This window comes from Oncorhynchus kisutch, linkage group LG23, assembly GCF_002021735.2.
Source record: "Oncorhynchus kisutch isolate 150728-3 linkage group LG23, Okis_V2, whole genome shotgun sequence".
NCBI classification, from domain to species: Eukaryota; Metazoa; Chordata; class Actinopteri; order Salmoniformes; family Salmonidae; genus Oncorhynchus; species Oncorhynchus kisutch.
Window position 1 is genome coordinate 14,499,553 of NC_034196.2, and position 60,948 is coordinate 14,560,500.

Below are 60,948 nucleotides of genomic sequence, written 5' to 3' on the forward strand. Positions count from 1 at the left end.
AGAGTCACGATAGTTAACACCAAGTAGTTCAGGAAATGCAGCAATTTAAGAGGGAAATAATTAGTTATCAAGAAGTAGTTTCTAGAGACAATTCAGAAAAAACATGCAAGTAGACTACTTGCCCTCTAATTCACACAAACATATTTTAAAGGGAGGCCTACATTTTACCAGAACTCCTTTGCCAGAAAAATAGATGTTGAAAGCATCATTATCACATAGGCCTAAACTGTTAATTATTTTAACTTCTTTCCCTTTAATACAAAACACACAAATATTTGTCAATCATCTAATTACTTTATACAGGTTTAATTGTGCCTATATCATTTTTTAAATGCATCATAAAAAAAGACAAGTTGTTCCTCACACAACTGAGAGAAAAGGGGTTTTCCCTGAATCATGACTAGTTCTAATGAAATGTATTCTAATTCTGAGAACAGGGGGACATTTTGTTACTGTGCAACATTTTCATGTAGACTTTGTACTCTTAAAACCATAGTTGAAACTTAATCAGGAACATTTATAATTAGCTCACTTTTGTGTTTAGACTCTGAAATCTTACCTCAACAACCAATACTTTATTATGCCTATTTGTTGTATTATCTGTGCAACAAAATTAAAACTCCGAGGTAGGCTATTTAAAAGATAATTAGGTAGGCTTTAATATTTTTTTCTATCATTGGTGTCAGCCATTCAGGCGACAACTTTTGAACATAGTATTTTGCTCAATTCGTGAAATTCATCTACAGCTGCTAGTGAATAGACCACCGTAGGTCCTGTAATATAATAAACGTGGTATTACTTTACAACAAGACAAATAAAAAAAATATGGGAAATGTGCAAAACGAATAGCCTACGTGTAAAATTGCAAAGTAGACCAGTGTTACCTCTGTAGTTCCCATGGATTACAATGACATAATTCAGGTATTTCACATAGGCCTAATACCAACATAAGAACACAAACTTGTCAACGAACCTTTGTTTTTTCTTGAGCTTTCAACTTCTATGTCAAAAGGATACTTATCAGTAGCAGGAATGGATACAATCTGCAAAACAAACGTGCCAGCTCTCTCACTATCACACAGACGACTTGTTACATAGCCTACATCGACTCTATGCACAATCCATGATCGTGAATGTCGCTCACAATTCTAATAGCCAGCAAATTATACGTGGTGCATTGATTTAAGGACTAAACATGCATTTTTCCTGATTAATCCAGAATGAGGAAAACACAAACTGGTCGAATCTTGTAGAGGGAGCTCTTCCTTGCCCAGTCTTTAAAGCAAGGTCTTGATGCGCATGAAAATGATAAACCCTTCTTTTGATGTTCTCTTCCCTTAATTATTTTTAAATATCACTCTTCTCCACCCTTCCCAATTTGCCAGTTTCGCCCTGAGCTCCCGCCATTTCCGCCCAATGCCACTCACACAGAGGACCCCCCAAATTCATAAATGATACCTAGCCAAGGGAGGGACCACAATCAATCCGTCAGGCAAAAAAAATGAAAAGTTGACCAAAAATATAGGGACAAAACCCACTATGAACCACAACTATGTGTCCGCAACATTAGGAACTCATCCCGTCATTTCAAAACGCGTAAGTATAAAGCCATTTCTCTCGCGCTTGTAGAGAAAATAGCAAATCTTTCATGCACAACCGCACGGCCTCCCAGATCCAGCCTCCATCTTTGACTACTTGACATTCAGAGGCTGCCGGAGCAAATTCCTCGTTTGCATGCCTTCTACTGATTGGCTTCTTCTTGCGCTAGTCTTTGCCATATGATAAGCCATTGGTTTAGTTTCGAGGTGTTCAATGTTTTATCGGTTCCAGGATTGGTCACATAGGCTACAAGGAGCACCACAGCCTATAATGAATGCATGATTAACTATCTTCCATTCACAAATTTCTCATCACCATTACTTTTCAGTACACTCTATCCACCTTTTCGACTGTAAAAGTCACACGCGCCTTTAAATGGATTATAACAGGATTAAACCATAATGATTACGATAAGGTTATGCTTGTGGATGTTATTAGGATCGAGGCTTTTTGACCAGCCAACTCAACCAAAAAATATTATTACTATTATTTTTTTACCAAAACTTAGTCAGATAATGGTTAACAATGTATTGCATTTTAATATTTGTACTACATTAAATATGCTTGTGTTGCCTTTTTGTCACTGGTGTCACCTATACTTTAATGACAATTCAGGCTTCCCAGAATATAATTTGACTATTTAGTTTGCTTATATAATCAAAGACATAAAAGGTTAATGATAATATTAAGAAATGTTTTTGATTAGTAATTTAAAAAAGCACGTTTTTGGGGAGTTGTTAGGTGAAAAACATTGCCGTGTAGGGAGCAGCCCATGTTTAGATTTTCCTGTTTAGTATAGTAAACATTCTGTTTTGCTGGTTAAAGCCAGGTTTTCTGGTTGGTTTCCAACATCTCACAACCTAGATCCTAAATGTTTAATCTTGTGAACTAAGTTAATTAACTTTAAACAAAACCAATTGTTCTATAATAACACCAGTGATGGTAACCCCAGTGACTAGTACAACTTTCTTTTTGTTTTGGAATAGCACTACACAGCTGATTCAAATTATCAAAGATTGATTATTAATTGATTATTTGAATCAGCTGTGTAGTGCTGGGGCAAAAAGCCAAAACGTGCACCCCTTGGAGTCCCATGTACCGAGTTTGGGAAACCCTGGACTAGTAACAACAACTCTTCAGAAAATACAGAATATTTAAGTAGGCAGCTACAGTAGCTCAAACCACACTTCTTAAATTGTAAATTAATCAGAAAATCATGTGATTTGCTAAATTATATTCATCAAATGTCCTTTCCCCCTAACTCTAAACTGACACATCCTAACGCTTCGCTTGAAATGACCAATTTAATCATCAAATTGCTAACAAATGAAGAGAGAGTGCAGACACACCATGAACCTTTGACCCAGTAAGAAGTTGGCAAGGATGTTGCATTTAAAAAAAATGTTTTTATTATTATTATTTATTATTCTTTTAAAATGTTTATAGAAGGGTAACACCAGTGACATGAAATTGATATTTATAATATTTAGTTGATCTTTTAGTTGAAGTAATCCACTAAATAACTATGATACTTTCCTTTGTACTACGACATTTAAAATATATATTTTACTCAAAAAATGTCACTAAACCACAACTCCTGACCCGAAGGACCAGACATTTTCTTGGTACTGACCGTATTCTACAAAATGTTTGCAATATAACTGTCATAGATATGTTTTATTAACAATAAAACACTTCAATTTAAACAAAAACATATATTTTGTGTCATTATCTGAAATGTAAGTGTTTTTCCTGGTGGCTAAGGTGGGAGACAGGAAGCCACCATTTTCATAGAATGATTGGCTTTAGGACATATGTTTACCTCAATCCCACTCAAGATATGTATAAAGTAGCCTAGTTTATAATAAACAGTTATTTGTGATTAACTAAATAACCTCATATTTAAAATGTTAGACCTATTAATATTTTAGTCGGAGATGTAGATATTTGGACGTAGTCCTCCACCCATCTAATTACCCAGATTTAGCTAATGAGACTTGACTTCTGCACACTTTTGTACACACAGCTATGCCACTCAAATAAGCAAATAATACATTTGACACTTCTTAAAAACACCCAAAAGTGTATGAATAGTATGTAATTCGGCTAATTTAAACTCTAAATTAAGTATAAGGACTGTTGTCTCCAGTAGTGACGACTGTTTGAACTGTTTCATGAATTGAATATAGACTAAAGATTTTTGGAAGCTCTCAGGTTGGTTCATAACTGTGAAGAGGACCAGTGGGGGCGGTCCCAGTAGGCGACTGAACCCTTGCAAAGCTTTGATTGACGCCTGGAGGAGAGTAGTGGGCTGTGAAATCTGGCATTCCTGATCAGGGGAGCTGAAATAATGGTATTGTCCTGTGGGAGAGGGCCCACTTTTCACCACCCCACCCTACCCCACTCTGAAGGGATCTGATTGTGCTGCCAATCGGCAAAAAATGTTTGATGTAAGGCGGGGCATGATGAATTCAGAGGGATACAGAGATATTATAGGCCAGTGATGTTCTCTATCTCTTGGTTTACACACTGCCATTAAACACCACAGAAGAGGAGTTCTTGGTCTCACTGTCCCTCTGTTTCTCACTCGTCTCTTTTTTATAAAGCAGTGGGCTACAGAAAGTCTCTTCATCACCACTCCTTAGTTTATCAGAAGTAGTCTGATTAAACTGTGTTTTCTATATAAAAAGAGAACAGACAACAGTCATGAACATTGATCAATGCTCCCACTCTGGACTTTGAAAGGTTTGTGAAAGGTGCCTCTCAAACAAGTTTCTTGATAGCAAGTCTTGATAGCAAACCTCATTCATCCCTCTTCGACATTTGTCTTCAAAGCCCCGGCTTAGTATGGGATGCAGTCTATCTCTTGCCATGTCAGAGCACAATGCAGACCAAAGAGATCATTACAAATTATAACTACTATCGATTTTGTTCAAGATTGCAAACTGACATAGAACCCAAATAGAAAAACATGAACATTTTCATGAACATAAGTTACAATATACAATTGATCAATCTATGAAAGAGAATAGAGGGGAAGCTAAAGGAATGGAAAGGGGATGACATTTGACAAGATACCGGCCAATTAACTGTAATTTATAGTCTCACTGAGATAAACTTTATTGTTGGTCTGAGAGAGACTTGCCATGGACAGCAAATAAGAGGTATTGATGGGAAAACATTTGCGGAACTGCATTTATGGATTCCTAAGGGGAACTAAAATCTAAAATCTAAAATAAATAAATGATTCTCTGGGAGAGAGAAGAGCAAGGTAGAGAATGAGATGAGTGTGAGTATTGAGACAGTAAAAAGAATCTCAACAGAATAGGGAAACTTTCATGTATCATCTCATAGTATCCACAATGTCCACTTCAACCCTTCTATAATAATGATTCATACAATAAGGAATAAGCATCTGTTTATTCGTCTGTTGAGTTTTGTACCAAGGACTTGAGTTTGTGGCACAAACATAACAAGATTATGAGTGGTAATGTAAATACTAAAATGTCTTATGATTAAAAAGAAGTATCCTGTTAATTAGATTTTTATTCTTTCTATCATTATCAGTGTTGTTGACCTTCTTATAATTACATACAAAATACATTAAACAAAAGATTTGTATAATAGATTTTTTTATAATTATCTGACTTATAATTAAATGAACTAATGAATGCGTCTTTTGTGGAAAAATACCACTGATATAATCAATAATGCATTTGTACAGTCTAGGTTTTCAAGCTAGATATGTTCTGTCCTCCCTGTGCAAAGTGGCAACATTCAAATAATTGAGAAAGATGATTTGATTCCTTACTGTTTGCTTATTGCTATTCCATCTAGTTATTCATTCAACTCTTAAAAACAGAATTGCATTGGTTATACATGTATACTGATTTCATTCATGTGATCAAGAATGAACATTAATACAAGTTTCATTTAAGCTCCTTGATGTGATTGAAGCATTTGAATCATAATTTAATCATAATATTTTCAGAATTTTACTTGATGAAATCATGAACATGTTGATGTACTGTTTAACTCAAAACAACAAACATCAAGAGAGAATTGACTGTAGTTGTGCTTTTGGAAGGGCAATTGTATTTGATTTAAAATTAATATCCTTCCCAAAATAAGATACATTTTGCGAATGAACAAAATATATTTTAAGATAACGAAATAAGTATTTTCCAACATTATATCACAGGTTTTCAGAGGTGTATTTACTTACAAACAAACTAAATATTTACCCAAATGCTTTAATATTTCAAATGAAAATCTTGAATAAAGCTGGTCATAGATATTTATATATTCAATATTTAGGCAATTTACTGTTTCAACAAACCATTGCAAACATATGATTAAGAATGTAACAATTCAGACATGTTAATTTGAATATGCTGCTATTCAAGATTCAACGTAGACTGTATTGCAAAATTTAGCCAAGTGTCTGTCTTCAAAGTATTGGTGACACTAAGGATAGACATTCCTTGCTATTTCTGCATTACAAATAGAGGGAAATGAGCGTAAAATCCTCTACCCAGCTTTAGCTTTGTCCTATATATGACCAGTTCAAATTCCATCTTGAAGTACTTTACCACACACACAAAGAACAAAAAAAATAAATCCAAGCCAATAATTAATAGCCTTTTCCAATAGCATATTTGGAGAGTGTGAATCCTGAAAAATTTGGTGAAATTACATTTTTCATGCTTTGATTCTAAACTCTGAACTGTGAGGTGTCATGGGGCTGAGAGGATCCTTTTAAACATTGGAGTTATTGTTCCCTTCTTTTTTCCAAACTCCCTTCCTCTGAAAATGTACCTCCCTTCTTCCTCTGCCCTTTAACCTCTCCCAACCCCCATCCCTCCATCCCCCATCTCTCTCCAGATTCTGTCTCATCAGGAGAAGGGTAAACAACTGATGGATAGTCATTGATCATTTCCCAACCCCCAAAATGTTAATGGATTCGTTTCTTTGGTGAGTGTGGGGGTGGGGTGTGAGTGTTCCCCATATTTTCTCACACAGAGAGTTGACCCCACCTCTAGCGCCCAGCCTGTGTGTGCTGTGTACCCTGTCTCTACCACAGGCTCCCCTCTCCCTCCAGAAACAGGGTCTATCCACTGCATGTATGACATTCCAGCTGTGTGGGTGGCACTGCCTTTTACAGCGTCTCCAGCAGTACGGTGACTGGTTCTGAAGCTCAGCACCACAGAAAACACCTCAGACGTTCCATCTTAAGCCTGACAGTTTCTCCAGGCGCTTGGGAGTGTTGCTTTGGAATGCAGTCATGGTTCAGCTGGTGAAGATGGGTGAGAAGTGTTTGTGCAGTGTGTTAAAATGTTCAAAAGTTAATTAGATTGATTGTGTAATTGACCAAAAGGATAGTAGATCATTATAGGAGTAACTGGTAATACAAATGCATAAAAATAAAAATAACCTGTTTTCAGTTTAGCCAATCACATCACATTTATATCCACCATCCAAAGCAAATGAAGGACATCATGCTGGTAATTACATACATCAACATAGTTGAGATCTATCTTCTCGTAAGAATGGCGTTTTACTTGGGCTGCTCTATATGTCTTTTCCCCTCTTTGGTGTACGCCACGGTTGTTTTTCTTTCCACTCTGTGACTGTTTGAGTCCAAAGGATGAAAACCCAGCCACATTAACTGAACTTCAGAGGAATTCTTCACTTTATGTACTGAATGCCCTCCGGGTCAGAGGGCCAGAGGGGAATCCACCTGTACCCGGGCAGGCAAACCTTATTTAAACAGTCCTGGAAGGGGAGAGGAGGGGGGAGAAACCTCTCCCATTAGCATGGGTGTGAGCATGGGCCACAACCAGCACATGCATGCACACTTTGATAGTAGGCTACCGGAGTTGGGTAATGACCATTTTACTAGATTACCTGATTTTGCAGAAGTTATAAAGGCCAACAAAAGACTTTGTAATATGTTATTACTGAATAATAAACATGCTTATTCTGTAATTATATAACATAAATTTTTCATTAAGTAGGATTTTCATCATTCTGTTTTTGACCATAATATGCTAACATGAGTGATGTCATTGTCAAAACAGTTCTCCTTGGCAGGTAGAAAATAATGATTTGTCTCAGATAACCTTACTCTCTCAAGAGTAAATCACGTCTCAATCTACTCAGTGGTTGGCTAGTTCTTGGGCTGCCCTTGTACCTGCCTGTGTTAGATGAGGATTCATGTGAAAGGGACTTAAGGACCTCTTCACACCGAACCCTACATTCCAATGGTGGGTTGACTTATTTTAGGACACCTAGCTTGACGAACCGTGTTCCAGATGACATGCTACAATCCCCATGGCCCCGGTGGATTTGTCTAACTGGCCAATACGTGACGAGGGGCGGACCCTGGGAATTCAAAAGCCCCGGTCTTTCGCTCTCTCTGCCTTGACCTCACTGACCCTTCCCAACCTCCAACGTCCTGGAAGCCCTCTCCCTCCCTGCCCCCCTACAACCACCACCTTTAACTATTTCAATCTGGTCCCTCTCCTCTCAAACAGTACAGAATTCCTCACCATATTTGCTAGGTGTGAGAGCCTTTTTCTTGACAGGCATTTTGTAGTAATTCTGATAAATGTCTGAAGTGGGCAAGGTGGGGTGGTTGTGGTTTCAGTAAGCTGGACATTTCAGCCAGGGGTCTGTAATAGATGTGTCTCCTGGTAATTCAACATGTTTTCACGGTCCCACCCAAATGCATATTCAGATCCTGGCCAAATTCATCTGCGGACAGATTTTGAATAGACAAAATGCACCATCTTAATTCCCACTTTCCTATTTAGGTAGACAAGAGTAACCGGACCAGAGGTGGTGACTCAGCGGTTTTACAACCCATCGGCACGCTGGTCCAGTGGCCTTTCGCACTGTGCTCTATAGAAATCCCTGACTCAGCATCTTTGGTGCGACACAGAGGCAGCCATTTTCCCACAGAAGCTAAAAAGGCTCCATGCTAGAGCTTCCATCAATCCTTCGACATTCTCTGGTGGACCTCATCTAGAGCATGGAAAACAGAGTATAAAAGCATCGTTAGAACATAGAATGATGTTCCCCAGGGGTAAAACACAGGTAACATACTGTACCTTACAGCTTCTTAAATGGGTAGCCTTTCAGATAATGGGATGCATATGAAACACCTGACAGCCCAACAACACACCTCTTTCAACATACAGATCAGTGGATCCCAACCAGGGGTACTTGAGAAGACTCATGAGACCATAGGCTTACTGGTAAAATACACAAGAAGGGTACTCCCGGCAGAGCAAACTTCAGTAGGTGGTACAGTAACCGAAAAATGTTGAGAACCACTGACAGACCATACAGTGCTTTAAAACCAATCAGCAGACACTTTCAGCAGTGTTCAAACTAAGAATCAGTATTGTTTTAGGGTTTAGAAATAAAGGACAAAAGCATCTAATATGAATTATCTTGTGGGATCCTAAGTAAATTCTTTGTGAAGAATACCATATGCATAATGCAGTGTGGATGAGGAAGCTATTCATATCAGGCTTGCTCAAGTCGTTTCATTTTCAACCGACCTCAAGCATCTGACTTGGACAGTGTCGCCATCAAGTGGTATATTTTGGAAATATATTATCTTCCCATGACAATTGCATTTTGCTCATATTTCATAAAAACATATTTCAACATCTATTCCTTATTAAAAAAAAACAGAATAATCTGAATATAAACTACCAGTAACATTGGCCTCATCACAGAGTACGGCTGAATTTATCAAACATTATCCCCTGATAATGTAGCAAGTGTGAAAGTAATCTATCGAAAGATCTCAACTTCCTACCAGAGTAGCTGATACAGAACCAATACCAGTGTAAGTTGAACAATGAGTCTGACTCGGATTTGACCCCAACGTAAGCCTGTAGAAACACAGCCGTACACAGGAACCGTACAGTTAGAGTCATGTTTATTTACAGCAGAATCCTGACAAGGGGGAGAGGAACAGGGAGGGGGATTAAGAAGACAAAATATTTTAGATTCAGCTCAAGGTCCATGTTTCACTAAACAGTTCTTACTTTATTCAACTTCTTGTATACAGAATCCATTCAGCTGTAATGTCAATGCACCAAAGAGCTAGAGCCCGCTGCTGCAAGGGAGGAGAGGAAAGAAAGGTAGAAAATGGAACTAAACCTACAGCACTAAGAAAAAAAAGAAAAATACAAAGGGGATAAAAAGAAAGATCTTCCATAAAAAATGAAAACATCAAATTTTTCTTCAATTATTTATCACCATGATCGGCATTGTTTTTTTATTTTATTTTCTTTGCCAAGTCCATAAAGAGGCAGAGGGGAGTTTATTTTTTTGTAGTTACATGAAGTCCATGATGTTTAGGCCGTCTGACGTTTGTCTGTCCCACAGCCAGATAATGTCCAGGTAATGATCAGCCAGCGTGAAGTCAGGGCTAAACGAGTCTCAGATCTGCCAGCTAGCCTGTTGGGTCAGAACTGTTCAGAGTCCTCCAGACACCTGGCCTTTGTCCATGTAACTTTCCTCTGTGCAGCCTTGCTGGCAAAGCTCAGTGCCTTGGTTTTGGCCAGCATAGAGTTTGCGCTGTTGATGCAGTCTGAGGAATGACACACACTGTACACTTGACATGCAAGGCCAGAGAACCAACATAAAAATACAAAATAAACAGGTAAAGAAAACCCAAGACAAACTGCATGTTCCATTCAAGTCTCGCTCTCCCTCTGATTTTCTCGCTCACACACATACATACTTTAATTCCAATATCGTTGAAGCTATGATCTAACTGACAAGCACCTCAAACCGTGGGAGGAATACTAAACCTTTGACAGTAAAAACTAGCTATGGGTTAGTTTGAACATCTCAGGGTCCATTGATTACAATCCTTTATTAATCCGAATCCCTCAGGGGCGTAGAGATTCTCTCTCAAGGTCCATTAGACATTATGGAGGTAATGCTCTATGATCGCACACACACACACACACACACACACCTCCAGGTACAGCCATGACATGTCAAGGGTTATCTAGGGGTTTCCCATGGTCCATTCATTTACTCGTAAGAAGAAATGTGTACACAAGGAAACCTCCCCTAGTATGACTATCCTTCCAGAACAAAGCTGTGATCCAAGTCAGAGATTTGTCACTCCACAAGTCGAGTCATTGTACCTGTGCTGGATCTAAAACATTATTCAATTTTTCATAATGTAATAACACAATCTCTCATTCTATGCTCTCACTCACACACCCAAACAACATGACACCCAAATGTGTGTGTACACATATTTACAAAGAGAGATGCATCCCCATCAATAGCAGGGACACATTCACAATTTATAATGCATCATTTCTGTATATGCCAAGAATAAAATATTTTCTAAATAAAATACATGTTTCTGTGATGGGGCAGCGAATGATAGAAGGTGGGAGATTGTTAGAGGGGGAGGAAGGTTGAGGGTGTAGAGGAAAGAGAAGTGTTCAGGGGACAGGGGGGGAGATGGGTGGCAGAGACAGAGGGAGGGAGACTGATGAACCATTCCTTCTCTTTCTCCCCCATCAGCTGCTGGTCCTGTGCACTGATGTCATTGTCCTGCGTAGTGGCAGCAGCAGCTCTGCCTACTCTCTGTGGTTCATACCAAATCATTCCAGAATAATAATTACAAGATTTGTAATGACGAAGACCCAGTCACGTCCCACAACCAGTAATCCATATAAGGGGAGACCTGGCCTTGGAGTCCGGCAGAGTCAGTCAGATACATAAATGGGAAGGGATGGAGGGGCGGTACGGCAGTAAGTCAGAGAGAGAGACCAAGAGCAAAAGGAGAGCGTGAGAGGCCTAGCAAAATGGAATGGGTCATGGGAAGGGAGGGGGGGATGGAAAATAAGGAAAGGATAGAAAAGGAGGGAATATAGAGAGGGAAGGAAAGAGAAGGAAGTGAGAGAGGAGGAGGGAGACTAAGAATGAGAAGAAAAAGGAAGCAAAGGGGAGTCGTCTGGCAATGAGGTCCACACACTGGTGTCCATATGAGAGGTCTGCTGCTCAGAGGATGGGTGGAAAGAATGAACGAGTGATGAGGACGAGGCCTCTCTTCAGTGCACACTCTCCCTCTTCTCTCACGGTCCTCCCCACGCTGGCTGTGTTCCCAGGGTGCATCATACCTCCAGGAAGCGGGAGCTGCTGGCCTTGGTGTGGAAAGGCTCTGACCACATGCGCCGCAAGTCTCCCTGTAGGACACACCAGGATTAGATTTTTATTTAACTAGGCAGGTCAGTTGAGAACAAATTCTTATTACAATGACGGCCTACCCCGGGCCAAACACGGACAACGCTGGAACAATTGTGCACCACCTTAAAGGAATCCCAATCATGGCCGGATGTGATGTAGCTTGAATTCGAACCAGGTACTGCAGTGACGCCTCTTGCACTGAGATGCATTGTCTGAGACCACCGCGCCACTCAGGAGCCCAAGTGATTCCCTTTAACTACCACACTATCGAATACAAATCCCCACCAAGATGTGATATAGCCAAAATATTATATCATGGTATTAAAAAATAATAAGACGGTATTTTAGTTTTTGAATTATAAAAGTTATACATTTGCTTTATGAGTAGTGAGTGTTCCTAGGGTGGCAACACATACATTCTAAGTGACTTCAATTAGTCTTTCTCCATTCTGATTGTTTTATACTGTTCAATTCAACCAAAACAAATTTCTGCACTTTTATAATTTCTGCAGTTAATAGTTAATAGAAAATTACTCAAGTAAAAGTGAGTCACCCAGTAAAATACAACTTGAATAAAAGTATGTGGGTTTTAAATATACTTAAGTATCAAAAGTAAAAAGTATAAATCACTTCAAATTCCTTATATTAAGCAAACCAGATGGCACCACTTGCTTGTTTTTTTATTTACGGATAGCCAGGGGCACACTCCAACACACAGACATCATTTATCAACAAAGCATGTGTGTTTAGTGAGTCTTCCAGATCAGAGGCAGTTGATGACCAGGGATGTTCTCTCGATAAGTGCGTGAATTGGACCATTTCTGTCCTGCTAAGCATTCAAAATGTAATGAATAAATTGTAGGTGTCAGGGAAAATGTATGGAGTAAAAAGTACAGTATTTTCTTTAGGAATGTAGTGAAGTAAATAATAAAAACACTTTAAAGTACTACTTATTTTAAGTCATTTACACCACTGCTCAATTGAGATAATTTACACACTGCCACGTAGGGCTGCAGGATATGGGCAAATAATCTTGGGCTTCTTTTTAACAAAATGTTGCAATTGCGATTTGACTTGTGAATTAGAGCAAAACTTTTGGAATCATGGAAATATGACTATTCTAATTCTATAGTTAGAATATAATAGTGGGCACTTTGAAAACAGTGTTGTTTGAGATGATTGCAGGTTCTCTTAGCTACTTCATGTAGCTAACATGAATATGCAAAGCAAAAATCTGATTTAGAAGATACTGTTGCAAACATGCCGATTTAGGCCTACACCGTCACTGGTATTATCATGCTGTATTAGCTAGCTACGTTTGCTCTTACTCAGTACATTTATTTGCTAGCTAGCTATTAACATTAGCGTCTCACGAGATTTAGGGCAACTTGCTAAGACAAACTAGCTGTTTGCTGATGTAAGAAACAAACTAATAGTGTCATTATAGAACGCTAGTGGATTTATATTAAGAAGCAAAGTGAAAACAGCATTGTCCTCATCAACATTGTTCCATGTGCTGCATTGACCATGCAGACTGAACGCAAGTGTCTTGTGGTTGAGGCACATCAAATGCGCTCCTTGAGTGACAGGGGACATGGCTAGGTCAGTGTGGAAAGTGGCACGGAGATAAAGAGTGGCGAGATGACTCAAGTAGGGAGGTAAAACTATCAAAATGTACATTACACCTGGCGTATCACATTCAACAAACCAAACATTCAAATATCGGTATAGAAGGTAAAGTAAAAACCCAAACCGGTCCGTGCATGAATACCGGTATGTAATAAAATACCGTATACTGCCCAGCCCCACCCACAGATATCACCCATCTTTGCCTACTCTCCCACCGGTAACACACACCCGTGTTAGAGGCTAACATCTACATCCATTACCTCTGGTCACTGGCCTGGTGTCTTATCTGCCTTGATCCAGGATTACTCCTCTAGGCCTCTACCACTTAAGCACGGCCTCCATTGGTTCATCTCAGTCACTAGGCAGGTTTCCATTGACCCAGGTTTATTCAACAAAAGCAAATGTCACAGCATTGTGACGTGTAATGGAAGCAGCAGCTATAGGAGACATGTTCTAAAGACGTCAACATTTTTATCCGTTTCACTGGGGCAGCTTTTCGTCAAACTTGCGGAAAATGAAGATGGAAACAGTGTTTTTCAAATAAATTGTATTTTAAAGGTACGCTGGGCATGTGACATAATCACTCCACATTTAATTCTTAAATGCCTACTGCTTGCTGAATCTATTTCAGCTATAATAATAATAATAATAATAATATTTCTTTGCAGGACAAGGATTGTCCTGACTTTCAAGAAAGCCTGAATTGCTTTGCCTTGCTTTTCTGGTTGGCTGAATGCAAGTTTCCATCATCCAATTATTTAAAGATCTACAGGAGTGCAAGTTCACCATGGCGATACGTTGGTAGGCTACCTGAGACATGACAGATAGGTGGGAGTTCGCCTAAATGGAAACACTTGGTTCTTTATTAGACATTCTAGTTTTTTTTGTTGCAATTTTTATTTTATTTTTTTGTGTGTGATGGCATTACATCCAGCTGTTTTTATTTACACAGCAGACAGTTAACTGGAAATTCACCGTAGCAGGCAATTGCATCCATTTTCTATGACAACTTTCTAAATGTCGACAAAAACCCCCAATTCTTTACAAGTTAATGGAAACATAGCTTCTGACTGTCAGCATTCAGTCAAAACACATTTACACAAGCTTTGAGTCCTATAAAATGATTCCCCAGCAGTACTGCTATTTTGTCTGACCTCTTAACTTACATAAATGACTGAAGCCATCACATTATCCCCCACCGCTCCCCCCTTTTCCAGAAACCACCCCATATGTACCTTCAGGTAGGCCATGGTGAGCAGAGGCAGCAAGGTGAAGGGTACCAGGTAGAGCAGGGCAGGCTGAGCCGCACGGTGGATTCTGGAGGCCACAGTGGCAGTCAGCAGGCCTGGAAGAAGCGGCGACAGGTCTGAAACACTCATACTATGGAGTTTAAGGTAGACTAAGCAATATGACATCATTGTGTACAGAGAGGCTTCCCTGTACTGCATACACAATACAACTAAATTCAAATCAGCCAAGAATGACACGATTGTTGTTTAATTCTCTAAGCATGAAGTCACCCCCCTTTATATGTTGTCATATGGCTGACTATTGCCACTAGTCTAGTTAACCAGACAATAGCACGCTCTACTGACTGGGTTCAACAAGTCAGAATGTGGTTCTCTGTTACGTCAGGGCTGCCCAACTCTGTTCCTGCAGAACTACCGTCCTGTTTGTTCCAACCCTGATCTAGCACACCTGATTCTAATAATTAAAGGTAGACTTTGGGCACAAAAAAAAAAAAGTCTAACTCTGCCTCTTTCTCAATTTTCAAACAGAAATGGGTTGTGCCTTCGGTGATTCATCGTTGTGTTACTCTGGTCTTGCGTGCTGTGACCGACGTAGCTAGTTTGCTAGCTAAGCTAGCCAGTAACTCCTCCAGTATGTCATGACGTCATTTCACAGGATTTGTTTTTGGACAGAAGATCAGTAACAAATGGCACTTCTGTAGCCAAATATCTTATTCATCCTTGTTTTTCAATATTAAAATGACCTGGTATGATGGTAAAATGATCAGTTATACAGTTTTAAAAGACGTTATTTCTGCACCCAAAGTCGACCGTTAACTTGTTTAATAGGCTGAATCAGGTTAGTTACCTACTGGAGGGTAAGCTCTCCAGGGACAGATTTGGGCAGCCTCGTGCTACACGATGGTCCCCCCCGCATCCATCTCTCACCCTGTCCTTACCCACAAAGTATCCTATGAGAGTGCAGTGGAAGTAGGAGACGCGCCCCATGCGTCCGGGCGTGCCTGGCCCCCCCGCCTCCCCGCTGGCCTGCTTCTTGTAGTTGTCGTAGCGCAGCACGAAGCACAGCAGCAGCCCCGGCATCACTATGTCCCCGATCCCCAGCATGGAGAAGTGACTGCCTGTGGAACTGGAGGGAGAGAGGGATGAGATATAGGGAGAAGAGGGAGGGAAAACACAGACAACCAAAACACAGTGAAGGGCAGGATGCAAAGAGGATAATAAGGAGACAGCAGGAGGGGACAAAGCAGGACAGCGTGGGAGGAAATGCAAACGCGAGTTTCAGAGCTCATAAGAACAGCTGTAGTGAATGCAGCTGGAGGTTTAAACATAGATCCACTCCCCACGGCGAGGCTGTGGTACCTGGGGAAGACCAGTTTGCCCGGCAGGGACAATCGGGGTACGTCGCGGCCCATCCCAGGGCCCAGGTGGAGCTTCCTGGATAGCACGTCTAAGGGGTTGTCAGCCGGCTGGGTGGCCACCTTCACCATCACGTTGCTGTTGAAGATGTAGGCCGAGAAGAACACCTGCAGGGCAGACAGAGGAGTCATCTCCGGTGGCTCAAGCGATCCTTGGAAAATAGCCATGTTTGTAGTTCTGTCTTTGACATGTAGTCTAACCACGATAAAGGGGATAGATGGCATTGTAGGCTCCACCATGGTGTACAGCGGAAAAACAGCTACTGTCCTGTTAGCGTGGAAATATCCGTCTATCTATGGTGTGCTGCTCTGTCCACCTCAAGAAACACAAGAGACCTGAAAGAGCGGCACTTGCTGTACCTTAGGTCTTCACATGTTTAGTAAGCTGCTTTGACTGTGGCCGAATCTCAAACCAAACATTTGTCCCCTAAGCCCTTTATTGGAGTGGCCCTTGTGTTCGATAGTGATCACTCAAGTCTGCAGGTTTTGGGCAAAATTAGAATTGAGACGATACGCACTCAATGTCACGACCGCCAAAATTTGAAATCCAGTTGCAAGCATAGTCTCCTGCGACCTTGTCTTGTAGCATGACTCAATATGAAACATGGGCAGACACGCTTACTCTGATAGATGGTGAGAGTTGTAAAAACTCTGTAGCTACTCATGCCCAAAATATGTGCAAGTATATTAGTTGCAAGTGACTTCATGAGCCAATTTAGCTGGTTGTGGCCTGTCTGATGTTAGCTAGCTTCACTAACAAACAGGGTTGGAATGGAATTCAAGCAAATGTTAGGCAAGGATTTTTAAGCACCACTGCACAAGTAAACAGCGTGTAGTTCGGATGGGACTTATTTATGATAGTTGGACAGCTTGCTGATGAAGTTCTTGACCTATACTTAGCATTCCATACTTCATTTACCAAAGCACCAATCGCTATATTGTAATTGAGTCAGCTGAACCCCGTGGGTGCGATACTGCACGGACTCGGAGAAGAACAGACAGTTGCTGCTTCATTAACTCTTGTTTGTTGTGATAAAATAATGTTCCTTAGTGTTGCACTAGCTGGTCAGCTTTGACATGGACTGACTGGCCCAGGCTTAGCAAGAGAATGGACAGGTTTTCGTGCACATTATCAAATGTTATAAATACTGCGTCTTCAAGCACTGAACTCCTTAGCTAGATTTAAAATTGTGTGACTAAGACCTTGGCAAAAACATCAAAAATAATAATGTTATTAGGTAACGTGCTGAGATTCATGGGAAGGAATTGCTGCTGAGGGCACTGAGTCAGCAGAGGATGCCACTCGATAAAGAGGTTTCCGAAGGGTTCAGTGGAGGTCTCAATGGCTCGACAAACTAGAGTTTGAGATGGACTCGATTGATTCGTGAACGCACACGGTGAGTGATCGAGTGCTCAAAGTATTAAGTTTGAGATTCAGCCATGGTCTACAGCTGGGGTCCTTTGTGTTTGGTGTCTGATGACTCATGGCCCTGCCTGTGTTTTAGTGGTTGTATTTGGGTCAGCTGGGTGGAGGGAGAGATGGGAGCAGCCATCTTACCCAGAACACGTCATAGATAAGCAGCCCTGATAGCAGCAGGCAAGACACCTTCAGACTGGGTAGCCGTACAAAGGCTATCATGGCCACACACAGCCCCATGGCCAGAGCTGAGGAGAGAGAGAGAATATCAGACATAAACGCACAGCGCTGAGAGAGGGAGAAGAGAGACAGCGCTGAGAGAGGGAGAAGAGAGACAGCGCTGAGAGAGGGAGAAGAGAGACAGCGCTGAGAGAGGGAGAAGAGAGACAGCGCTGAGAGAGGGAGAAGAGAGACAGCGCTGAGAGAGGGAGAAGAGAGACAGCGCTGAGAGAGGGAGAAGAGAGACAGCGCTGAGAGAGGGAGAAGAGAGACAGCGCTGAGAGAGGGAGAAGAGAGACAGCGCTGAGAGAGGGAGAAGAGAGACAGCGCTGAGAGAGGGAGAAGAGAGACAGCGCTGAGAGAGGGAGAAGAGAGACAGCGCTGAGAGAGGGAGAAGAGAGACAGCGCTGAGAGAGGGAGAAGAGAGACAGCGCTGAGAGAGGGAGAAGAGAGACAGCGCTGAGAGAGGGAGAAGAGAGACAGCGCTGAGAGAGGGAGAAGAGAGACAGCGCTGAGAGAGGGAGAAGAGAGACAGCGCTGAGAGAGGGAGAAGAGAGACAGCGCTGAGAGAGGGAGAAGAGAGACAGCGCTGAGAGAGGGAGAAGAGAGACAGCGCTGAGAGAGGGAGAAGAGAGACAGCGCTGAGAGAGGGAGAAGAGAGACAGCGCTGAGAGAGGGAGAAGAGAGACAGCGCTGAGAGAGGGAGAGAGACAGGAATACCAGACGAACACACAGCGCCAAAAAACTTGGAATGGAGCTCAGAGACATGAGATTAGAGAGAAACTGAATGCAAACCTTACATTGGCAAGACAACGCCCCCCCACCACACACGAACACAAGGCAGTCATGACACACTGACATACCGTCCATGAGCAGCCAGTGTCCAGTGAGCACCCAGATCAGCACCAGCATTACAGAGAGGGAGAAGGAGAGGAGCTCAGCCAGAGTGAAGCGCCCACAGCAACCAAACGAGATCCTACAGGGGGGCAGAGAGAGAGAAATGGTTTATACACACTGGACAAAACACAAATCACTTCTCACTGGAAAATACATCACCTCGTCGATATGTACAGGGTCAAAAGTGTAGACCAGATGCTTCACATTGTCAAACATAAAAAGGGGAATTAAAGACTTGTCACATTATTGGTTGTAGGCCATGGCAGCCTATCAGCTTCCTTACTTGTTTTGTGGTGAGCAGGGCCTGGTCAAGTACTGGCACATTGGCAACAGGAGGAACGCAAACGCAATTGTCGCAAGAACTGAAGAGGAACAACATAGAGGAAGATAGATAAGAGAACGAGAAAGAAATAGCAGCAAGACAGTTTGTTTCGCTCCATTGGTTTCAGTCAGTTTATCAGAGTCAATCATTGTCATCATAAGAATTAGTTTGGCGGTAGGTATCCGGATTGTCATACAGTCTCTGTACCCTAAAGGGGTATACAGTATTACTGAATGTGGACACTAGAGGCACTACTTAAAAACATTTGAATGTCTCCGCTGTAACCAAGAAGCTTGATCTTGACATCTAGCCATTTAGCTAGCAAGTTAGCAAACCAAATGCATAGCTGGAGCCCGGAGCTGGCTATAATTTGACACATCTTAGACTTAACTTATAGTTTATAAGCAGTGGCATAGCACGCAGCCCCCCCCCCCCGAAAACAATATTGAAAACCATACCGGCGATATTTCGAAATATACCATTTATACCGTATACCGGGGTATTGCCCAAGCCTAATAAGAATTATGCTGAGAAAATGTTTCTGTTAAATCAATACACCATATGACACCATCAATATAACGCCATGTTCTAAGGAAATAAATACATGTCAGCTTGCCTTCAGACAAAAGATGGGCAAGAAACTGCTCTGTGACATTAAGGCGCGTGTCTGTGTGGCGCGTGACGGGTCAGGTACCTGCGGTGCAAATGGTGAAGACCACCTGGACAGAGTCGAAGAAGAAGAACATGACGAGCAGAGACACGGAGGCTCCTATGGGCAGGAACAGAGCCTGTGTGGAGTCTATGGTCTGAATACCTACAACACACAACACATGCACAAGTGAGAATGCTCAAACACACAGGGATTGAGAAAGACAAATCACACAGGCAGAGACAGGCATTTCTGCATGTGCTGCGTCTACAGCCTGTGTAACAGCAAACCAACCAACTACAAAATATACGGAATCCACGGTATGACGACTTCCAACTTATTTTAAAAAAAAACACACGCTCTGTATGTCTTATGTCTCACCAAATATGTGAGACTCACTGTTGTTTGTGTTGCCATTGTTGAAGGTCCCATTCGGGACAGGGTTACCATCCTTATCTTTTTCCTGGTTCTCACAGTCCATGTTTAATGATCTGCACGGGGAGAGATGGAGGGAAAGGTGGAGAGAGGTTGACTATCTGAAATAAGATCAAGCTTCTCTCACATTGCTATTGTCAAAGACTTGTTTTACAATGACTGGATAGCTCATAGGCGCTCAATGTAATGGAAGTAACATGATAAAGATGAGACCCACAGTGACCAGTGTTGGCCTATCTGTGATGGAAGAGGGTTGGACAGGGTAGACTGACCTGAAGCTGCCATAGACTATGAGGAGGATGGAGATGAGGAAGGTGGACACCTGGCTGGAGTCGACCAGGGAGTATGCCCTATAGACAGAGAGAGAGAGGAGAAAGATTTTAGATTCCATTCCCTCCACAGAAAAGGTGTAAGTCTGACCCGAAGGGCTGTTTTTATGCACTTCGCAACACGGCGTGCCTGGATACAGCCCGTAGCATTGGTATTTTGGCAATATACCACAAACATCCGAGGTGCCTTATTGCTATTATAAAAATGGGTTACCAACTTAGAGCAGTAAAAAGGAAAATGTCTTAAGGTCTGATATACCACAGCATTCAGGGCTCAACCCACCCAGTATATAATAATAACCCATACTATACCTTCAGTGTTGCATATGTCAACAAAGCTTGAACTTGGTCAGTTGTGTCATAAGACTATAATGAACATGTTATTGAAGAGTATATTCTCATTTGGAACCCTGGTATTCATAATCCCTTTGGTCAAACCTTAAAATAAGTCCCTTGACACCAAATCAATACATTCTCTTTGCTTCAGCAAGGAGAAAGGAACCTAAAAAAAAAAAAAAAAAGAGTGCGACATACTAGTTGCTATTTATACTCGTGTTCCTAACAGCTGTTTGTTTTTGGTTTGGAGGACTGAATGAAAGTCTTTGAAAATACACAATCAAAGAAGAAAACCGTAGCCTAACCCTTACTGGCATTAATCTAATTTACGTGTGTGTTTGTCTTGTTCTAGCCACATTTATTTATGCAATTCTTTGTGCACCAAACAAGGTGAAAGTAAACGTACAGATGGGGTGGGATTACCAGGGACCTCACGCGATAGTACTACAACACGTAGGTGCCAGTATGTATTGCAATTTGATACTGTTTCACAACAGACCAGTAGTGTGCGTTTCATTGAATCTTAATAGGGACACTGGCTATTCAATTGGGAAGGCTGTAGAAATAGCACAGGAAACATGTCAGTGTTCCAGACCATTACGACAGCTGACTAACAGGAAGGATGGTGGACCATCTGTGGCACGAGAGCTGCAGCACAGAGACACTTTTATGGATTTAACATTCTAAACCCACTAATCTGCAGCTTTAACCTTATCTGCCAGACATGGCCGGCTGACAACTTCTGGTTTCCTAGAGATACTCCTCGGTAGTAGCAGCTTGAGCGTGCCTAAAAAGCGCATACACAAGCTAAAAATGATCAAAAATACACAGGGTTACAAATCCGAGGAGTGCATAAATAAACAGAGAAAACAAACAGATAGCTGTTCAAATGGGATATAGACTGCCTACATTCATCTCAGCTTTGGGTACTGGGCCATGCTGATGGAAGGCTGAGAGAGAGAAATCATGACCGATCAGGTATCTGGCACAGTAAACCTTACCTTGCATGTGCTACCAGCTGTAATCAAATCTGTTTGTTTACATTAAAAGTTGTGGATGTGCCCGGCGCCATGACCTCAGTGTTGTATGCCCATGGCAGGCTAATTATCACTGGTAAAGTTGTAGATCAACTAATAGGTGTCCCAGAGGGGGAGAGAGAGTCAGTGGAAGACATGTGTTCCACTTCCTGAGATAAAAAAAATTATAAAAAATTTGCACTGGCAGGGCTCTACAGTACAACCATTTTACTTGCTTTTGTGCCTAAATATTTTGCTGTGCAACTTGGAATTTGTATTTAGGAACATCAATGCACCTAGAAAAATTAAAGAAGTCCATCTTTAATATCTCAAATATTTTTAATTGTGCTCCTTAACTGCATTTGTGCATCTACATTTTTCAACCTAGGCGCACACACGGTCCTTGTAAAAAGACGACATTCGGCGTAGAGCACTGACAGGTTCATCTCTGGGGGGGTAAATAAGAGCATAATGGTTGCACTGTGCAACCCTGCCTTCAGAGGTGCAGGTTTGACCCCTGACCCATCTCATGTCCCTCTGTAGCCAGCCCCGAGTGAGAAATGTATTCTGGGGTTAAGAGGACACACCCCCAAAAGAAATAACAGTATTCGTTCTTCATAACTATGCATCCCATTGCCTGCCGTATGACTGCACTCCCAAGCCTTTAAATTACACCCCTGGATAAGTGTTAGGAAACGCATGATGAAACGGCATAAATCATACGTACTTATGAGCTGTGAAGCGTAAACTCGCAAGGTAACACGCCAATCACTACCATAGCAAATCACAGGGCAAACTAAAAGCTAATGGATTACCCTGTTGACAAACATTCTCCCAAACACGCTGGAGAGAAATGTTCCTTCGCCCATCAATGGGCCTGACAGACCTCTCCTGTACAAACCAGGAGATGCAAAATCAAATTCTTTCATAAAATATTCAGATGCAGAGGGGATCTACATCACCACACACTAGAGATGACCTCATTTAGTTGACTGGACAATTGTTTGGTCGATAGGCAGTTGGTCGACCAAGATTTTGTCAAGCAGTCAAAATCTATACTAAAAAAAATATATATATATATAAATGGCACACGAGACACCTGTCTGAATCAGCTCCTGTCTGAGTGGACTAATCCATTAGAGGCCGCAGGGATTGCACACCAGTAGTAGGCCTACATTTACAGTTAATTTCTAGAATCTCTAATCTACCATGTTGGTTTGGTTACGGCAATTATGTTACTGCATTCGAAATATAATTACAGTCTTACCGTTCTCATGGTAGGGGTGGACATGACATTTGCAGAGGGCACAACCAATGTTACACTTGTGAGAAACAGGTTTTGGTTTATTTCATTCCATTTATGAGTGGTCATGCTCGGATCCGGTGGAAACTATTTTTTTATTTTTAGATAGACCTACCTGATTCCTTGCGCCAATAGCTAGTTTCCCGTGCCAGTGAGCTCCTGCGGGCCCATAATATTTTAAACAATGTTGTAAAGTTTGCTAGCACTAGCTTCAGGTGGGACCAAGTTGATACAATGTTTCAAGTTCCTTAAAGACAGGCCATGCTTAAGCCAATTTGATTTTCAGGATATATATATATATTTTTCAAGATCAGGATATTGTCTACCTGCAGGCTACACGGTTTTTATTTATTAGCTTTATGTAGGCTATTTTTACATATTGGCAATAGGAGTTACTACGGGGACCCATGCCAAATCTTCAGTCTCCTGAGGGGGAAAGATGTTGTTGTGCCCTCTTAAATGACTGTCTTGGTGTACTTGAACCATGATAGTTTGTTGGTGATGTGGACACCAAGGAACTTGAAGCTCTCAACCTGCTCCACTACAGCCTGTCGATGTTAATGGGGGCCTGTTCGGCCCTCCTTTTCCTGTAGTCCACGATCACCTTTGTCTTGCTCACATTGCGGGAGAGGTTGTTGTCCTGGTACCACACAGCCAGGTCTCGGACTTCCTCCCTATAGGCTGTCTCATCGTTGATCAGGCCTACCACTGTTGTGTCGTCAGCAAACTTGATGATGGTGTTGGAGTCGTGCTTGGCCACGCAGTCGTGGGTGAACAGGGAGTACAGGAGGGGACTAAGTGTGCACCCCTGAAGGGCCCCGGTGTTGAGGATCAGCGTGGCATACGTTGTTTCCTAACCTCACCACCTGGGGGCAGCCCACCAGGAAGTCCAGGATCCAGTTGTAGAGAGGTGTTTAGTCCCAGGGTCCTTAGCTTAGTGATGAGCTTTGAGGGCACGATGGTGTTGAACGCTGAGCTGTAGTCAATGAACAGCATTCTCACGTATGTGTTCCTTTTGTCCAGGTGGGAAAGGGCAGTGTGGAGTCCAATTGAGATTGCAGCATCTGTGGATCTGTTGGGGCGATATGCGAATTGGAGTGGGTCTAGGGTTTCCAGGATGATGGTGTTGATGTGAGAAAAATATATACAGTACCAGTCAAAATTAGGGACACACCATTCTCATGCAAGGGGTTTCCTTTATTTTTACAATAGAGCTGTTCTTGACAAAATATAGACCTGGTCTAACCAAATAGGGCTATCGTCTGTATACCACCCCGACCTTGTTACAACTGATTGGCTCAAAAGCATTAACCTCATGAAGCTAGGGGGCACTATTTTTATGTTTGGAAAAATAACGTTCCCAAAGTAAACGGCCTATTTCTCAGGACCAGATGCTAGAATATGCATATAATTGACAGATGATAGAAAACACTAAAGTTTCCAAAACTGTCAAAATATTGTCTGTGAGTATAACAGAACTGATATTGCAGGCGAAACCCTGAGAAAAATCAAACCAGGAAGTGGCTTCTATTTCGAAAACTCCATGTTCCATAGCCTCCCATTGCTCCATTTAAAGGGATATCAACCAGATTCCTTTTCCTATCGCTTCCTCGAGGTGTCAGTCTTCAGACAGTTTCAGGCTTTTATTTTGACAAATGAGCCAGAAAGATAGCATCGCGTCAGGTGGTCACATGAGTTTTGCTCGCGCAACAGAATTTGGACAGCTATTGTTTTTCCCTCTCCTACTGAGAAAGACATTTGCGGTTGATATATTATCGATTATATATTTTTAAAACAACCTGAGGATTGATTATAAAAAAACGTTTGATATGTTTCTGTGGACATTACGGATATTATATGGAATTTGTCTGCATTGTCGTGACCGCTCTTTCCTGTGGATTTCTGAACATAACGAGCCAAACAAACAGAGGTATTTTGGATATAAAAATAATCTTTATGGAACAAAAGGAACATTTGTTGTGTAACGGAGTCTCGTGAGTGAAACATCCGAAGATCAAAAGGCAAACGATTAATTTGATTGCTTTTCTTATTTGTGACCAAACTACCTGATGCTAAGTGTACTTAATGTTTTGTCATGCGATCGATAAACTTACAAACGCTTAGATTGCTTTCGCTGTAAAGCATCATTTCAAAATTTGAGATAGGTGGATTAACAAAAGGCTAAACTGTGTTTCACAATATTGCACTTGTGATTTCATGAATACGAATATTTTTAGTAATATATTTTGACTGTGGCGCTATGCTATTCAGCGGTTGCTGATGACAATTATCCCGCTTAAGGGATGGGTAGTGTCAAGAAATTCAACAAAATGAACTTTCAACAAGGAACACTTAATTGATATGCATTCCAGGTGACTACCTCGAAGCTGGTTGAGAGAATGTCAAGCATGTGCAAAACTATCAAGGCAAAGGTTGACTACTTTGAAGAATCAAAAATATTTGTTTTACACTTTTTGGTTAACACAATTCCATAGTTTATGTCTTTGTTATTCTACAATGTATAAAATAGTTACAATAAAGAAAAACCCTTGAATGAGTAAGTGCCCAAACTTTTGACTGATATACAGTTGAAGTCGGGGGTTTACATACACCCTAGCCAAAAACATTTAGACTCAGTTTCACAATTCCTGACATTTAATCCTAGTAAAAATTCCCTGGTCTTGGGTCAGTCAGGATCATCACTTTATTTTAAGAATGTGAAATGTCAGTATAATAGTAGATATAATTATTTATTTCAGCTTTAATTTCTTTCATCACATTCCCAGTGGGTCAGAAGTTTACATACACTCAATTAGTATTTGGTAGCATTGCCTTTAAACAATTTAAACTCGGGTCAAACGTTTCAGGTAGCCTTCCACACGCTTCCCACAATAAGTTGGGTGAATTTTGGCCCATTCCTCCTGGCAGAGCTGGTGTAAACGAGTCAGATTTGTAGGCCTCCTTGCTTGGACATGGTTGTCCTTAAGCCATAACTTAGGAAATATGCTTAAGGTCATTGGCCATTTGGAAGACCAGGCTTTAACTTCAGGACTGATGTCTTGAGATGTTGCTTCAATATATCCACATTTTCCTACCTCATGATGCCATCTATTTTGTGAAGTGCACCAGTCCCTCCTGCAGCAAAGCACCTCCACATGATGCTGCCACCCCCGTGCTTCACAGTTGGGATGGTCCTTGGCTTGCAAGCCTCACCCTTTTCCTCCAAACATAACGATGGTCATTATGGCCAAACAGTTCTATTTGTGTTTCATCAGACCAGAGGACATTTCTCCAAAAAGTACCAATTTGTCCCCTTGTGCATTTGCAAACTGTAGTCTGGCTTTTTTTAATGGTGGTTTTGGAGCAGTGGCTTCTTCCTCGCAGAGCGGCTTTTCAGGTTATGTCGATATAGGACTCGTTTACCTGTTAATTTCGATACTTTTGTACCGATTTCCTCCAACATCTTCACAAGGTCCTTTGCTGTTGTTCTGGGATTGATTTGCACTTCTCAAAGTACGCTCATCTCTTGGTGACAGAACACGTCTCCTTCTTGAGCGGTATGATGGCTGTGTGGTCCCATGGTGTTCATACTTGCATACTTGTTTGTACAGATGAACGTGGTACCTTCAGGCATTTGGAAATTGCTCCCAAGGATGAACCAGACTTGTGGAGGTCTACATTTGTTTTCTGAAGTCTTGGCTGATTTCTTTTGATTTTCCCATGATGTCAAGCAAAGAGGCACTGAGCTTGAAGGTAGGCCTTGAAATACATCCACAGGTACACCTCCAATTGACTCAAATTATGTCAATTAGCCTATCAGAAGCTTCTAAAGCCATGACATCATTTTCTGGAATTTTCAAAGCTGTTTAAAAGGCAGTCAACTATGTAAACTTCTGACCCACTGGAATTGTGATACAGTGAATAAGTGAAATAATCTGTCTGTAAACAGTTGGGAAAATTACTTGTGTCATGCACAAAGTAGATGTCCTAACCGACTTGACATAACTATAGTTTGTTAACAAGAAATGTGTGGAGACGACTCTGTCTACTAAGATTTTTTGGGGTCGGGGAGAGCACTACTACTCACCACCTTCAAAGCGAAATACATATGGATAGAAATTAAGACGTCTTAGCTGCATAACTACTCAAACGTCTACTTGGTGTTGGTCTAAGCAAGACTTCACGGAGGCTGCTAACATTGTGTTTTGTGGAAGTAGCCAAACGCCACAACCCTCATCCAGCGCCGTGCAATCAATTAAAAGGCAATAGCGAAAAAGTGCCGGTTGCATTACAATGTTCAGTCTAATCCTACTGCAGAGGTCTTATGTCTTTAGATACAGCTAGCCTACTTAACATCCAGGAGATATGGCAAGACATTTGGCTGTGCAAGTATTCAATTATGTATGTTAATGTACATACATTTAATTGAAAAAAATAAAACATACATGAGCGTGTATACTTTCATAAGGCATTCGCTGTAGTCCTATAGGCTTAAAGTCAGTCATTTTAGAGAATCCTGTTAGTCTTTACTAATGGAATTGGGCTGATCCTTTGGCACCATAGTCATCCTTTCCTGGTAGAAAGCCAGGCCATGAGTTCATATAAAAAGGATTGTAGTTACGACTAGCCTACTCTATTCTAGAGCCCGACTGATTTATTGGTCGACCAATATTAGCCTTTCACCGATATATTCACTTCACAAAAATATAAAACGCAATAATTTTACAGAGTTACAGTTCATATAAGGAAATCAGTCAATTTAAATGAATGAATTAGGCCCTAATCTATTGACTTCACATGACATGGGTGGGCCCGGTAGGGTATAAGCCTACCCACTGGGAAGCCAGACCAAGCCAAACAGAATGAGTTTAACCCAACAAGTGCTTTATTAGAGTAAGAAGTCGTCCTCAGCACACCTTCCCCCGACGATCCCGCAGGCGAAGAAGCTGGATGTGGAGGTCCTGGGCTGGTGTGGTTACAAGTGGTCTGCGGTTGTGAGGCCAGTTGGACATACGGCCAAATACTCTAAAACAACGTTGGAGGCCGCTTATGGTAGAGAAATTAACATTCAATTATCTTGCAACAGCTCTGGTGGACATTCAACATGCCAATTGCACGCTCCCTCAAAACTTGAGACATCTGTGGCATTGTGTTGTGTGCCAAAACGGCACATTTGAGTGCCCTTTTATTATCCACAGCACAGTGAACCTCTGTAATGATCATGCTGTTTAACTAGCTTATTGATATGCCACACCGGTCAGGTGGATGGATCATCTTGGCAAAGGAGAAATGCTCACTAAATGCAGATGTAAACAACGCTGTGCACAAAATGACAGATAAGCTTTTATTTTGGCTCATGAAACACGTGATCAACACTTTACATGTCGCTTTTATATTTGTGTATCTGCGTTTAATCCACTGAAAAGGACCGATATACTGTCGTGGCCAAAAGTTGAGAATGACACAAATATTAATTTTCAAAGTCTGCTGCCTCTGTTTGTATGATGGCAATTTGCATATACTGCAGAATGTTATGAAAAGTGATCAGATGAATTGCGATTAATTGCAAAGTCCCTCTTTGCCATGCAAATGAACTGAATCCCCCCCAAAACATTCCCACTGCATTTCAGCCCTACCAGAAAAGGACCAGCTGACATCATGTCAGTGATTCTCTCGTTAACACAGGTGTGAGTGTTGACGAGGAGGCTGGAGATCACTCTGTCATGCTCATTGAGTTCGAATAACAGACTGGAAGCTTCAAAAGAAGGGTGGTGCTTGGAATCATTGTTCTTCCTCTGTCAGCCATGGTTACCTGCAAGGAAACACGTGCCGTCATCATTGCTTTGCACAAAAAGGGCTTCACAGGCAAGGATATTGCTGCCAGTAAGATTGCACCTAAATCAACCATTTATAGTATCATCAAGAACTTCAGGGAGAGCAGTTCAATTGTTGTGAAGGCAGCTTCAGGGCGCCCAAGAAAGTCCAGCAAGCGCCAGGACTGTCTCCTAAAGTTGATTCAGATGCGGGATCGGGGCACCACCAGTACAGCGCTTGCTCAGGAATGGCAGCAGGAAGGTGTGAGTGCATCTGCACGTACAGTGAGGCGAAGACTTTTGAAGGATGGCCTGGTGTTAATTAAGGGCAGCAAAGAAGCCACTTCTCTCCAGGAAAAACATAAGGGACAGACTGACATTCTGCAAAAGGTACAGGGATTGGATTGCTGAGGTAAAGTAATTTTCTCTGATGAATCTCCTTTCCGATTGTTTGGGGCATCCGGGAAAAAAGCTTGTCCGGAGAAGACAAGGTGAGCGCTACCATCAGTCCTGTGTCATGCCAACAGTAAAGCATCCTGAGACCATTCATGTGTGGGGTTAGCTAGCATTAAACTTATCTTATAAAAAACGATCAATCATAACTACACATGGTTGATGATATTACTAGATATTATCTAGCGTGTCCTGCATTGCATATAATCTGACTGAGCATACAAGTATCTAAGTATCTGACTGAGCGGTAGTAGGCAGAAGCAACATTCATTCAAACAGCACTTTCGTGCGTTTTCTCTTCGTTGTGCGTCAAGCATTGCACTGTTTATGACTTCAAGCCTAACTCCCGAGATGAGGCTGGTGTAACCGAAGTGAAATGGCTAGCTAGTTAGCTAATAGCGTTTCTAACGTCACTCGCTCTGAGTCTTCTAGTAGTTATTCCCCTTGCTCTGCATGGGTAACGCTGCTTCGATGGTGGCTGTTGTCGTTGTGTTCCTGGTTCGAGCCCAGGGAGGAGCGAGGAGAGGTACGGAAGCTATACTGTTACACTGGCAATACTAAAGTGCCTATAAGAACATCCTATAGTAAAAGGTTAATGAAATACAAATGGTATAGAGGGAAATAGTCCTATAATTCCTACAACTTCTTACCTGGGAATATTGAAGACTCATGTTAAAAGGAACCACCAGCTTTCATATGTTCTCATGTTCTGAGCAAAGAACTATCTAAAGACACTGAAGCAGCAAGCTTTGTGGAAATTAATATTTGTGTCATTCTCAAATCTTTTGGCCACGACTGTAAAACGCAGAGAAAACACTCAGCAACAAAAAAAAAAGCAGTTAATTAAATGACTGCATTTCACATTCTCCTGGGGGGGGGGGGGGGGGGGGTGGACGACACACTCTTTACATGGCTATATCCCCCTCTTGCCTTGCGCTACAGTAAGACTGGACAACAGAGGTATCACCTGGCCAACGCAACTACACCAGTTACATAAGAGTAAACTACCACAGAGTTACTGACGAACTGTTACTTCTTCTACGGTGACTGCAAAGTAGATAGAAACCAAAAATGTGCACTGGCCATATACTGTGACACAAAGTGTCATGTTAGGGTGTTGGGTGTCGTGACAAACAAAGAACATTCAAATCTGTGGTAGCAATGTTACAGCGCTTTAGTGAAGCGAAATCTGCGAAGCCAGCGAAATCTGGTGTGCTATATTTGCTCTTTTTGAAGGGCATTCCTCAAGCACTGTCATTCAAATGTTTTCTGAGACACTAAAAAGCTTAGCAAGTCACAAAGTAGCACTTTGTAGCTATGTATTGATGCATGGTTTTGCTTGATAAGGATGGGTCCAAATACACATTTTGCCAACCATTTCCACGACAAGTTCTAGCTAGCTAGCCAGCTAACTCGCTGTGCGAGAGCACTTTGAATTTAGAGAATTATGTTTTCCCTTTCATTTTACAGTCGTTTGACAGACACACTTACCCAGAGCAATTAGGGTTAAGTGCCTTGCTCTAGGGCACATTGGCAGATTTATCACCTAGATTGCGATGGGATTCAAACCAGCGACCTTCCAGTTACTGCCCAATGCTCTTAACCGCTAGGCTTCCTGCCGCCAGAATTCAGTGGCTACTGCCCTACAACAAAATATGAAAACACAACTAAATACCAATACATTGAAAAGGTGTACTGTGTCGTTGTTTTCCAGCTGGTTAGCATGAGGCAGCTCATTCTTCAGAGCCTAGACAATTTATTTGCTGGAATCAGTGCAGTTAATCCTCCTTTTTACAAAAGTAACAGTTTTTCCATAAAAAAATTGCAGTGCTTACATGAATGTTCTTTCCTGAAATTTAAGAAATCATCTTTGAGTATCTTCGTGGGGCTGTTTTAAGCACAAAAAAAGTTTGCTCTAGTTTTTTTTTATAATAAAAAAAAAAATCGTCAGCTATCGCTCATCTGTTCATATTTCCACTAAAATCAGGTTTGGATTCAAAAATCCCATATCGGTCGGGCTCTACTCTATTCATGCGCTCTGCCAAACATGAATCGCCAGGCCCGATATGCCGCACTTGTAATTAGTTTGAGAAAAAGCGGTAATCTCCTATCCATTTCATTCATTCAGAAATACAGAAATAACTGGAGCCGTCTATCAGGGGAGGGAGCGGCGTCATGTAGTTTACTGTTGAAACGGGATAAAAAGGTCAATGCTACGCCTCGTTAGTGGTGTTATGGTCCAGCCAGTCCCAGAAAAGACGTGTTCCTAAAGTCTGCATACAGACTTACTGAGATGCATTTTCCCTCATAGGGCTCACAGTGACGCACGCCTTCCGCACAAACCACAGCTCTCGCTCCCTACCCTGAACAAAAACATAAAACGCAACGTGTAGTGTTGATCCCATGTTTTATGAGCTGAAATAAAAGATCCCCAAAATGTTCCATCCCTGTTAATGACCATTTGTCCTATGCCAAGATAATCAAGCCACCTGACAGGTTTGGCATATCAAGAAGCGGATTAAACAGCTAGATCATTACACAGGTGCACCTTGTGCTGGGGACAATAAAAGGCCACTAAAATGTGCAGTTGTGTCTTACAGGACAATGCCACAGATGTCTCAAGTTGAGGGAGCACGCAACTTGCATGCTGACTCGGATGGGGCCACAGTGTCTCCTGACCCCTCCTGTCTCGGCCTCCAGTATTTATGCTGCAGTAGTTTATGTGTCGGGGCTAAGGTCAGTTTGTTATGTCTGGAGTACTTCTCCTGTCCTATTCGGTGTCCTGTGTGAATCCAAGTGTGCGTTCTCTAATTCTCTCCTTCTTTCTTTCTTTCTTTCTTTCTCTCTCTCTCTCTCTCTCTCTCTCTCTCGGAGGACCATGCCCCAGGACTACCTGACATGATGACTCCTTGCTGTCCCCAGTCCACCTGACCGTGCTGCTGCTCCAGTTTCAACTGTTCTGCCTTATTATTATTCGACCATGCTGGTCATTTATGAACATTTGAACATCTTGGCCATGTTCTGTTATAATCTCCACCCGGCACAGCCAGAAGAGGACTGGCCACCCCACATAGGTATTCCTCTAGAGAGGAACCAGGCTGTGAGAATGCTGTTCATCGACTACAGCTCGGCATTTAACACCATAGTACCCTCCAAGCTCGTCATCAAACTCGAGACCCTGGGTCTCGACCCCACCCTGTGCAACTGGGTACTGGACTTTGATGGGCCGCCCCCAGGTGGTGAGGGTAGGCAACAACATCTCCACCCAGCTGATCCTCAACACTGGGGCCCCACAAGGGTGCGTTCTGAGCCCTCTCCTGTACTCCCTGTTCACCCAAGACTGTGTGGCCATGCACGCCTCCAACTCAATCATCAAGTTTGCGGACGACACAACAGTGGTAGGCTTGATTACCAACAACGACGAGACGGCTTACAGGGAGGAGGTGAGGGCCCTCGGAGTGTGGTGTCAGGAAAATAACCTCACACTCAACGTCAACAAAACTAAGGAGATGATTGTGGACTTCACAGCAGAGGGAACACCCCCCTATCCACATCGATGGAACAGTAGTGGAGAGGGTAGCAAGTTAAGTTCCTCGGCATACACATCACAGACAAACTGAATTGGTCCACCCACACAGACAGCATCGTGAAGAAGGCGCAGCAGCGCCTCTTCAACCTCAGGAGGCTGAAGAAATTCAGCTTGTCACCAAAAGCACTCACAAACTTCTACAGATGCACAATCGAGAGCATCCTGGCGGGCTGTATCACCGCCTGGTACGGCAACTGCTCCGCCCACAACCGTAAGGCTCTCCAGAGGGTAGTGAGGTCTGCACAACGCATCACCGTGGGCAAACTACCTGCCCTCCAGGACATCTACACCACCCGATGTTACAGGAAGGCCATAAAGATCATCAAGGACAACAACCACCCGAGCCACTGCCTGTTCACCCCGCTATCATCCAGAAGGCGAGGTCAGTACAGGTGCATCAAAGCTGGGACCGAGAGACTGAAAAACAGCTTCTATCTCAAGGCCATCAGACTGTTAAACAGCCACCACTAACATGGAGTGGCTGCTGCCAACACACTGACTCAACTCCAGCCACTTTAATAATGGGAATTGATGGGAAATTATGTAAAATATATCACTAGCCACTTTAAACAATGCTACCTAATATAATGTTTACATACACTACATTATTAATCTCATATGTATACGTATATACTGTACTCTATATCATCTACTGCATCTTTATGTAATACATGTATCACTAGCCACTTTAACTATGCCACTTTGTTTACATACTCATCTCATGTATATACTGTACTCGATACCATCTACTGTATCTTGCCTATGCCGCTCTGTACCATCACTCATTCATATATCTTTATGTACATATTCTTTATCCCCTTACACTTGTGTGTATAAGACAGTAGTTTTGGAATTGTTAGTTAGATTACTTGTTGGTTATTACTGCATTGTCGGAACTAGAAGCACAAGCATTTCGCTACACTCGCATTAACATCTGCTAACCATGTGTATGTGACAAATAAAATTAGATTTGATTTGGTTTCTTCCTAGGTTTTGGCCTTTATAGGGAGGTTTTCCTAGCCACCGTGCTTCTACACCTGCATTGCTTGCTGTTTGGGGTTTTAGGCTGGGTTTCTGTACAGCACTTTGAGATATCAGCTGATGTACGAAGGGCTATATAAATACATTTGATTTGACTGCAGTAATGTCCACCAGAACTTTTGCATGTTAATTTCTCTACCATAAGCCACCTCCAACGTCATGTATTAGAGAATTTGTCGGGACCTCCAACCGGTCTCACAACCACAGACCACGTGCATGGCGTCGTGTGGACGAGAGGTCTGCTGATGTCAACGTGCCCCATGGTTGCGGTGGGGTTATGGTATGGGCATGCATAAGCTATGGACAACAAACACAATTGCATTTTATCAATGGCAATTTGAATGTATGTGATGAGATCCTGAGGCAATTTGTCATGCCATTCATCCTCTGCCATCACCTCATGTTTCAGCATGATAATGCATGGCCCCATACACAATTCCTGGAAGCTGAATATGTCCCAGTCCTTCCAGTGCCTGCATACTCAGACATGCCACCCATTGAGCACGTTTGGAATGCTCTGAATCGACAGCATGTTCCAGTTGCCGCCAATATCCAGCAACTTCACACAGCCATTGAAGAGGAGTGGGATAACAATCAACAGCCTGGTCCACTCTACACGAAGGAGATGTGTCACGATGCATGATGCAAATGGTGGTCACACCAGATACATGGCCGTACCTTTTTTATTTTTAAAAGGTATTTGTATATCTGTATATCTGTATTCTCAGTCATTTGAAATTCATAGATTAGGGCCTAATTTATTTATTTCAATTGACTGATTTCCTTATAGGAACTGTATCTCAGTAAAATCTTAGAAATTGCTGCATATTGCCTTTATAATTTTGTTCATTATATATAGCATTTGCATAACATTATAAAAAGCATGCTGGTCTATATCCCTAACAGAGCTGTAAAACACCATTAACAGGCACCTTCTGAACCAGCCACTGTAGGCTTGCATTCAAACGAGAAAGGGTTAGCCTGGCCTTCTCTGTTGCCAGTCTTGGATTTAACTCAGATTAAATTAAATAATTGTTGTTTTAAGAGACCGGTATACATTTCCAGACAGTGCTTGGACATTTATAAACAAATATAAAGTCCCCACTGAAGTCAAAGTAATGGATTGTATGAAGTAAAAAAAATGATATACAGCAAGTAAACTGGTCAAGTTGTCCCTCAATTCTGCTCACATGGATGAGATGGGCTAAATAAATGGAACATTTAAAAATAAAATACAATCCTGGAATGTTGAGGGCTGGACAGAAGCCCAAGGGCCAGAAGACTTCCTTGTTTGGGAGAAACAAGGCTTCTATAACACAATTCCAAAACCGTACACCATCAAGCCAAAGGCATGCATGCTTTGGCCACTGAGGACTCAGCCACCAAGCGACAGAGGACAACGAGTTTCTCAAAACATGGCGCTATAGCAAAATTCTGATTGACCCACAAAAATGAGAGCTGGTTCGAAATTACATCATTATTCATGGTAGCCCTACATGAGGAAAAATATCAACAATTTCAATGTAACAATGCTTCCTTATAGGTCTTACAAAACAGGCATGTATTGTTACAGATGGGCATGGTAAAATATTGTGCCTCTGTCTGGCCTCATGCGCTTCAACTAGAGGGAAATCTGAGTGAGACCATGTCCCAGGACATAGGTGCAGCTAGAGAATCGCCAAACTCTGGTTAAAAACTACTAATATTCAATCTACTCAGAAGGGTTGCGATTTAATTAAGTGGTACGTTATCTTAACTTCAAATCACATCATTTTATTAGTCACACGTGCCTAATACAACAGGTGTTGTTCACTTTACAGTGAAATACTTATGAGCCCCTAACCAACAATGCAGTTTTTTTTAATAAAAAAAATACAAATAAGAAACACAAGTAATTATGACATAAGTTTTTGTAACCAAGACACAGAACATACATTTTAAAAGATAGAACAGTCAAAATATTATTAGGCTGACCATGTGTGTTGCTTATTATAACCACATAACATAATGGCTCTGGCATTAGTTTTTCAGTTCTACTAAACCTGGGGGGGGTCACCATTTTCCAAACATTGGTCACCAGGAGCAGCATACTTATTCAAAAATACACTTGGTCTTAGTGGCATAACCTAAATGGTTGCCTCCACATCAATACATACTACTAGTCATTTTTAGATGTCACAAAATTTGACTTCAATAATTCCATGATCTGCAGCACAAGACTTCAAATAAAACACCTAAACAAATTGTAGACAAATGACCTGATCTCCAATTGTGAACAAGAGAGACATGACATGGACTGTATCAGTCAGCCCAATAAGTTACTAAACCGGTCTGAATGGCATCTATCGCTATCATAGATTTGTTTTTATGTAGGCAATGTACAAAATAGTTAGCTATCATTATGGCACATGTGTAACTAGTGATTGCTAACAATGATGCGGGAAGATACACCCAGATCTATAAAGACAATGCCTTATTTAGCTAGCTAGCTACTATTTAGGACAATCAATATTACCTAGCTAAATTAGTTGGTGAACTAGCTAAATTAGTTAGCTGTGTTGAATAGCTAGCAAGTCAGCTGCGCACTTAACTGCTAACAAAATAAAAATGGATGGCACAACGTCCCTATCTATTCATCGAGACGCGATAAAACACCGGGCGTGGTATAAATAACGTTATCACAATGACATTTCATGAAATAAGGTGAGCTTTTCTGGCTAGCAAGCGTAAACGGTCTGGCTAACGTTAGTTACGATAAGCTCCCTTTGTGTGCAACTGGCTACGAGAGGTAGCAATAAGCTATTTATTTTAACAAATATTGTCGAGGGGCTTAAACTAATTAAATAATATGAAGTAGGTATGAGTTTGCGAACCAACGTTAGCTAGCAATAACCTTGCGCATTCGTCGAGCTTAAACACATAGTTCTGAATCAACGGTAACGCCACCATGGATACGGGAGTCTGAGCTAACTTGCGGCTAGCTGGCTAGTTAACCCCGTTCACATTAGGCTACTGTAACTTGGACCGTAGCAAGCTAACGTTTAGTTCACTAACACAATTTGAAGAGGGCCAGCTCATTCTAACTAAGCGAAAATAGCGGCTGATTCATGTAGGAACGAAATATGTTGCTGTATCTGTGAATTGCGGCGTACAAATGGCATAACTACACCAATCAATTCAGTGTGGTTAGCCAGCTCGCGCAATGCCTATGCGTACTCACCAAGAAGAGTAGCCTTGTTCCGCCATGTCGCCGACGACAACAGTGTAGTGGTGGGTTCCGCGACTGTAGAGATTCGTGTCCCTGTGGCAAAACGGTAGGACCTGGTGGACACAATTGCCGCCTTTACTTCAAGATGGGTCTTTTTAACAGTCACTATTTGATAACAACATGGCGATGTATACCAGCCCCCAGACCTGCTAGCAAACACCAGCCGAATAGCTTCCAATCGAATTACAATGATGGTTTGCTAGGTGGCCAAGACAAAGCACGCCGAGAAAAAAAACTCTATATTTCATCAGTTTTGCGAGTGTCCTGCCGTCTCACTGCCCCCAAGCAGGCCCGAGTCTCAACGGATCCTATACTCGCTGTAAATCCATATTCAGGGGTGTTTTCTTGCGTCTATATTCAGATATTCCTTAAGTCTGCACCCTCGGCTGTAATGGAAGCCGCGCAGATAGCTTTATTTTCTATGGCGAGAGAGTCACGGGCACGCGCAATATCGCCCTTGCAAGAGAGGTTTACACAAGTACCTGTGTGAAGCTAACCACAATAAAGACTAGCCACAACAGTGGAATTTTCGGTTTGACTTCAAAATAAAAGCTCCCCATTGATTCAAATAGTGGAATCATGCCATCTTTGGACTAGATAATGCTAATGAAGAAGGTCGGGATGTTGTTATATAAATTCAACAAAAGCAATAATTTGTTAATTTGACACAAAAAAATGATCTGTGGATGTATTAGAAGTATATGCACTGTCCAGACTAAGCTATGGATGTTGCACCCATGAAATGGGGTATCAGCCTACTCAGTAACACCCACAGAACACAACTGTGTAGAGTTTCCACAAATATTATTATTGTGGGACTCTAAAAACCAGTGTGAAATTAGCCACATTAACCATTCACACTATTATATACATATTGACCATTCATATTGGACTGGACAGCCTAAACTAGATGTGCACCCATGTAATGGGTGACACCCACAGAACACAATTGTGAAGAGTTTCCACAAATATTGTACAGCCTTACCTATGGATCTCTGGAAAATAGTTTCTTTAAATAAATGCTGATTAAAACATTATTTATGTTGCAATTTGTCATTATTGGGTATCTTAAATGCTGTCACCAAGTAGGCTGATACCCCATTTCATGGACCCAAGATCCATAGTTAAGGCTGTATATTGCAATATGAATGTTCAATTGAAAGTATGTTGACTGGTGAGCTTAATGTGGCTCATTTCACGCTGGTTTCAAAGTCCTGCAATAAGTGCTACGATGGTAATATTTGTGGAAACTCTTCACAGTTGTGTTCTATGGCTGTCACTGAGTAGGCTGATACCCCATTTCACGGGTGCAACATCCGTAACTTATTAAGCTGTATTTACTGTATTTTATTAGGATCCCCAATTAGCTTCTGCCAAGGCAACAAAACAACAAATAGAATACATAAAATAGATTATAAACAGTGGCTTGCAAAAGTATTCACCCCTTGGCATTTTTCCTATTTTGTTGCCTTACAACCTGGAATTAAAATAGATTTTGGGGGGGTTTGTATCATTTGATTTACACATCATGCCTACTACTTTGAAGATGCAAAATATTTTTTCTTGTGAAACAAACCAGAAATTAGACAAAACAACAGAACTTGAGCGTGCATAACTATTCACCCCCCAAAAGTCAATACTTTGTAGCGCCACCTTTTACAGCAATTACAGCTGCAAGTCTCTTGGGGTATGTCTCTATAAACTTGGCACATCTAGCCACTGGGATTTTTCCCCGTTCTTCAAGGCAAAACTGCTCCTGCTCCTTCAAGTTGAATGGGTTCCGCTGGTATACAGCAATCTTTAAGTCATACCACAGAATCTCAATTGAATTGAGGTCTGGGCTTTGACTAGGCCATTCCAAGACATTTAAATGTTTCCCCTTAAACCACTCAAGTGTTGCTTTAGCAGTATGCTTAGGGTCATTGTCCTGCTGGAAGATGAACCTCCGTGCCAGTCTCAAATCTCTGGAAGACTGAAACAGGTTTCCCTCAAGAATTTCTCTGTATTTAGCGCCATCCATCATTCCTTCAATTCTGACCAGTTTCCCAGTCCCTGCCGATGAAAAACATTTCCACAGCATGATTCTGCCACCATCATGCTTCACTGTGGGGTGTTCTCGGGTGATGAGAGGTGTTGGGTTTGCACCATACATTGCGTTTTCCTTGATGGCCAAAACGCTAAATGTTTGTCTCATCTGACCAGAGTACCTTCTTCCATATGTTTGGGGAGTCTCCCACATGCCTTTTGGCGAACACCAAACGTGTTTGCTTATTTTTTTCACTAAGCAATTACTTTTTTCTGGCCACCCTAGCGTAAAGCCCAGCTCTGTGGAGTGTAGGCTTAAAGTGGTCCTATGGACAGATACTCCAACCTCCGCTGTGGAACTTTGCAGCTCCTTCAGGGTTATCTTTGGTCTCTTTGTTGCCCCTCTGATTAATGCCCTCCTTGCCTGGTCCGTGAGTTTTGGTGGACGGCCCTCTCTTGGCAGGTTTGTTGTGGTGCCATATTCGTTCCATGTTTTAATAATGGATTTAATGGTGCTCAGTGGGATGTTCAAAGTTTCAGATATTTTTTTCTAACCCAACCCTGATCTGTACTTCTCCCCCACTTTGTCCCTGACCTGTTTGGAGAGCTCCTTGGTCTTCATGGTGCCCCTTTGCTTAGTGATGTTGCAGGCTCTGGGGCCTTTCAGAACCGGTCTATATATACTGAGATCATGTGACAGATCATGTGACACTTAGATTGCACATAGGTGGACTTTATTTAACGAATTATGTGACTTCTGAAGGTAATTGGTTGCACCATATCTTATTTAGGGGCTTCATAGCAAAGGGGGTGAATTCATATGCACACACCACTTTTCCGTGTAAATATTTGTGATTTTTTTGAAACAAGTCATTTTAAAAATGTCACTTCACCAATTTGGACTATTTTGTGTATGCCCATTACATGAAATCCAAATAAAAATCAATTTAAATGACAGGTTGGAATGCAGCAAAATAGGAAAAATGCCAAGGGGGATGAATACTTTTGCAAGGCACTGTACATAGACATACATGCTTTATTCAAGGTCAGTGGAATGTCATTGGTAAAACCAGAAAGCAATAATTGCCCAAGCCAGCTGCTCTGCGGTACACCACACTCAACCTTATTTGCATTAGAGAGGCTTCCATTAAATAAAAACCCCTGTCTTCTATTAAATAGGTAACTCTCAATACATGATATGGCAGAGGATGTAAATTCACATCAGGTTTTCAGCAATAGGTTATGATCAATGATATCAAAATCTGCGCTGAGGTCTAACAAAACAGCTCCCACAATCTTCTTATTATACATTTCTTACATTTCATCAGTCATTTTTGTCAGTGACAAGCGTGTTGAGTGCCCTTCCCTATAAGCATGCTGAAAGTCCTTTGCCAATTTGTTTTCTGTAAAATAACATTGTATTTGGTCAAACACAATTTTTCCCAAAAGTTTGCTAAGCATCAATAACAGGATGATTGGTCGGCTGTTTGAACCATTAAAGGGTGCGTTGCTATTCTTGGCAGCGGAATGACCTTTGCCTTTTCTAGGCATAATTGAAGATGTGGCAAACAGGAGTCGCAATGTATTCCACTACCAACCTCAGCAATTTACCATCCAGATTGTCAGTACCAGGTGGCTTATCCTTATTTATAGATAGCAACCATTTTGTTAGCCTGTTCCACATCAAATATGCGGAACTCAAAACTACAATAATTGTCTTTCATTATTTGGTACGATATGCATGAAAATAAAAGCTCAGTGTTTGTTGTTTGCATGTCATGCCTAAATTTGTTAATCTTGTCAACCAAAAAATTATTCAGGTGGCTGGCAACATCAAAGGCCATCTGCCTCAATGAAGGATGGAGCTGAGTTAGCTTTTTGGCCAATAATTTCATTTCTGGTATTCTATTTATCATTTATCTTGGTTCCATTGAAAAGTTTTTTCTTCTTTTTGTTTAGAGTAGTTACGCGTTTTCTCAATTTACTGTGTGTTTGCCAATCTTCTGTGTTTTCAGACTTATTTCCTATTCTCTTTGCCTCATCTCTCTCAGCCATACAGTTTTTCAATTCATCATCTATCCATGGAGATTTGGCAGTTCTAACTGTCAGTTTCTTGATAGGTGCATGTCTATCAGTAACCAGAAAAAATAAATAAAATCATGAATGTTTCAAGTGCATCGTCAGGTTGTTCCTCATTACACACACCAGACCAACAAATATTTTTCACATATGAATCATTGCAAAACCTTTTGTGTGATCTCTTATACACTATTTTAGTTCCAGTCTTTGGAGCTTTTATTTGTAATTTTTTAGATATGGCTATTATATTATGATCACTGTTCTGTTTATAAATACCCTGGTAGGTTGACTGATAACCTGAACCTGTCACGTTCTGTGTCACGTTCTGACCTTTATTTCCTTTGTTTTGTATTTATTTAGTATGGTCAGGGCGTGAGTTGGGTGGGCAGTCTATGTTTGTTTTTCTATGATTTGGGTATTTCTATGTTTCGGCCTAGTATGGTTCTCAATCAGAGGCAGGTGTCATTAGTTGTCTCTGATTGAGAATCATACTTAGGTAGCCTGGGTTGCACTGTTTGTTTGTGGGTGATTGTCTATGTTGTAGCTTCACGGTCGTCATTTGTTTATTGTTTTGTATACAGTGTCAGTACTTTCTTTATTAAAGATTTACCATGGACACTTACGACGCCGCATTTTGGTCCGATCCTTCTCGCCTCTCCTCTTCAGATGAAGAGGAGGACGGCCGTGACAGTTCTGACCCTAGTTATTGTGTTAATTGTTTGTTTTAGTTGGTCAGGACGTGAGTTGGGTGGGCATTCTATGTTTTGTGTGTCTAGGGTGTTTTTCTGTGTTCGGCCTAGTATGGTTCTCAATCAGAGGCAGGTGTCGTTAGTTGTCTCTGATTGAGAATCATACTTAGGTAGCCTGGGTTTCACTGTTTGTTGGTGGGTGATTGTTTCCGTGTCTGTGTTTTACACCACACGGTACTGTTTTCGGTTTCGGTTATTCACGTTACGTTTATTGTTTTTGTATGGAGTGTTCAGTTTATGTGTTTAAATAAATACCATGGACACTTACCACGCCGCATATTGGTCCTCCGATCCTTGTCGCCTCTCCTCTTCAGACGAAGAGGAAAACCATTACAGAATCACCCACCAACCAAGGACCAAGTGGCGTGGTAACAGACAGCAGCAGCAGCAGGAGCAACAGCAGCAGCAGCAGGAGAAGCAGCAGCAGCAGTAGCAACAGCAGCAGCAGCAAAAGCAGCAGCAGGAGAAGCAGCAGCAGGAGAGGCAACAGCAGCAGAAGAAGCAGCAGCAGCAGGAGAGACAGCATTTTCTGGACTATACAACTTGGGAAGAGATAGACAGGTGGGCGGTCGACCCAGGGAGAGTGCCGGAACCCGCCTGTGATTCGCTGAAGCAGTGTGAGGAGGGCTACAGGAGAATGAGGTTGGCGAAACGAGCACTGCGGCGTGGTAGGAAGCCAGAGAGACAGCCCCAAAAATGTATTGGGGGGGGGGCACTGGGAAAGTGTGGCAGAGTGAGGAGTCAGACCTGAGCCAACTCCCCCTGTTTACCGTAAGGAGCCATGGATGGAATCAGAGCTGTCGGCGAAGCTGAGGGCTGAGTCTGAGAGGGTCGAGGAGTTATTGGACAGATTGGAGGAGAGTGAATGGAGGGAGATGAGGAGACACTCAAGGAGGTGTTAATAGAATTGGAGGAGAGTGAAGAGAGAGAGCTGTTGATTTGGCGTAGTATGCAAAGCATTCGCCCTGAGGTGCGTGTCCCCAGCCCGGTACCACCAGTGCCGGCACCCCACACCAGGCTGTCTCTCCGTCCCATCAATACAGGTGCTCCCGCCTGTCTGGGACTACCAGAGCTTCCGCCCCTGAGTCCAGAGGCGCCAGAGCCCCTCAGTCCAGAGGCACCAGAGCCCCTCTGTCCAGCGCTGCCAGAGCCTTCCTCCTGTCCAGCGCCATCTGAGCCGCCCGTCTGCCCAGCGCCATCTGAGCCGCCCGCCAGTCAGGAGCAGCCAGAGCCGCACGCCAGTCAGCAGCTGCCATAGCCGCCCGCCAGTCAGGAGCTGCCAGAGCCGTCAGCCAGCCAGGAGCTGCCAGAGCCGTCAGCCAGCCAGGAGCTGCCTCTCAGTCCTGAGCTACCCCTCAGTCCTGAGCTACCCATCAGTCCTGAGCTACCCATCAGTCCTGAGCTACCCCTCAGTCCTGAGCTACCCCTCAGTTCTGAGCTACCCCTCAGTCCTGAGCTACCCCTCAGTCCTGAGCTAACCATCAGTCCTGAGCTACCCCTCAGTCCTGAGCTACACCTTAAGTCCAGAGGTGTCCCTCAGTCCGGTGGGCCTGTTGTTTAATGTTCCCAGGTCAGGGTCGGCGGCAAGGGTCGCCGTTCCTAGGAGACCACAGTGTTCAGTTTATGTGTTTAAATAAATACCATGGACACTTACCACGCCGCATATTGGTCCTCCGATCCTTCTCGCCTCTCCTCTTCAGACGAAGAGGAGGAAAACCATTACAGAACCAGATTGCAGGCATCAGATACAGCTTAAAGCCTCTTTTTGAGTGGACAGCTTGATGACAACCAGTCAATATTTAGGTCACCCAGAAAATATACCTTTCTGTTGATATGACATACAGTGGGGAAAAAAAGTATTTAGTCAGCCACCAATTGTGCATGTTGTCCCACTTAAAAAGATGAGATAGGCCTGTAATTTCCATAATAGGTACACTTCAACTATGACAGACAAAATGAGAAAAATCCAGAAAATCACATTGTGATTTTTAATGAATTTATTTGCAAATTATGGTGGAAAATAAGTATTTGGTCACCTACAAACAAGCAAGATTTCTGGCTCTCACAGACCTGTAACTTCTTTAAGCTCCTCTGTCCTCCACTCGTTACCTGTATTAATGGAACCTGTTTGAACTTGTTATCAGTATATAAGACACCTGTCCACAACCTCAAACAGTCACACTCCAAACTCCACTATGGCCAAGACCAAAGAGCTGTCAAAGGACACCAGAAACAAAATTGTAGACCTGCACCAGGCTGGGAAGACTGAATCTGCAATAGGTAAGCAGCTTGGTTTGAAGAAATCAACTGTGGGAGCAATTATTAGGAAATGGAAGACATACAAGACCACTGATAATCTCCCTCGATCTGGGGCTCCACGCAAGATCTCACCCCGTGGGGTCAAAATGATCACAAGAACGGTGAGCAAAAATCCCAGAACCACACGGGGGGACCTAGTGAATGACCTGCAGAGAGCTGGGACCAAAGTAACAAAGCCTACCATCAGTAACACACTACGCCGCCAGGGACTCAAATCCTGCAGTGCCAGACGTGTCTCCCTGCTTAAGCCAGTTCATGTCCAGGCCCGTCTGAAGTTGATAGAGAGCATTTGGATGATCCAGAAGAAGATTGGGAGAATGTCATATGGTCAGATGAAACCAAAATATAACTTTTTGGTAAAAACTCAACTCGTCGTGTTTGGAGGACAAAGAATGCTGAGTTGCATCCAAAGAACACTATACCTACTGTGAAGCATGGGGGTGGAAACATCATGCTTTGGGGCAGTTTTTCTGCAAAGGGACCAGGACGACTGATCCGTGTAAAGGAAAGAATGAATGGGGCCATGTATCGTGAGATTTGGAGTGAAAACCTCCTTCCATCAGCAAGGGCATTGAAGATGAAACGTGGCTGGGTCTTTCAGCATGACAATGATCCCAAACACACCGCCCGGGCAACGAAGGAGTGGCTTCATAAGAAGCATTTCAAGGTCTTGGAGTGGCCTAGCCATTCTCCAGATCTCAACCCCATAGAAAATCTTTGGAGGGAGTTGAAAGTCCGTGTTGCCCAGCAACAGCCCCGAAACATCACTGCTCTAGAGGAGATCTGCATGGAGGAATGGGCCAAAATACCAGCAACAGTGTGTGAAAACCTTGTGAAGACTTACAGAAAACGTTTGACCTCTGTCATTGCCAACAAAGGGTATATAACAAAGTATTGAGATAAACTTTTGTTATTGACCAAATACTTATTTTCCACCATAATTTGCAAATAAATTAATAAAAAATCCTACAATGTGATTTTCTGGATTTTCTTTTTCTAATTTTGTCTGTCATAGTTGAAGTGTACCTATGATGAAAATTACAGGCCTGTCTCATCTTTTTAAGTGGGAGAACTTGCACAATTGGTGGCTGACTAAATACTTTTTTGCCCCACTGTACATTATCGAGCACATACTGTCTAGTCCAAATACTGACTTTTAGCACATGGGGGTTTATAGCAACTTCCTATGAGAATAGCCTTTAGGTGAGGCAGATGAACCTGTAGCCATATTACTTCCACATCATATGACATGAGATCCTCTCTCAGCCTAACAGGAATATGACTCTGGATATATAAGTACAGTGCATATAAGTATGCCCCCAATGCAGTTTTGTAGTGTAATATATCCACAGTGCAATATCAACAGATATCTACATATATATACGTTTTGTTTTTCAAATTAACTAATTGTCTTTTGTTTAATTTATATAACATTCCAACCTTGTTAATCATTATCTAGTCCACATGTGTCAAATTCCACAGAGGGCCAAGTGTCTGCAGGTTTTCGCTCCTCCCTTGTACTTGATTGATGAATTGCGGAAACTAATTAGTGAGGAACTCCCCTCACCTGGTTGTCTAGATCTTAATTGAAAGGAAAAACTAAAAAACCTGCAGACACTAGGCCCACCATGGAATGAGTTTGACACCCCTGGTCTAATCCAAATATGGCATGTTCCACTATTTTTATCAGTTTCAATCAGTTTCAATTAGGACTTTTATTTTGAAGGCAAACCGCAAATGTCATTATTGTGGCTAAAACGTACTGAGGCTAGTTTCACACAGATTACACAAGTAACGTGTGTTCACTGAAGTACAATGGAACTTGAACTGGGTTCTTTCGCTAGTTAGCAGTGTGGAAGCAGCGGATATACCACCTGGGTGAATGCTCCTCAATACCACTTGAACCATATTATGTGACATTTTACTCTTTGTTAGTCAATTGCATGAATTAACAAACACTGCATTTGAATCATTGTACAGAACTATGGACCTAGTATTGAGATGTTTTCACATAGGTGGTGGTACCTTCAAATGAGGCAGTCATATTTCTGATCAGTAAGTGCACAATTCCAGTGTAGTGAAGTGAGTGAACGTGAGACCATTGCAAGCACCACTCCAATTATGTGAGGAGCATATATACAGTGCCTTGCGAAAGTATTCGGCCCCCTTGAACTTTGCGACCTTTTGCCACATTTCAGGCTTCAAACATAAAGATATAAAACTGTATTTTTTTGTGAAGAATCAACAACAAGTGGGACACAATCATGAAGTGGAACGACATTTATTGGATATTTCAAACTTTTTTAACAAATCAAAAACTGAAAAATTGGGCGTGCAAAATTATTCAGCCCCTTTACTTTCAGTGCAGCAAACTCTCTCCAGAAGTTCAGTGAGGATCTCTGAATGATCCAATGTTGACCTAAATGACTAATGATGATAAATACAATCCACCTGTGTGTAATCAAATCTCCGTATAAATGCACCTGCACTGTGATAGTCTCAGAGGTCCGTTAAAAGCGCAGAGAGCATCATGAAGAACAAGGAACACACCAGGCAGGTCCGAGATACTGTTGTGAAGAAGTTTAAAGCCGGATTTGGATACAAAAATATTTCCCAAGCTTTAAACATCCCAAGGAGCACTGTGCAAGCGATAATATTGAAATGGAAGGAGTATCAGACCACTGCAAATCTACCAAGACCTGGCCGTCCCTCTAAACTTTCAGCTCATACAAGGAGAAGACTGATCAGAGATGCAGCCAAGAGGCCCATGATCACTCTGGATGAACTGCAGAGATCTACAGCTGAGGTGGGAGACTCTGTCCATGGGACAACAATCAGTCGTATATTGCACAAATCTGGCCTTTATGGAAGAGTGGCAAGAAGAAAGCCATTTCTTAAAGATATCCATAAAAAGTGTCGTTTAAAGTTTGCCACAAGCCACCTGGGAGACACACCAAACATGTGGAAGAAGGTGCTCTGGTCAGATGAAACCAAAATTGAACTTTTTGGCAACAATGCAAAACGTTATGTTTGGCGTAAAAGCAACACAGCTCATCACCCTGAACACATCATCCCCACTGTCAAACATGGTGGTGGCAGCATCATGGTTTGGGCCTGCTTTTCTTCAGCAGGGACAGGGAAGATGGTTAAAATTGATGGGAAGATGGATGGAGCCAAATACAGGACCATTCTGGAAGAAAACCTGATGGAGTCTGCAAAAGACCTGAGACTGGGACGGAGATTTGTCTTCCAACAAGACAATGATCAAAAACATAAAGCAAAATCTACAATGGAATGGTTCAAAAATAAACATATCCAGGTGTTAGAATGGCCAAGTCAAAGTCCAGACCTGAATCCAATCGAGAATCTGTGGAAAGAACTGAAAACTGCTGTTCACAAATGCTCTCCATCCAACCTCACTGAGCTCGAGCTGTTTTGCAAGGAGGAATGGGAAAAAATTTCAGTCTCTCGATGTGCAAAACTGATAGAGACATACCCCAAGCGACTTACAGCTGTAATCGCAGCAAAAGGTAGCGCTACAAAGTATTAACTTAAGGGGGCTGAATAATTTTGCACGCCCAATTTTTCAGTTTTTGATTTGTTAAAAAAGTTTGAAATATCCAATAAATGTCGTTCCACTTCATGATTGTGTCCCACTTGTTGTTGATTCTTCACAAAAAAATACAGTTTTATATCTTTATGTTTGAAGCCTGAAATGTGGCAAAAGGTCGCAAAGTTCAAGGGGGCCGAATACTTTCGCAAGGCACTGTATTTTGATCTACTGTATCTCATCCTTAAGAAATAAAGAAAGTGTCCTTTCTATGATCATCAATCGATGTTCAGATTATTGAAGAGGAAATGTTGTTTAGCCTTGAACTCTTGAACTGAGCAGAGATCTGAGGTGGTTCATGCCATAGCTGATGCCTAGTATGCTATTTTTGAACTGTGGTACAACCTGTTAGTTTCACCCTAGTCAACTCAAAGACAGTGAATGCAACAGCCATAGGTGGCCACAGTGACAGGTCACCTGTGAATGCATAGTGCACATGGGGACAGGATAGTGGGTATGGTGCCTTTTCTGGGGATGAAAGAAGAGGCTATATGTAACGATTGTCCTCTTCTTCTGACGAGGAGTAAGAGAGGTCGGACCAATGTGCAGCGTGGTAAGTGTCCATTTTAATATATAAAACCGAACACTACAAAAATACAAAATAACAACGTGAATGAACAAAATCGAAACAGTCCCGTGTGGTACAGACACAGGAAACAATCACCCACAACTCAAAAGTGAAACCAGGCTACCTAAGAATGGTTCTCAATCAGGGACAACGAATGACAGCTGCCTCTGATTGAGAACCATACCAGGCCAAACACCGAAATCCCAAATCATAGAAAAAGGAACATAGACAACCCACCCAACTCACGCCCTGACCATACTAAAACAAAGACATAACAAAAGAACTAAGGTCAGAATGTGACAGTACACCCCCTCAAAAGGTGCGGTCTCCGGCCGCAAAACCTGAACCTATAGGGGAGGGTCTGGGTGGGTGTCTGTCCGCGGTGGCTGCTCTGGCACGGGACGTGGACCCCCCTCCACCATAGTCTTTCTCCACCTCTTTAACCGCCCCCTGGCCTCTTTAGAGCGGCGACCCTCGCCGCCGACCTCGGACCCCCTAGCCACGGGTCCTGAATGGACGGGAGATTCCGGCAGCACAGGACAGGCGGGAGACTCCGGCAGCTCCGGAGTGAAGGGCGATTCCGGCAGCGCTGGCAACTCCTGACTGACGGACGGCTCTGGCAGCTCCTGACTGACGGGCGGCTCTGGCAGCTCCTGACTGATGGGCGGCTCTGGCAGCTCCTGACTGACAGGCGGCTCTGGCAGCTCCTGACTGATGGACGACTCTGGCAGCTCAGGACAGTCGGGAGACTCTGGCAGCTCAGGACAGATGTCAGGACCCGGTTGCAAACCCGGGTCTCCGGTGTGAGAAACAGTCACTTAGCAAACTGAGCCACGAATAGTCGGCAGAACCCAGAAGATGAGGCAGACACAGCAGTACTTGAGACGGTGTTTTAATAAAGTAAAAGGAAACTTCTTCAGGCAAAAATATAAATCCACAACGTCAAAAGTAATTCCAAGAGAACAAAGGTAATCCTCCAAGTCAAAAAGGTAAATCCTCAATTGGCAGGACCTCCTTTCGGACCCGGTTCAATAGCTTGAGCTCGTCTAATGGTATCCTCAACTTGCCACGAGATCGGGGCCACGATCTTAGCAGCAGGAAGGACAGGCATGTCAGTGTCGTCTCGAATGGCAGGAGCGTAGACTCGGGACAAGGCATCCGGTTTGAGATTCTTCGACCCGGGCCGATAGGTGAGGATAAACTGGAATCGATTGAAGAAAAGAGACCATCGAGCTTGTCTGGAGTTCAACCACTTCGCCTGCTGGATATACTCCAGATTTTTGTTGTCCGTAAGCACTTGAAACGGGTGAGAAGCCCCCTCGAGCCAGTGTCTCCATTCCTTCAATGCCATCTTAACCGCTAGGAGTTCACGATCCCCCACATCGTAGTTCCTCTCGGCCGGGGTAAGCCGGTGTGAGAAGAAAGCGCAAGGGTGGAGCTTCTTGTCTTCACCCCTCTGAGACAGGACAGCTCCAACACCAACCTTTGATGCGTCTACCTCCACCACAAAAGGTTCATCCGCAGTCGGTAGTGTCAGGATGGGAGCAGAGAGGATGCGCTGCTTGAGTCCTTGGAAGGCCGTCTCAGCTTCTTTTCCCCACAAAAACCTTGCGTTGCCACCCTTGGTTAAAGCTGAGAGAGGAGCTGCCACCAAGCTGAAGTTCTTGATGAACTTGCGGTAAAAGTTTGTGAAGCCCAGGAAACGCTGAACTTCCTTAACAGACTTGGGGGTGAGCCAATCCGCTACCGCCCCTACCTTCCTGGAGTCCATTTGGACTCGACCGGGTTCCACTACAAATCCCAGGAATTGTACTCGGGATGAATGGAATTCACATTTTTAATGTACAAATGGCTGTCTAGGAGGCGTTTGAGTACTTGTCTGACATGCTTTGTGTGTTCTTGAAGGGAGCTCGAAAGATGAGGATCCAAGTAAATGAACATGAATATGTTAAGCATTTCCCTAAGCACATTGTTTATGAGTGCTTGGAACACAGCCGGGGCGTTGGTCAGGCCGAAGGGCATCACCAAGTATTCGTAGTGACCAGTAGGCGTGTGGAAAGCGGTCTTCCACTCGTCACCGGGTCTGATCCGCACAAGATGCGAGTCAAAAAGGTAAATCCACAAGGTGGTAGGTACAGCAGAAAAAACCCTCAAAAGATCATCAAAAATAAATAAACAATAACAAAAACAGAGTACCACAAGAGAGTCCAACTGGAGCAACAAATGTTCACAGCATCACTGGGGCTGGGTGCCAACATTCAAACACAGAGCAAAGAACTGAGGAAAACTAAGGGTTTAAATACAATCAAGGGAAACGAGGCACAGGTGCAAATAATAACTGGGAACAAGGGAAAACAAAAGGGTCAAAAAGCACAATGGGGGCATCTAGTGTCCAAAACCGGAACAACCCTGGCCAAATCCTGACAGGCGGGAGACTCTGGCAGCTCTGGGCAGGAGGAAGACTCTGGCAGCACTGGACAGGCGGGAGCACCTGTAGGGAGCAGACGGAGAGACAGCCTGGTGCGGGGGGCTGCCACCGGAGGACTGGTGCATGGAGGTGGCACTGGGTAGACAGGACCGTGAAGGCGCACTGGAGGTCTCGAGTATCGAGCCTGCCCAACCCTACCTGGCTGAATGCTCCCTGTAGCCAGGCCAGTGCCGCGAGGTGGAATAGCCCGCACTGGGCTGTGCTGGCGAACCGGCGACTCCATGCGTAGGGCTGGTGCCATGTACCCCGGCCCGAGGAGACGCACTGTAGACCAGATGCGCTGAGCCGGCTTCATGGCACCTGACTCGATGCCCACTCTAGCCCGGCCAATACGAGGCGCTGCTATGTACCGCACCGGGCTATGCCTGCGCACTGGGGACACCGTGCGCCTCACGGCATAACACGGTGCCTGCTCGGTCCGCCTCTCTCCACGGTAAGCACGGAGAGTTGGCGCAGATCTCCTACCTGGCTTTGCCACACTTCCTGTGTGCACCCCGCCCAAGAAAGTTTTTGGGGCTGACTCTCGGGCTTCCATCCCTGCTTCCGTGCTGCCTCTTCAAACCGCCGCCTCTCCGCTTTGGCTGCCTCCAGCTCTGCCTTGGGGCGGCTTCCTGTGCGTGTCCAGAGCCCAGTACTCCCTGTTCCTCCTCCCCGCACTCGCCCTGATGTGCGTGTCCTCGGCCCAGTACCATTTTTCATCTTCACAAACAAATTTTTTTTAACTTATTTTGTACATAATGTTGCCGCTACCGTCTCTTATGACTGATAATAACTTCTGGACATCCGGACTGCGATTACTCACCACGGACTGACAGAATCCTTTTTTTCCTTTAACGTGTCTGACGAGCCAGACGCGAACGATATACTGCTTTCTCTGGAACAGGCCTAGATCCCCTTGATTTGCGTGAAGAGAAGGTGGAGAAAAAGGTTCCAGAGGGTGGGCTGCCTTCTGAGAATTCATAGGTGATCGAATAAACCCCACTTCCTTCCATTCTGCTAGCAAACGTGCAATCTTGGGACAATAAAATAGATGACCTATGCGGAAGATTAAACTACCAATGGGACATTCAAAACTGTAATATCTTATGCTTCACGGAGTCGTGTTTGAACGACGACACTAACAACATACAGCTGGCTGGTTATACGCTGCACCTGGAGGATAGAACAGCGGTGTCTGGTAAGACAAGGGGAGGCAGACTATGTATTTTTGTAAATAACTGCTTGTGCACGATATCTAAGGAAGTCTCGAGCTATTGCTTACCCGAGGTAGAGTATCTCACGATAACCTGAAGACCACACTATCTACCTAGATAGTTTCCATCTGTATATTTCATCTGTATTTTTCGTAGCTGTTTAAATACCACCACAATCAGAGGCTGGCACTATGACAGCATTGAATGAGCTATATTCTGCCATAAGCAAACAGGAAAATGCTCACCCAGAGGCGTCGCTCCTAGTAGCTGGGGACTTTAATGCATGGAACCTTAAATCCGTTTTACCAAATTTCTATCAGCATGTTATTAAATGTGCAACCAGAGGAAAAAAAACTCTGGACCACCTTCACTCCACACACAGAGATGCATACAAAGCTCTCCCTCGTCCTCCATTTGGCAAATCTGACCATAATTCTATCCTCCTGATTCTGCTAACAAGCAAAAATTAAAGCAGGAAGCACCAGTGACTCGATCAATAAAAAAGGTGTCAGATGAAGGAGATGCTAAGCTACGGGACTGTTTTACTAGCACAGACTGGAATATGTTCCGGGATTCCTCTGATGGCATTGAGGAGTACACCACATCAGTCATTGGCTTCATTAACAACTGCATCAATGACGTCATCCCCACAGTGACTGTACATACATACCCCAACCAGAAGCCATGGATTACAGGCCACATCCGCACTGAGCTAAAGGCTAGAGCTGCCGCTTTCAAGGAGCGGGACTCTAACCCGGAAGCTTACAAGAAATACCACTATGCCCTCAGATGAACCATCAAACAGGCAAAGCGCCAATACAGGACTAAGTTTGAATCGTACTACACCGGCTCTGACACTCGTCGGATGTGGCAGGGCTTGCAAACCATTACAGACTACAAAGGGTAAAACAGCCGAGAGCTGCCCAGTGACACGAGCATACCAGACGAGCTAAACTACTTTGATGCTCGCTTCGAGGCAAATAACACTGAAACATGCATGACAGCTGTTCTGGAAGACTGTGTGAACACTCTCTCCGCAGCCGATGTGAGTAAGACCTTTAAACAGGTCAACATTCACAAGGCCGCAGGGCCAGACGGATTACCAGCACGTGTACTCACATCAACACCCTTATCCCAGAAACCCTAGATCCACTCCAATTTACATATCACCCCAACAGATCCACAGATGATGCAATCTCTGTTGCACTCCACACTGCCCTTTCCCACCTGGACAAAAGGAACACCTATGTGAGAATGATAATCATTGACTACAGTTTAGCATTCAACACCATCGTGCCCACAAAGCTCACGAATAAGCTAAGGACCCTGGAACTAAACACCTCCCTCTGCAACTGGATCCTGGACTTCCTGACGGGCCGCCCCCAGGTGGAAAGGGTAGGTAACAACACATCCGCCATGCTGATCCTCAATATTGGGGCCCCTCAGGGGTGCGTGCTCAGTCCCCTTCTGTACTCACTGTTCCCTTGTGACTGCACGGCCAGGCACAACTCCAACACCATCATTAAGTTTGCCGATGACACAACAGTGGTAGGCCTGATCACCAACAACGACGAGACAGCCTATAGGGAGGTGGTCAGAGACCTGGAAGTGTGGTGTTAGGACAATAACTTCTTCGTCAACATGATCAAGACAAAGGAGATGATTGTGGACCACAGGAAAATGAGGACCGAGCATGCCCCCATTCTCATTGACGGGGCTGCAGTGGAGCAGGTTGAGAGCTTCAAGCTCCTTGGTGTCCACATCACCAACAAACTAACATGGTCCAAGACAGTCATGAAGAGGGCACAACAAAACCTATTCCCCCTCAGGAGACTGAGAAGATTTGGCATGGGTCCTCAGATCCTCAAAAGGTTCTACAGCTGCACCATCGAGAGCATCCTGACTGGTTTCATCACTGCCTAGTAAGGCAACTGCTCGGCCTCCGACTGCAAGGCACTACAGAGGGTAGTGCGAACGGCCCAGTACAACACTGGTGCCAAGCTTCCTGCCATCCAGGACCTCTATACCAGGCGGTGTCAGAGGAAGCCCCTAAAAATGGTCAAAGACTCCAGCCACCGTAGTCATAGACTGTTCTCTCTGCTACTGCAGGGCAAGTGGTACTGGAGCGCCAAGTCTAGGTCCAAGAGGCTTCTAAACAGCTTCTACCCCCAAGCCATAAGACTCCTGAACACCTAATCAAATGGCTACCCAGACTATTTGCATTGACCCCCCCCCCCCCTTTTACACCGCTGCTACTCTATGTTGTTATCATCTATGCATAATCACTTTAAGAACTCTACCTTCATGTACATATTACCTCAACTAAACGGCTAAACATTGACTCTGTACCGGTACCCTGCTATTGTTATTTACTGCTGCTCTTTAATTACTTGTTACTTTTATTTTTTATTCTTATCTGTATTTTTTAAGACTGCATTGTTGGTTAGAGGCTCGTAAGTAAGCATTTCACTATGACACCTGTTGTATTCGGCGCATTTGACTAATAATAATTTTTATTTTTTTCAGAGATTGATGTTAAAATGAATGTCCTTATTTATTGGAAAGGGGAACAGTCAGAGAGATAGAATCTACATTCTAGCACATCTTTCAACATGTTATAACATATTTTTTTACACTTCCTGTACAGGCTCAGTTATTCAAGAGGCTGTTTCATGTAATATACAAGTAACCAATCTCCATTATTGTTACATTACTGATTGTTACAAGGTTGTAAACTTTTCATAACACCCAGTTACAGTTTTTGTGACCCTGATGCTTGGGTCACCAATGGTAACATTGACGTGAAGCACTACCTGTAGTACGCATATGATGTTGTTTTAGGTGTGTTTTTACACTTTGCGGTTGTGTGTGTGAAAGAGATAAGCTCAAAGCTCTGTTTGTTTGCACAAGGCTTTGGCCCTTTGTGAGATACATGACTGCCATATGCATATGGTGCAGCAAGTCAAATGCATGGCAGCTGTAATTCATAGTAAGCCTACAGTATATAATACATTCCTATTTTTGTTAATGCAATAGCATTTTTTGGGGCCAAACTGTAGAAAGGTAATAGTGTTGTAATTTAAGTTAGATACAAATTCAGAAGGGGATTAGAGTGCAATAAAATGACAAAAAATATGTAATGCAGACTTTCAGAAAAGGATTATTGAAAAAGTTTGTCATAGATAGCTATATGACCCCTCTCCTATATTCACTTAGTGCCAGTTTCTGACATGTCAAATGTAAATGTAATGTTCTAAGATTTGATATAGTTGGGTGAAAAAATAAAATATTTCGATAGGATACATTCTTATATTTGGCCACTAGATGTCGGGCTTTACATTCAAACCAGGGTGGAGCAGGGATCAAAGCAGAGGAGGATAGCACAGGAACCATAGAGGACCAGATCCATTCAGTGATGATTTTTACCTGAACCGCTGCCATTGATCATCTCAACACCCATCTACATTATCACATCCCAGAAAACGACCCCACAAACACAATGCAACATCAGTGACTTGTAGGAGAGCCACCAATGTGTTGCTGCATCATCTGCTTGTCTGTCTACCAATTAGAGTAATCTGAATATTATTTTCCTTTTTATGCCTAAATACATGTTTTTCAGTGAGGAAGTGAGCTATAGAGACAAACAGAGAGAAGAGAAGCGGGAGATAGAGCGATGCCTGCTGTTAGATTTTATCTAGGTCAACAGGGGGAGTGCTCATTCTCTGATGCACGCCTGTGTACCAAATCTGTGATTGAACATTTTCTGTTACTCAGGCCTGCCACCCACTGCCTCTGCTCTCTGCTCTCTGCTCTCATTGTTTCACGTGTCATCCCTGCTTCATTAAATACCCATTCATCACCAGTACATCTGTCCTAGCTGCCATGATGTAGAGCATCCAAGCTCTGGTTGGGGATGTATCGCTCTTAACCATTTCATGTGGAAGAATCTTTATCTTTATCTCTCTGTCTAATGAAGGCCAAGGGCACAGGGATGAACTTCTCGAAGGAGAAGCACAATCAGAGTTATACCAATGCAGCTAATTTTTTGGAGAACTGGTGGGTGATCAAATGTGTTAGTCAAATATGTAATCATCTCGCCAACTGCACTGTGCTCATTTCTGTTTCAAACCCCCCCCCCCCTGAAGGAAATGAGCAGTGGTTTGAAAATAATCTGAAGAGAGAGCGAGTGAGAGAGGGAGATGTAGAGTAAGTTGTGGTGGTGGGTTATATCAGATGCTGCACATCCTGTTCACAGCTGGGCGACAGTCTCTCAGGCTGATTCAAAACACCTGATTACATTTCTGAACGGATTATTAAAATGGGGTCTGAACGCAGTGTCAGTATTGTAGTGGATGCAGGGAGAGAGCTCCAGCCCGCCGATCATGTAGAGTAAGGGGAGTGACATCCCTGTTAACACTGCCACGCCCTATGTTCCTCTGTCTGATAGCATTATGCTCTTTTACACCACATATCCCAGACCTTTAACCTTTTATGTTATCGGAAGACATGCATTACCCATTTACAGCAGCATTGGGTGCCTGACAAAAATTTGAGAGAAAAGAAAAGTTGTTTATTTTCCATAGTACTAGTACATGTTTTATTTATCACATGCACCAAATACAACTTGCATAGACTTTTTATTTAACTAAGCAAGTCAGTTAAGAACAAATTCTTATTTTCAATGAGAGCCTACCAGGGAACAGTGGGTTAACTGCCTTGTTCAGGGGAAGAACAACATATTTTTACTTTGTCAGTTCAGGGATTTGATCCAGCAACCTTTCGGTTACTTGTCCAACACACTAACCACTAGGCTACCTGCCGCCCTGTAGACTTCAAAACTGAAATGCTTGCTTACTAACCTTTTCCAATGATTCAGAGTGTAAAAAAATATTATAAAAAATAAATAGTAACTAATACAAGGGATAAAATAAAATACACAAGAATTGAGCTATATACAGGGAGTACCAGTACTTTATCAATGTGCAGAGGTACGGGGTACTTGAGGTTCTTGATAAGGACAGGAGTCCGAGACAGGGAAGAGTGTGGGTGTCAGGGGGAAGCCGTTTGACACAGTACAAGCTGTGTCGTGTCTGGACCTTTCTCTGGTGGGTGTCCTGAGCAAACCTGACCTTTACAGGAGTCTAGCTTTCCTGTTCCTGTCACATTTGTGCCACCTTACCAAACAGGTGTTGGGTGGCATCACTGCCACGGGGCGGGCATCAGATATTATCACTGGCTGTGCCACACAATACCAGACACCACAAACTCATTCTCAGGGACGGGATCGACAACAACAGTGGCTGTTTTACGAGATCCATACAGATTTGAGTCACATTGTCTGGGGATAGAAGATCTTCTTCGAAACTGAAAGCCACTGCTTGCCTTAAGTGGAAAAACAATGCAGATATCACATAGTGAAATGATACAACAGGGTTACTCAGTTGTCACTGATGCCGTTGTGATGATGCAATGTTTGGAAACGGAGAGGCTGGTGTCCTGGTGCTGTGGCTGAGGTGGCGGTCTGCCTGTCTCCCAGGGCGGGCGTGTCCTCTTGCTTGGAGCTCCTCGACTCTGCTCTGCTCGGCTCCGTACTGCTGGGCTCCAGGGTTCTGTGGGATCCGGGTGAGCCAACACTGTTACCACGTCTGATATGAGAGCCTGATCAAAGCTGCCCCGTTCCGCCTGACCGATTTCCACAGGATTAAGGATTAGAGAGACAGGAAGCTGGGAGAGCGGCATAGAGACCATCTGAGAGAGAAGGGGAGAGACAGAGGAAGGGTGAGACAGAATCAGAGGGAGAGAGGGAGAGAGAGAGATGAAGCAATAGTGTTAGAGAGGGTAGAGAGAGAGAGACAGAGGGGAGAGGGAGGATGGGTCACGAGGGACACTGGAAGGGACAATCATTATTATGAATCTGTATCTAGTACTTGTATCTGTCCCTAAATGAGAGCAGCGGTGCTCAGAAGGCACACAGAGGGTCATGATGACAAACAATATTGAGAAGGTTTACCTCTGGCTTTTAAATAAACAATACTAGTAAATTCATGTTTCTGACAGTTTGTCAGGAAATACGTGACATTTTTTTTTACAGTCTACAAGTTGGAAAATGCCACTCATTTTTTTGTCATTAGCTGGATGTGTGCTTGTGCTTTGCGGTGCGGCAAAATGCTTCTGTCAATGATATGACATTGATAGCTGGTGATCATTTGCCCTTTCAGTTCATCCTCTATTACTGGAGATGATGCTGAGAAAGTGAGAGCTCCGCCAAGAGGATAAACACAAGATATGCAGAACTGGTTGCATGACTTAAAGGTTTCTAAACAGATATATTTCCTGTATATGATCAGATATGCTTCTTGGTCAAAATGCTACTTTGTCAAAGATTGTATGTCTCAGTCTTTTTCCCACACACACACTTTAATTTACTCATAAGGGCAAATATCTAGACATTCTAAATGTAGTTTACAGTAAATCCACAGTAAATCTTTCAATGACAGCCATTTTAGCACAACCGATTTTCCTCTGTATATTGAAGAAAACCACGTGACTAACTGACACAGGAAGTACTGTATGTATGGGCACCAGAGCAAATATTGTATACCTTGTATTTTCAGGTGAGATCAGAACTAAAGTAACAAAGATAGACCACAATACTGTCTTAGGCATTTTCGGGACCTTTATATACTTTTTGGTCAACATCTTTGTTTTATTCCTCAATGCAAATAACTGTAGGCTACGCACTTTGCACCAGTGGCAATGTGTGATAAATCAGGCCATGTACTGTATGTCAAATCAACTGTATGTGTAAATGTACTTATCTATTAAATCCCATTAGGTGTAAGATGACAAGATGCTATACATACATAAAGACTGTCACAAAGACCGGGTTCTGTAGGTGAACCACAGGAGGTTGGTGGTACCTTTGTTGGGGAGAACTGGGTCATGGTAATGGCTGGAGCCACCCGCCCCTCAGCAGTCTCCTGTAACTGGTGAACGTGTTGTGGTGAAAGCTGCATGATAGTGGCAATGAATTGGGTCAAGAAGACATTGTTTTCATACGAGGTAACCTCGTCTCCAGGCTTGAATTGCCAGTGCAAGCCGACTGGTGCGTGAGATTACTTATGAGGCAACTTCAGAGAGGCTTTTTCAGGCCAATTTTTCATGTCATTACTCGAGAGACATTGGAATGACAGGGTCAATTTTGATGGCAAACTGTGGATTGGGTATGGAACAAGAAGGCCCCCACACTGTTAAAGATCCCAATTCACCGCTTTATTGGCATTTCGAAACGTTGTCATAAGGTGGTGAATTGGGAGCTTTAACAGTGTGCGGGCCTTCTTGTTCTATACTATTATTCTTTATTCGCCCAGCACCTATGTTTTTTAAAGATGTGCATATGACCACAAACTTTTCTAAACTGAGGATTGGACCATATGCCCTCTCTATATTTAGGTTTTGCCACATCACATTGTCTTATTGGAGGTTATAACTTTCTAGTAGAGAGACAAATAGGTTGAGCCTGTCTCTTCCTCTTCATTTCTAGCTCTCTGCCGCATTACCTCTTTTGAACTCAAAACACTAACAGATGACTGATTCTTAAATTGGAAGGATTATGAAGAAGATGAAATTCCTCACTTTCAGTCTTCCTTACAGGGTGAGAGTGAGAGGCAGACAGAAAGAGAGAGAGAGACTAGAGAGAAACTGTCTGATAAGGTCGAGTAGCTAGCATTAGCTCATTAATGATCCATAACTCAGCAGCCAACAGGGAGGGAGGAGCTGCGGTGGGACAATGACAAGCTTCCGGTCCCCGTCACAGCATCTGCCTGTCAGGCTGGATTCTCAGAGGCTATGCATTATCATGCTGAAATATGAGGTGATGGCGGCAAATTAATGGCACGACAATGGGCCTGTCATGCAAAATAGTGTCCCCCTCTACGTCACAATGGGATTCCACAGTATCTCGTTACGGAAACCGGGACTCATCCGTGAAGAGTATACTTCTCCAGGGTGGCTGTGGCCTTCGAGGGTGAGTGTTTTCCCACTGAAGTTGGTGACGATGCCGAACTGCAGTCAGGTCAAGACCCAAGTCATGACGACGAGCACGCAGATGAGCATCCCTGAGACGGTTTCAGACAGTTTGCTCAGAAATTCTTCAGTTGTGCAAACCCACAGTTTCATCAGCTGTCCGGGTTGCTGGTCTCAGACGATCTCGCAGGTGAAGAAGCTGGATGTGGAGGTCCTGGTCTGGCGTGGTTGCATGTGGTCTGCATTTGTGAGGTCGGTTGGACGTACGGCCAAATTCTCTAAAACGACATTGGAGGTGGCTTATGGTAGAGAAATTACAATTCAATTCTCTGGCCTCTAGTGGACATTCCTGCAGTCAGCATGTCAATTGCACGCTCCCCCAAAACTTGAGACATCTGTGGTATTGTGTTGTGTGACAAAACTGCACATTTTAGAGTGGCTTTGTTGTCCCCAGCACAAGGTGCACCTGTGTAATGATCATGTTGTTTAATCAGCTTCTTGATATGCCACACCTTTCAGGTGGATGGAGTATCTTGGTTAAGGAGAAATGCTCACTAACAAGGATGTAAACACATTTGTGCCCAACATGGAACATTTCTGGCATATTTGATTTCAACTCATGAAACCAACACTTTAGGTGTTGCGTTTTATTTTTGTTCAGTGTAATATAATT

General features: G+C 43.0%; 1 protein-coding gene across 7 annotated transcripts; it reads right to left on the reverse strand.

The window, feature by feature from the left end:
- Positions 1–9,536: 9,536 nt before the first annotated feature.
- sppl3 (signal peptide peptidase 3) lies at positions 9,537–37,738 on the reverse strand. 7 transcript variants are annotated; one of them, XM_031802392.1, is made up of 12 exons: positions 37,363–37,694; positions 37,169–37,269; positions 20,341–20,418; positions 20,015–20,124; positions 19,679–19,798; positions 18,946–19,024; positions 18,629–18,744; positions 17,688–17,794; positions 16,074–16,237; positions 15,653–15,840; positions 14,700–14,809; positions 9,537–11,834 (listed from the first exon to the last, which is right to left on the reverse strand). In XM_031802392.1, exons 2-12 carry the CDS (start codon positions 37,192–37,194, stop codon positions 11,763–11,765), a joined length of 1,170 nt encoding a protein of 389 aa, XP_031658252.1. In that variant the 5' UTR covers positions 37,195–37,269; positions 37,363–37,694; the 3' UTR covers positions 9,537–11,762. The 7 variants fall into 7 exon arrangements, with proteins under 7 accessions (XP_031658252.1, XP_031658254.1, XP_031658253.1 ...); XM_031802394.1 differs by having other exon boundaries at positions 18,629–18,741; positions 20,033–20,124; positions 37,363–37,692; XM_031802393.1 differs by having other exon boundaries at positions 18,629–18,741; positions 37,363–37,691.
- Between the last annotated feature and the right edge of the window lie 23,210 nt (positions 37,739–60,948).

Excerpts from the sequence above, each read along its gene's own strand:
- sppl3 (XM_020457496.2), bottom strand. The coding sequence starts at position 37,194 with ATGGCGGAACAAGGCTACTCTTCTTG. Across the intron at positions 20,125-20,340 it reads ATAGTCTATGGCAGCTTCAG|ATCATTAAACATGGACTGTG; the intron begins GTCAGTCTACCC and ends CTCCCCGTGCAG. Across the intron at positions 16,238-17,687 it reads TTATCTATGACGTGTTCTGG|GTGTTCTTCTCGGCCTACAT; the intron begins GTAAGATGGCTG and ends TCTGCCCTGCAG.